The sequence below is a fragment of the Scophthalmus maximus genome, chromosome 3 (genome assembly GCF_022379125.1).
Source record: "Scophthalmus maximus strain ysfricsl-2021 chromosome 3, ASM2237912v1, whole genome shotgun sequence".
Classification (NCBI taxonomy): Eukaryota; Metazoa; Chordata; class Actinopteri; order Pleuronectiformes; family Scophthalmidae; genus Scophthalmus; species Scophthalmus maximus.
Genome location: NC_061517.1, coordinates 2,338,279 through 2,405,650, shown reverse-complemented (window position 1 = coordinate 2,405,650; position 67,372 = coordinate 2,338,279). Strand labels below are relative to the sequence as shown.

At 44.6% G+C, this 67,372-nt stretch overlaps 8 protein-coding genes, 1 long non-coding RNA gene and 2 other non-coding genes across 18 annotated transcripts in view; 4 read left to right on the top strand and 7 right to left on the bottom strand.

Moving 5' to 3' along the window:
* Positions 1-9,082, bottom strand: part of baz2a (bromodomain adjacent to zinc finger domain, 2A) — an 18,842-nt gene extending 9,760 nt beyond the window's left edge. The window contains exons 1-9 of the mRNA XM_035644277.2: positions 8,508-9,082; positions 7,084-7,207; positions 6,091-6,975; positions 2,777-4,633; positions 1,629-1,904; positions 1,155-1,514; positions 1,001-1,061; positions 322-430; positions 125-226 (exon numbers count right to left, since the gene is read on the bottom strand). Coding sequence (XP_035500170.2) covers positions 125-226; positions 322-430; positions 1,001-1,061; positions 1,155-1,514; positions 1,629-1,904; positions 2,777-4,633; positions 6,091-6,975; positions 7,084-7,207 — 3,774 coding nt within the window. The 5' untranslated portion in view covers positions 8,508-9,082. The remainder of the gene's footprint in view (positions 1-124; positions 227-321; positions 431-1,000; positions 1,062-1,154; positions 1,515-1,628; positions 1,905-2,776; positions 4,634-6,090; positions 6,976-7,083; positions 7,208-8,507) is intronic.
* Positions 9,083-10,676: 1,594 nt separating this feature from the next.
* ptges3b (prostaglandin E synthase 3b (cytosolic)) lies at positions 10,677-16,098 on the bottom strand. Its single transcript, XM_035645611.2, has 8 exons — positions 15,851-16,098; positions 14,172-14,285; positions 13,536-13,605; positions 13,299-13,397; positions 13,064-13,153; positions 12,024-12,077; positions 11,877-11,904; positions 10,677-11,776 (listed from the first exon to the last, which is right to left on the bottom strand). Coding segments are annotated over exons 1-8 (477 nt in total). The 5' UTR covers positions 15,853-16,098; the 3' UTR covers positions 10,677-11,756.
* Positions 16,099-17,920: 1,822 nt separating this feature from the next.
* naca (nascent polypeptide associated complex subunit alpha) lies at positions 17,921-26,325 on the bottom strand. 4 transcript variants are annotated; one of them, XM_047330829.1, is made up of 10 exons: positions 26,170-26,325; positions 25,099-25,173; positions 21,023-21,939; positions 19,888-20,974; positions 19,306-19,391; positions 18,987-19,064; positions 18,731-18,877; positions 18,455-18,583; positions 18,241-18,363; positions 17,921-18,044 (listed from the first exon to the last, which is right to left on the bottom strand). In XM_047330829.1, exons 2-10 carry the CDS (start codon positions 25,166-25,168, stop codon positions 18,030-18,032), a joined length of 2,652 nt encoding a protein of 883 aa, XP_047186785.1. In that variant the 5' UTR covers positions 25,169-25,173; positions 26,170-26,325; the 3' UTR covers positions 17,921-18,029. The 4 variants fall into 4 exon arrangements, with proteins under 4 accessions (XP_047186785.1, XP_047186783.1, XP_047186786.1 ...); XM_047330827.1 differs by having other exon boundaries at positions 19,888-21,939; XM_047330830.1 differs by lacking the exons at positions 19,888-20,974; positions 21,023-21,939 and adding an exon at positions 22,670-23,338 and having other exon boundaries at positions 26,170-26,321.
* LOC118317613 lies at positions 18,123-18,197 on the bottom strand. Its single transcript, XR_004795479.1, has one exon. It is a non-coding gene; the product is annotated as a small nucleolar RNA SNORD59 (small nucleolar RNA).
* Positions 19,154-19,227, bottom strand: LOC118317606. Its single transcript, XR_004795472.1, has one exon. It is a non-coding gene; the product is annotated as a small nucleolar RNA SNORD59 (small nucleolar RNA).
* A 735-nt stretch (positions 26,326-27,060) lies between the features above and the next one.
* LOC118316528 (putative protein tag-278) lies at positions 27,061-30,316 on the top strand. Its single transcript, XM_047331332.1, has 3 exons — positions 27,061-28,143; positions 29,307-29,620; positions 30,298-30,316. Exons 1-3 carry the CDS (start codon positions 27,061-27,063, stop codon positions 30,314-30,316), a joined length of 1,416 nt encoding a protein of 471 aa, XP_047187288.1.
* A 373-nt stretch (positions 30,317-30,689) lies between these two features.
* On the bottom strand, positions 30,690-36,056 carry prim1 (DNA primase subunit 1). Of its 2 annotated transcripts, XM_047330839.1 has the most exons (14): positions 35,712-36,056; positions 34,639-34,796; positions 34,296-34,402; positions 34,122-34,195; positions 33,904-34,040; positions 33,686-33,744; positions 33,508-33,617; positions 33,306-33,397; positions 32,551-32,683; positions 32,396-32,465; positions 32,188-32,300; positions 31,586-31,747; positions 31,041-31,139; positions 30,690-30,934 (listed from the first exon to the last, which is right to left on the bottom strand). In XM_047330839.1, the coding sequence occupies exons 1-14, from the start codon at positions 35,818-35,820 to the stop codon at positions 30,915-30,917; spliced, it is 1,443 nt and encodes a 480-aa protein (XP_047186795.1). In that variant the 5' UTR covers positions 35,821-36,056; the 3' UTR covers positions 30,690-30,914. The 2 variants fall into 2 exon arrangements, with proteins under 2 accessions (XP_047186795.1, XP_035499797.1); XM_035643904.2 differs by lacking the exon at positions 31,586-31,747.
* Positions 36,056-40,928, top strand: LOC118316264. 2 transcript variants are annotated; one of them, XR_004795157.2, is made up of 4 exons: positions 36,056-36,198; positions 37,011-37,154; positions 38,961-39,053; positions 39,994-40,928. It is a non-coding gene; the product is annotated as an uncharacterized LOC118316264 (long non-coding RNA). The 2 variants fall into 2 exon arrangements; XR_004795156.2 differs by having other exon boundaries at positions 37,011-37,253.
* A 2,026-nt stretch (positions 40,929-42,954) lies between these two features.
* LOC118316262 (rho-related GTP-binding protein Rho6-like) lies at positions 42,955-50,651 on the top strand. Of its 2 annotated transcripts, XM_035643907.2 has the most exons (6): positions 42,955-43,071; positions 43,201-43,311; positions 44,181-44,268; positions 47,993-48,102; positions 48,271-48,405; positions 48,516-50,651. In XM_035643907.2, the coding sequence occupies exons 2-6, from the start codon at positions 43,210-43,212 to the stop codon at positions 48,759-48,761; spliced, it is 681 nt and encodes a 226-aa protein (XP_035499800.2). In that variant the 5' UTR covers positions 42,955-43,071; positions 43,201-43,209; the 3' UTR covers positions 48,762-50,651. The 2 variants fall into 2 exon arrangements, with proteins under 2 accessions (XP_035499800.2, XP_035499798.2); XM_035643905.2 differs by lacking the exon at positions 42,955-43,071 and having other exon boundaries at positions 43,080-43,311.
* Positions 50,652-56,523: 5,872 nt separating this feature from the next.
* ddx23 (DEAD (Asp-Glu-Ala-Asp) box polypeptide 23) lies at positions 56,524-63,670 on the top strand. 2 transcript variants are annotated; one of them, XM_035643901.2, is made up of 18 exons: positions 56,524-56,679; positions 57,878-58,035; positions 58,150-58,263; positions 58,821-58,905; positions 58,993-59,058; positions 59,148-59,286; positions 59,382-59,515; positions 59,651-59,763; positions 59,851-59,994; positions 60,104-60,329; positions 60,583-60,728; positions 60,856-61,033; positions 61,976-62,218; positions 62,306-62,457; positions 62,581-62,689; positions 62,788-62,962; positions 63,060-63,315; positions 63,413-63,670. In XM_035643901.2, exons 2-17 carry the CDS (start codon positions 57,878-57,880, stop codon positions 63,281-63,283), a joined length of 2,406 nt encoding a protein of 801 aa, XP_035499794.1. In that variant the 5' UTR covers positions 56,524-56,679; the 3' UTR covers positions 63,284-63,315; positions 63,413-63,670. The 2 variants fall into 2 exon arrangements, with proteins under 2 accessions (XP_035499794.1, XP_035499793.1); XM_035643900.2 differs by having other exon boundaries at positions 63,060-63,670.
* Positions 63,671-66,683: 3,013 nt separating this feature from the next.
* LOC118316260 (voltage-dependent L-type calcium channel subunit beta-4-like) overlaps positions 66,684-67,372 on the bottom strand; it is a 17,078-nt gene continuing 16,389 nt past the window's right edge. The window contains exon 14 of the mRNA XM_035643902.2: positions 66,684-67,372. This exon is cut by the window's right edge and continues 46 nt beyond it. Coding sequence (XP_035499795.2) covers positions 66,999-67,372 — 374 coding nt within the window. The 3' untranslated portion in view covers positions 66,684-66,998.

The window sequence follows — 67,372 nt, the reverse complement described above, 5'->3', positions numbered from 1 at the left end:
GATCCACAGTTAAGAGAACCTCAGATCCAAACCTCATACTGATGATAATTTACTCATATAGGACTTTTACGAGGTTTACTGCGTGAAAGGTAAAGTTCTAAAACAAAGAGTTGGGTCTATAGACCTCGGGGGTTTCCCTCTCTTCGTAGAAGTCTCCGACGGGCATCCGAGGGCTGAAGCTGAAGTGTTCTCTGGAGACCACGGTGTCCGTGTGTCTCTTCAGGTACTGAGGGACAAGACGACAGGACAGACATGACAACATCATCTGTTGTGTCGCAAAATCAAAAGCGGTGATGAAGGGGGGGAAAAAAAAAAATGTACCTTGACTATTTCCGGGAACTGCTTCATTCTCCTTCCACAGGGGGTGTAGTACCACGTCTCCCCCTTCATGCGATTCTCCGCTTTCTTCACTCGAATCTCCCTCTTCCACCTTCATCATCACATTCATGATCAGACACCAAAGGTGAAGAAAAAAAATCTGGTCAAAAACTTGTCAACGTTTTCTTTCTTTTTTTAGATTATGCATATATTATTTTTCTTTGAGTTGTGTATATACTGTTGATTTCTCTTCCTTGTCTTGTTTTTACTGCTGGTCACTTGCAATGGCAACAAAGCGGGAGTGAAGCCTTGGTCACGTTGGCTCACCAATTCATTATTGATAATTTCTTAAGGTTAAAGGAACAGGGCTGCAGCTAACTATTATTTTCATTATCGATTAATCTCTCGATTATTTCTCGATTAATCGATTAGTTGTTTGGTTCATAAAATTTCATAAAATGTCGATTGTGTTTCCCAGAACCCCGAGATAATGTTTTGTTTTGTCCTCACACCAAAGATATTCAGTTTACTGTCACTGAGGGGCAAAGACACCAGAAAAAAATCATATTTAAGAAGCTTTGTTTTCTTGAACCGATTAATCGATTATCAAAATAGTTGGCGATTAATTTAGAAGTTGATTACTAATCGATTAACTGTTGCAGCTCTATAAAGGAATCCTCACCCGTGCGCCAGAGGGAACTGGACCTGCTCCTCCGTCGCGACCCTGCGTCCCTTCGATTCACCTGCAGACAACCAGTGTTTGAAATGAGGCTCCGACTCAAACTGTGAGATCACGTGTCAGCAAAACGGCGACATCGACCTTCTTTATTAATTACCTGCAGTGGAGCTGTCGTCGTCGTTTTCAGCGTCGTCGTCAGCCGTTGCGTCGCCGTCTTGTTTGGCCGTTTTCGCCACGTCTTGTTTCTTGGCTCTCTTCGCCTTCTTTGGTTTCTCGCCCGCTGAGGCCAAAGCCTCGGCCAGAACGGCTTCGATCGTGGCCGTGACTGAATCCACCTCTTCTGCAGAAGGCCCCGCCTCTCCGGACGCACCCGATGGTTCTTTCTCGTCCGCTCTGAGGGACTTCTTCCTCTTCCTGCCTGTGGCCGCCTGCGGTTTACTTCCATCCGCTTCGTCGGGCTTGACCTTCTCCACTTTGGGTGTTCGAGTGCGCGGCTTCCGCTGGGACGCCGCTGGAACTTCACGTGAAAAGGCGAAAAAAGACAAAAAAAAATTCTTCAGTACACGAATGAATGAATGTTTGTTTTTTTATGTTTCTAACAAACTTTGTTGAAATCAGAAGGTGGGATTACCTGGGGTTTTAATCCACATCGCCTTCGGAGCTCGAGGTTTGCGTTGTTTTCCCGGAGTCGTCATGGGATCCGCAGCAGCCGGCGCTGGCAGATCCATCACCGGTTGCAGTGGGTGTACCGCAGGGCTCTGTACCGGGATACTGAAGGCGATGAAGTTCTCATCTCTCATGTTGAGACTCGGCAGAGTCACTGACTCGTCGACAGTGGTCTTGATGCTGCTGCGTCCAGCTGAGTTGGGTGAACGTCGTCCTCTGGCCTCCCACTCGGCCTCGGCTCCTGATTACAGATTAGACCGAGTCGGCGTGAATAAATAAAATAAATAAAAAGACATGGAGGTGGATAAGACAAAAATATTTATTTTGTCCATAGAGGGAAAGAAAGAAAGAATCAAATCATTCTTCACATAATTTCTACCTGACAACACGCGTGATTGTAAAGATTTGTAACGGTAAGAAATTTTAACATCACGGTTATCAGTATTATCACGTTATTTTTTTTGAAGTATGATGAAAATATTCATAAATTACCAATACATAAACCTTTCAAAAGAACAGCTCATTGTTTTTTTAGTTTTTTTAGATATCCATTTGGTTCAACTGCTCAGTTCAGTTTCAGTGTTCCTTTTCTCTAGGAGAACATATATTCAGCTTGACTGTCTTTCATATTATTTTTTTATTACTATTAATTTATTTTTAAGGAGTTGATTTACTTTATGCTGTACAATATTATCACCACATTTGTCTAGCAGTCCATTTTTTCTGACTTTCATTTTTATTATACTTTATATTCTCATGTGTTTTTTTATCAATATATATATATTTATTTTTACTCCTGTGTATTGAATTTCTTTTTCATTTATTAGTTTATTATATTCCTTTCTATAATTATTTTATTTATTTCATTTATTTTATTTATAAATGGAAAAAGTTGTATATGCGTGTAATATTATGTAAACCAACTCTTTTTTTTAATAAAAATAAATAAAATAGCAATTTGATTGAGATGTGCCTGTGTTTGATTATGCTTTACAACATAACCACCATGAAACAATCAGATTTTTAAAAAAAACAATAATAATAAAACAGTTTTTTATTTTACATCCCTAGCGTGATAATAGTTTCAAATGATCAGGATCTCGAGGACTGTACCTTGACGACCAATCTGCAATAACAGGCGTGAGTTGGGTCCATCACTCGAGTCCGCGGAGGGTTCGTCCATGGGAGCGGTGCTGTTCAGAGAAGACTCCAGTGCCGATCCCCCGGTGATCTGACAACTGCTCTCTGTCTCTTCGGCCTCGGAGGTACCTCCTCCGGTGGCGTCCAACGCGTCGTCGTCTCTGGAGTCGTCCGCGGAGAAGAAGCTGCCGTCTCCGGTGGCGTCAAACATGGTCGACGGTTCCTCCTCAGCCTGGGAGCTGCTGTCAAACTGAGAAGCGTCTTTGCTCGGGCCAAAGCTGTCGTCAAACTGAGCGGAGTCGTCGTCCGAGCCTGAGCCGGCGTCGTCGTCCAAAAGAGACGACTTCTCAAACACGGAGCTGACCTCCATCCTGGAGGGCGTGTCACACGATGATTCCCCATCGAACTGAGAAGCAGCGAGTGAAGAGCTGTCAAAACTGTCTTGGGCCAGATGTTGTACCCTCGTGCTGCGATGTGGTGGAGACAGTGCGGGTGGGCTTTGCTCCACCGTGGACTTTTCCAAGTCCTTCTGTCGATTCTTGGCCGTTTGATCAAAGGCGGCGGTGGTCGGCAGAGGAAGATCAGCGAGGGACTTACTCGTCTCAGTCTGTAGTGTCCTCGTGCTTGAATCGGGGTGAGGGAGGCGTTCCTCAGGTTTTACATTTCTTCTACTACTGAACACTTTCCCATCCTTGCCGCCATGACCACGGTGCTGTGGCCTGGGAGACGGCTGCTCCAGTGCACGAGGACCAGTGGTGTTGGGTGGATGCTGCTCAGAGTCAGAACCAGAGGACGAACCCGACGCAGGAGGCGAAGACACCGAGGCAGGAGGGGCGGACACGGCCGCAGTCCTGGAGGCTTGAGTGGTTAGAAGAGGTAGGGTAGACAGAGGTTGGACTTTACCTTGGGCTGCGAGGGAGGATAAATTCACCTCTCCTGGTGGTGATGATGAAGATGATGATGATGCTGCTGAGGCATAGGAAAGACCAGTGTCGATAGCTGGAGGAGTGTGTGTGTGGTCACAAGGTTTACCGCCGACCGAAGACGTAGATGTTGACGAACAGGAGCCGGGTGGTGCTGAGGTCGAAGCTCCCGATTTGGACATGACCGATGGAACCAGACCAGCTGATGAAGAGGAAGTGACCAATCTCGGGGGTCCCGGCTTTTCGTGCTGCGCTCCAGATGCATCAGGAAAGAGAGAGGCGATGGAACCTTTCACCATTTGCTGAAGAGACGAGAGGGGCGCAGACGACGAGGACGTGACGTCCGGCGGGGAGACCGCTGTCCGAGGCCCAGACGCCGCAGGAGGCAACGCCGACTCCACAGTTGAAGAGACTGGAGGTTTGGACAACTTCTGAGGTGACGCCGACAGGGAGGAGGAGGAGGAGGACGAGGACCTGGCAGGAGTTACTTCAGACGGGAGAGGTCTGGGGCCTTGAACCATTCGAGGAGGTGAGGAAAGCTGGGGAGGAGCTGCTGGAGACACACTGGGAGACGCCGAAATTCGTGGTGGAACAGATTCCACGTCGGGGGACGAAACAGGCACAGATTTGGGAGGAGCTGCAGAGGACGACGACGACACAAACTGGGGAGGAAGAGGAGGGGGATTCACGACTGCCTCTCCGGCGGGAGACGACACCTCAGGAGGACACTGAGCAGCCAGCTGGTCAGAACTCTGTCGATAATCGCCCGCTGGTCCCACGTGAGCCGCAGAAGGTTTGGTTTGGTAACTGTCGGTTTTGGGAAGCCTCTGAGCCACTGGTGCGCGATCACCGCCGCCATTGTAGCTGGTGTCTCCCTCCTTGACCGCGTCCCGCGTGAGTCCTGAACCTGGGGAAAAAAACAACGCGGTGAAACAGCGAAAAACGCCACGAGAGGATTTCCACAATAGACTATAGACTATATATATAATTGTCTAATGTCTATGTATGCTCTCGTCTGTCGAGGAGATTTTTCTCTGGTATATTTCTGCCTCGGAGACGCTGAGAACTGGTTTCATTCATCCTGTATTTATTCCCTCTGTGGAACCATCAGACGCTCCAGCGGCCTCCACACTCTCAATTCAGGTTTAACTGGACTAATGAAACAGTTTTCAAGGCTGATCGGGTCTAAAGGATTCTCTGTAAACAGACTTAACCGCCTGGCAACAGGCCACAGACAGGCCACACCCCATCGTTACACAGGTTCTCTCTTTATTCGAGAAGACTGTTCGTTGTAATGACCGAGCACGTAACTGTTTTTTTGTCCTGTTGTATAAGACAACAACATTATTAATGTTTCAGGACTAAAATATTCTAGCACGTTATGGCAAACAACACTTTATATGTTCTCTCCAGAGAAGAAGAAAAACATTGTTTTTTCCCCTCATTCATTCAGCTTAGGTTCTGTGTCAAAGTCAGAAAAATCTTAAATATGACAAATTCAGATGCTGCAAACAGAAACACATGGTCTTTCCGATTATTAAGTCTGATGTAGAAATACATTTTTTTTTAATAGACTTCAGAAGAGAATAACTCTCAATGACAAACAGCATCAGTGTTGGGTTGTTTCCAAAGGTTTGGAGTCAAACAGTGACATCTGCTGGTTAAATGTTGACACTGCGCCATTAGTCACTGAACCAGCACTCGACATTCATCAGTGACGTCTGCAAATTGAGATTATTTTCACTAATGATTCATCTGCCAAGTATTAACATAAATAAATGAGGGTGGAAACTGTTTGTGACAATTCTCCAGAGCCAAAAACTGGTAAGTGTCTTTTCTGTTCTCTGGCCTGAGACGCAAAAACCAAAACAAATTCAGTTCACAGTGACAAAACAGAAGAAAACTCAACACTTGAGAAGTTGGAAGCAGCAAATCTTTTGGATTTCTGCCATAAAACTGACTAAAAACATTAATTAAAAAAAATTCAATTAACTGTTTGTTGATAAACTACCCAAATAAAAATCAACTAACTGGCACAGACAGCCAGGCACGAAAAAAATAATAATATTCCCAGCTGGGTTGTGATCACGTAGCTGAAAAATAAAATGTATTTCAACAATATAACTTTGCACAGATGTTGTATGAAACTGATGAAACCGGGGAGAGTGACGTTTGACCAAAGAGGAAGAAGATGACTCTCAGTGTCACTGACGCAGTTCCATTGAGGAAATAAATGCAGGACATTTCAAAATGTAGAACTAAAACAATTCGAGACACATCTGTAACAGAGATTAATTTCAATAGAAACCAGAGAACCACAAAAAGAACTGACAGGATCAAATAAGGCCATTAAATTGTGGTCACCTGATACTCCCAGGCTGCCGTCCCTGCCGTGGCTCCTGGGCGATCCACTGTCCTGCACTGTGGATGGTGATATCATGGTGGCCGAGGTCATCCCCACCGGGAGGGGGCTGTCGGTGCCCGCTCTGCCCACGCCGTGGTGCTGCGGGCTGCCACGTGGAGGGGTAAAGTTCTGGGTTGCTGGGGGCATCAGCTGAGCCTGGCCTGGAGGCTGCGACTGCTGCGGTGACTGCTGCTGCTGCTGAGGAGAGGGCAGGGTCTGGTGCTGGGGCTGGGGCTGATGCTGGTAGTAGGGCATCCCATTGGGCATCAGGCCGTAATGCTGTGGTTGCTGGTGCTGCTGGTGGTGGTGGTGCTGCTGCGGGTGGCGGTGAGAGTGGGGGTGTTGCTGTGATGCCTGATGTGGCGGGGGCTGTAGGGACTGCTGCTGCTGGTGATGCTGTGACGGTGTAACCCCGGGATGCGCCTGACTCTGGTAGGTCCCGTACACGCCGTGAGAGTTATAGCCCATCTGCTGCGGGCCGGGGTTACTCCTGTTCCAGTACTGACTCCCAGTGAGAGGCATGTTTGTGGGGCCTGCCACCGGCGGCTGGTGGGAGCCTTCAATGCCCCCGTTCAGTTGGTACTGTCCGTGACCCTGGAAGTGGTGCTGCGACTGAGGCTGCGCCATCCCAGGCGCGGGCTGCTTCTGGTGCATCCCGTGTCCCGGGGACGTGCCCATGGCCGGGGCGTACTGGGGGTGCCCTCCCCCCCACCGGTAGTCGTAGCTCATGCTGCCCTGGTGGTGGTTGCTCACGTGTGGGTACGGAGCAGTCGGCGGGTGGGCACTGGGCACGCCGGAGCCGTGTACAGTAGTGGTGCCGTTCACATTAATCTCACCGTTCAGATCTGTTAAGACACAAGAAGTCAAAGCGGTTTTACATGAGCGAAAATGAAGACTTGAGACCGACGGACCATCGAATCAGAAGTGATGGGGAGGCGGCAGAAACTTCTTACTCTTCCCCTGCTGAGAGAAACTCATGGAGGAGCCGTTGGTGTAGAGCGAATCCCCTGAGGAGCGTTTCAGTCCTGAGTTTGCTGAGGAGTGGCTGCCGTAGTTGAAATGACTATTTGACTCCATCTGGTTTAAAGAAAGAGAAAGAGAAACACCAATGAATCAACGCGGTCATTATTCACTGATCTTGTCCAGTCGTGGCTCCAGACGCACGATGTCACACGTTCATTCATTATTTAATTCATTCTTATTTTGTCCGTGCAGCTTTGACGAAAGTCGACGCAACGTTTTTAAAACAACAACAACAACAACAACAACAACAACAACAACGTCCGGGTTGTTTGTTTCCTGAACTGGCTCCAGCCGCTGCAAGACTGTGACAGAACCTCCGGGATCCGACAACAACCACCGTCAAAATGTCGCAGCGGCGGCGGCAGATTCCAGGCCCGAGCCTCTAATGGACCAGAGGAATATTACGATCGACTCATCATCGCCGCTGATGAGGAGCCTCGAACACGAGTAGCCTCCATCTGCCGCGCAGAGAGAACCGACAGCCGGCGGCCCCACGACGGAGGCGATCGCCGAGGAGGACCCGTCGCCCCCCCCCCCCCCCCCCGGGGAGGGGAAGGGAGGGAGGGGGGCGAAGAGCAGCCGTTACAACACACACGTCTCGCATCCTCCGAACACAAAGTGGCCATCTGTGACTATTCGGTTTCCCCTAATTCGAACCAGGAAGGCCGCGTTAGCCCCGTCGCGCGTTCTCCTGCTTTCTCTTTAAAAACACACACATGAACGCCGCTGCGCCAACAGCCGCCGCCGCTAACGTCGCCGCTAACGTCGGCCGAGCGTTGGTCGAGTTGGACGTTGAGACCCGCCGGACGGAACAAACCAACCGCCGCCGCGGCTCCAAGGTTACTGAGCCACGGCTTTCACAATAGACGCGAGCTAGCTGCCACGGCTAGCTGCCACGGCTAACGGATAGCACCCACTCGACTGTTTACCCGGAGCGAGTGCGATGCTTCACAGCTGCGACGTTAGCCGACGGCCGTGCGGCAAGGTACCGCCACCACGCCGCTGTGGGTCCATCGCGATGCCCGTCCGCGGCGAGGAGGAGGGAGGAGGGAGGACACACACACACACACACACACACACACACACACACACAGACACACACACACACACACACACACACGAACCGGGGGCCGGTTGAGTTAGCCGGAGTCAGCCGGAGCGTCGGTTCACAGATGGAGGCGTGCTCCCCCCCTTTTGTTCACGGGGGCTAACGTTAGCTAGCAGCCCGGTGAAGTTACATTGTTTACGCTGCACGCACACACACTATTTCTTTTCTTTTTTGCAGAGCATCATCCTCCCACTCCACCGAAAGTTCCCCCCCCCCCCGGTAATTTCTCTTAAAAGCTGCCCCGACCTTTCAGTTCCGAGGACCGCCCCGGAGGCTTCTTCGGCCCGTCGTGTTGACAGCTGTGCGGGTGGAGATGATGGAACAGCGATAAATAATATAAAACATCTATTCCATAACCTTTGGGTTTTTAAATTAGCAAACATGGCTGCTGTGGTCCGGCGCAGCCATGATCACAGAACAGCGCGAGCAGGCGTCAAGCTCCCGGCAATTAGCACAAGCACATCCGGTCACCTTTCTCCGTGACACTTCAAAAGAAAACACCATATTATAATAATGATAATAATATTAATTATAATAATAATACAATTAAAATAATCTTTTATTTAGGACTTTCAACAGTTAGAATAACCCTACAGTACGTTGTTTCCAGTTATTAGTAAAGTATACCCTAGAAAAAAATGTTGTCTAAATATAAAAAGTGAAAATTTAAACTATGGAGGAAAAACGTCTGCCTTCAATATATTCTGTCTGTTGTCGAATTGAATACAAGAACAAACAGCTCCTATTAAATGATTTCTTCAAAATTATTTCACAGTCGTTTTATTCTTAATTTAATCTTAATCATCACCCACTGATCCTGAGATACGAACCCGTGGATGAATTAGTATTTACCGAGGTAACTTCAGGTGTATCGCGGGTGAAGTTCGGGAGATCACAGCCAGTGACCGGTCCAACTACTGACCAATCAGATCACTGGGAAAACCAACGTCATCATTCTACAGGATCCCGACTGGGACAAAAGAGTTTAGACGAAATTATAAAGCGCAACAGATGTTGAGCTCAACAAAGTGCCCGCCCCCTTTTTTTTAGAACGGCTTCGGTTCCGGAAGTGAATTTGTTTCGAAAATCCTTATATAAAGAGTTTAAACGTCGAACCAAACCAATAAACCACGAGATCAATTGTTGCCGTCAAACATTTTATTTGGAGAGACAGCAACAAAAATTGTAAAAATGGATAAAAAGGCCCAAGACTGTGTACATATTTAGATTAAGAGTTAAGGAACTACTCATCCCACAAACCATTGCGAATGCCTTTTCAACGACCTTTAGCCAATCAGAGCCGTCGATGTTACACTTTAGGATTGTGGGTAGTGTAGTACATCTGTCCACTCGTTTTAAAACTGTAACCCTAAACCCTTACAACTTTTTCATAATGAGTACTTTACTTTCAGTACTTTGAGTGAATTTGTTAATGTTAATATTTCTACAAAAATAATTGAATGCAAGGCTTGAACTAAACTGAGTATTACTTATTTTACAAAGGTAAAAACCTTTGTTAAACACCAACTAAAAAAATCATTAATAACCATAACTGATGTGAGTTTTCTGCTTTAAGCCTTAATTTCCATTCATGTTTTTAAATTAACTGTAAAAAAAAAAGAGAAAACAGTTGTGAGGGATTTTTATTCCTCAACAAAGATAATTAGACGGTCAATGACGAAGCAGGTTTTAGAAAAGCCAAATGACAATTATCTAATTATAATCCAAACCTGTCAATAAAAAATCAACTATTTTATTTTAACGTGCTTCGCAGAGAAAGCAGGAAACTGCTGCTGCTTATTAATGGCACATTGTGGGAAATGACAGTGAGGAAATGAGGCCTGAAGAGGAAGTGTGCTAATGCCGAGGGCCGAGGAGACTGCAGGCTTCTAGGTCCTAACGCTGAACACTTGAACATCAGCACTTAACCATAACTCGAGTGCAAATACTGCAATAGAAGTAACATTACTTCTTTTGAATTCAACAAAGTTTACTGGTTTAAAACTGCTCTTGAGCTTGGCCAAGTGAATATCATTTTTCAGTGTCTGACAGTTACATTTTCTCAATCCTAAGAATTCAAGTTTTCTTAAGATTGAATGTAATTTAATCAGTCATTCCAGCCAAACTGTGGGCTGCGATAATCAGTTAAAGTATTTTATATAAAATACAATTAGTGGCCAATTTATTAGGTACAGCTGTGTTCAGTTCACAACACATTTACGTCGACAACAAAAATCACCAGTTCACAGGTTTACCAGATGAAGCGGCCACTGAATAAACAGTGTATTTAAGTGGAGATAAAATTATGTTAACAAATACATTTTCATAATTATGGATTAATGTTGAACCTCAGTACATTAATCACTTACAAAATCACAAGTCAAATGTCATCAACGACAAAAAAAGGCTTTAAAAAACGATTCTTAAACAGTTTATTAGAAAGATGTAGACAATAAAAAAAGAATTTCCACTGTAATTCAACATTACTTGTCTCCCCTTACATTTTCTATTGACAGTGCAAATATAATTTGGTCATTACACTTCGCCATATCATTCCTCACCGACGAGGGAGGAGCTATTCTAGATGAAAACATGGAAAGAACCTGGAGAACAGCAACCAAACTGCACGACACAGAGGCCCCGACGAACGTCGAGCCTCTTTTATCAGCCGCCAAAACGCTTCAGCTGCTGCCACAGTTCAACATGTACGTACATGTGTGTGTGTGTGCGTGCGTGCTTGTGTGAGGTGGAGGGTACAAAGAGAGGAACTGTTAAGATGATGCTAAATATGTGAGATTCATTCGGATTATCCAACGTAGGCGATCACTGGGAAGATGCAAATATTTCTGCGATGATCTCAGAAATCTGTTAATTGTACAAACAATGGAAGAAGTAAAGGGAAACATGTAAGCTGGAAGGTTAAGCTACAGAAACGAGAGACTGGATTCCTTGATTATCTACTTCACAGCACATGGAAGGCTTCAGAGGAACCAATCGATAAGTCGATGCATCCAAATTCTTTTTGATGTCACCACATCTAAGTGAGAGATAAACTACACTGGTCGACTAACTTAAAAACCACAACATCAGGAATGGGGGTTGGGCCTAATTATCTTAAACCACGTTTCAGCTGAAAACAAATTGTAAATCTCTTAAAACACATATTGCTCAGTTGAGGACAACTATACAGCTTTTTTCCAACAAATAATGTGCTTGGTTGTAATATTGAACAGTAAAACGAGATATACCCCAAAAAAAGGTGCAGTACAGCAAATGGAAGTGGAGACAGCTGCTCTGTACAATACCATGCATATCAACCTTCAGTGGACTGACGGCTCCAGAGCGCGGAGCCCAGAATATGGATTTAAATATGAGTACTGAACTCGTATGTACAGTTGTTTGTCACTGCCTTCAATTTTTTTTAAGATATACATTTGTTTTAAGTTTTCCTCTCGCCCGCCGTTCTTCCATTTCCCCTCCAGAGTCTCAGGTCTTCTATTCCAAATCAGGCATTTCTGAAAAAGGAAAAGAAGGAACATTTTAGTCTTCCATCAAACAAATAAATAAAAATAAAAAGTATCATCACGTTTCATATACAAAGACTCAAACACGTACTTTCATCGTCGCTATCTGCAGACTCATCCTGAAAAGACAACAAAGTTGAAAAATGTTACACAATCATCTGCTTTATGATTCATGTTTATTTGTGAATATGACTTTAAGTATATTAATCAAATCAAAGACTCAAAAAAGTGTTCTTACGTCCTCTGGGCCTTCTAGATCTAGGTCTTCTTCACCTCCCATGTTGCTCATCAGCTGGAAAATCACAACAACATTGTTTCAGTCACATAAATTACTTAATACTTAAAAATATATATACATATATAAAATCTTTCTCTGAGGTTCATAAATCTGGTAGAATGATGAGACAGACGACAGATGACTATGCTGATTTATTTTTCCCCCTCTTCGTTGAACCAAATGATTAAATCCTATTCATTTAATATTTTCCTCCATTTCCTGAAGAGTAGAGCTGACCAACATCAGAGTTTAGTGATGCACAAATCTCACTTCTCATAAGTGTCAATTTCATACCCAGGTGCAAGTTTTATTTAATTTTTAAGTTATTTTAGGGGCAATTTAGACAGGAAGTGAGGGGGAGACAAAGGTTCCTGAATGGATGAAAACCAGAGACGCTGTCTGTGTCACTAATATACAGACTTGGACAATTCGATAAATAGTCACTTGTTATATTGAAAAATACATCAATATAAAATTAGGACTGGTCATATTGTATTAAATTAAACTTTAAAAAAAAGGAATTCAAATTTGACCATCCAATGTTTAAGAACAAACATAATAAGAATGCAACCGTTCATCGATTACCAAATTAATTATCAACTATTTTGATAAGGGATTAATAGGTTCAAGAAGTTTTTCATAAATGTGAATATTTTCTGGTTTCTTTCTTCCTGTATGGCAGTAAACTGAATATCTTTGGTGTGTGGACAAAAACATCATCTTGGTGGTTTTGGGACACACATTTTTCACCATTTGATGAACTAATCCATTCATTGAGAAAATAATCCGACAGATTAATCTGTAATTAGTTACAGCCCTCATTTATAACATTATTCTGTGAAATGTTTTTTTTTACCCATGTTCACAAAACTTTGTCAGACATTTTGGGCCTTGGAACAGATTTGACATTTTTGATTTAATAATTTCGTAAAATCTTCATTATGTTTAAAACGGACAGAATAATTATGAATTATCTAATCCTTGTTTATCAGTGTTCTTACGTCTGAGAGCGGGTTGGCGTTGACCATTTCCTCGTCTGAGTCATCCTCCCAGTCTTTCCAGTTGCTGAAGTCGACACTGAGCCAACTCAGCTGTGAAAACACAATCAATGGCAAACAATCTAATTATTCTACTGTTGTGCGTCAATCAACTGTGTCTTACTGTCAACTGTGTGTATTTCATCACACACACTGTCTATTAGATTAAAATGATAGCGTTTGTCTGTGTAGAACTGACCTTCGCCTTCTCTTTCGTTAGCCTCGGCCACGGCTTCCCCGGCTGCGCTTTTCTTAAGTAGCACAGCACCGAGCGACCTGTGCATTTGTGTTTGGATTCCTGCGTCGAGGCGGAAAGAAAGAAAACAACAGTGTGTGATCAATTCACAGCTATATTTTGCCCTCATCCATTATTTGTGTGAATAAATATTCACAATATTATAAAAAAAAAGGCAATGGATTCGGGGCAGCGACTTACATTTTCGTCGATGGCGTCAAAAAGGTCTATTTCGTTCTCATGTTTGACATTGTCAGTTCCCGCAAGACAACTGTGGAGGAAAAAAACAAACATGTGGTGAGTCATAATTGCTGTTACCCACAGCATGAGATTATTCTAGCTGGACAAAAATTAAAAAAAAACCTGAATAATAAAATAAAATTTAAGCTGCAACTGCGATCATTTCTTTTCAAAGTGTGCTACAGTATCTTTATGGTTCTTGCTCTGCTTCTCATTTTCCCTTTACACGACGCTCATTTAATGCTTCCTATTGAATTAGTAAAATGATTCATGATTGTGCTGTGAATCTTGATTCGGCTGCGATAAAGTGTCTACTTCCTCCCTTCTTCTGTCCCTGAATCCAGTCTCCTGTTGCAGTCTGACTCGGACTCAAAGGAGGCGCGCGCGCACACACACACACACACACACACACACACACACACACACACACACACACACACACACACACACACACACACACACACACACACACACACACACACACACACACACACACACACACACACACACACACACACACACACACACACACGTGGAAGCAACAACAAAACCTTTAGCAAGAACTATAATTATACAATACAACTGAGGCAAACGTACCTGAAACCAAACTTTGCCTTATCAAAATTGACTTTAACATCTTTGCTGTCGGCTACATAGAACTCTATAAAAACAGAGTCCCTCCGGTCGTACCACTTGGCTGTAGCTGGATGCCTGCGAACAGAGAAGACAGAAAAACATCAACAAACAGACTAACTGATTACGTAATTAGAATTAAATGTGCCTTTCAGGTTCAAGAGACGTGTCCAATAAAATGCATAAGAGATCATTTCAGTTATTGCTGGGACATTTCCTGTAATGCAAACCTTAGCTTATATATATCAGTCGATGTATCTGTATCGGCCCCAACACAAAATAACTACTAAATTTTATAAATGTCCAGTTCCATAGCACACAAACTGCTCGGCTGTTGCTGGATCACGTCGGAGTCTTTAGGTCTTCAGGTGCATCAGGTTGCGACGGAGCATCGTGTTACAGTACGTCAAATCAACACGATGGTTTGGATCAGCTCAGGTTCCTACAGTCAACTCATGTCACTTTGAACAGATATGATCCTAGGGCTTCTTTTTTTATATTTTTAATATCCAATATAGAGTTAGATTATACTAGGCACTTTACAATATTGTGTAGGATGCATACTACTGTAATTATCTTTAGAGTCGAAACAATGAGTTGATAAATGGTAAAATAATATTATTTTATAAAAACTATGTGAATAACTATTTTAATAATCATTTAAATATTTTTTGGGTGTGATTTCTGGCAAAAGGCCAAACTTTTCATTGAAAAGGAATTTCGGGTTTTGTCCAGTTGACGGAGAGAAAGACGCAGTTAGATGACGTCAGCTCAGGTTTAAATCTGAGTTTACAGGTGAAGCTGTGACGTGATCTTATTATTTTTACCTCCACTGAAAAGTTATTAAATAATAATAAAATAAGAATGGGAATTTTTCCACATTATACAAACGAAGTGATGATCAGATCCACAACTAGAGTTACAACCGATCAATAACCACTCACTGACCTCTGCTTATTAATGTCAAGAGATGTTTTAATGTAGTTCAATATAGAGTGATGGATATTAATATATGTTCATAAACACTGATCGCAATCTGCTCCTAGCATTTCACCGAAGGCCTGATAAATCAAATCCTCTTACACATGATCGCGGAGCAGCGTCGAAGCTAACGGTGAGCTAGCATTAGCTCAGCGCAACTTCACAACAACTAGCTACATGTTCATTATTTTAACTTTAACGTGTTTTGTTTTTAAAAAAAAATCTCTTTTAAATGGCGACGTGGTTGAATGTGACACCGACCCGCTGCTAACGAACCCGCCGATCAATGGACACCGTCTCCTGCTCGTCGAGCTAACGCCGCTCACTCTTTCGGCCGCTGCGTTAACTTGAGCCATGCGGTGCAGCTGACTCGAATCCCCGGGGGAGAAGTGGCCGTCCACCGCCGGTGCGAGCCCGGCTCTGCTGCGATACCCGCGGTGCTACAGACGGGGCTTCCTTCCAACCCGGGCCGCTCGGCACTGAGTCATCGTTAGCCCGCAGCTCGCTGAGCAACAAGGCCAAAACCTCCCGCCTTCACGGACGCATGTTCTCAGGCGGCTAACGTCGGCTAGCTTAGCCTAGCTTAGCTAGCTTAGCTAGCTATCTTAGCGTGTTGCACTTTGCCTCCGTCGTCACCTCAACGGTGACTCCGCGTAACTCACATGTCTTGATGAGAAGTGATTCCTTCTTTTGGCTTGTTTTTGTTCCGATGGGGGAAAACGGTTCCCGTGAGAAGAAAACAAGGTGAACGCAGCAGAAAACAAGGAGCGCAGTGCTGCAGACGCCTCTTATCCGGGGGACTGAGACCGAACGCTCCGGATCTTCTGACGTAGCGCCGCTACGAGAATGGCACTTGTGACGCAGCACGGACGTAGTGGACGTTTCTAGAGCGTTGAGCCGCAGCTGCGTGTGATGCGAGGTGGGGAGGTGGAGTTGAGGAGGGGAGGGGAGAGGGAGGGGGGGAGGGAGGGGAGAGGGAGGGAGGGGGGGAGGGGGGGAGGGAGGGGAGAGGGAGGGAGGGGGGGGAGGGGAGGGGGTGAGGGAGGAGGGAGGAGTTAAGGGAGGGAGGGAGAGAGGGATAAGGATGTGAGGAGGGGAGGGGAGGGGGGAGGGGTTAAGGGAGGGAGAGAGGGAGGAGGGAGGAGGAGGTGAGGGGAGGAGTTGAGAAGAGAGGGAGGAGTTAAGGGAGGGCGAGAGGGAGGAGGAGGTGAGGGGAGGAGTTGAGAAGAGAGGAAGGAGTTAAGGGAGGGAGAGAGGGAGGAGGGAGGAGGAGGTGAGGGAAGGAGTTGAGAAAAGAGGGAGGGAGAATGGAGGGGGAGGGGGGAGTTGAGAAGAGAGGGAGGGGAGAGGGGAGGAGTTGAGAAGAAAGGGAGGGGAGAAGGGAGGGGGAGGGAGGAGTTGAGAAGAGAGCGAGGAGGGAGGGAGGGGAGGAGGAAAGAGCGGAGGGGAGGGAGGGAGGGAGAGACAGAGGAGGAAGGGAGGGGGGGGAGGAGGATGAAGGAAGGGAGAGAGGGAGGAGGAGGAAGGGAGGGAGAGACAGATGAGGAGGGAGGGAGGGATAGAGGGAGGGAGGGAGGGAGGGAGGGGAGGAGAGGAGGAGGCAGCTCTAATGGGATTCTCTTTTTCTTAATAAAAACTTCTTTAACCGATTAATCGATTATCAAAATAGTTTTGCGCTTAATTTAGTAGTCAATTACTAATCGATTTAATCGATTAACTGTTGCAGCTCTATTCATCTTAACTACTGATAACAGTACATTAAATTATTTTCATCACTTTACATGTTTTTGTTGGTTTTTAAAGCTCTTGTCATTAGACCATATTATGGGGATTTGATTTGATTTAGAAAAATAATTTGATTCAACATTACAATTAAGATTTATATTTAAAAAAAATTGATATAGAATTAACATTTAGTTTTAAACTTATCATGAAGATTTAGATTTAATTTTAACCTTACGTTGTTTTTTACAAAAAACATGACAACATTCACAAATATTGCTGTAAATCCATTACAAAGTGCCCGTTTGTTTAAAAACAGTGTTATAGAGCTAAAAGTGGAAGAGTTGCTGTTAAATTCTTCATCTGCCTTTTACCAACCTTGTTAAACAAATCAAATCCATGACAAAAATCAATAGGAACATGTACGCTATATTCTTATGTCACGATTTTTTAATTGGATACGTCTTTATTATTGGTTCAAAATAATATACCAATGATTTATCGAAAATTTATAATCCTGGTTACTACAGTACGTCTTTAGCAGTTTAAAGGGAAAGTCTATCAATTATCAACACGTTAAAAGTCACCTCAAATTATTTATTTCACACAAATATGTTCAAGTCTGGTCGATTTTTTTGGGAGCAGACCCATAATTTATTCTTTCATATCCCATTACTCTCTTCTAAAGATCTGTAAAACCCATTTATTAAATTTGTGCTACAATGTTCAGCTACACTATCTGCTACTTAAACATGAGAACTGAGGTGTCCTGGGACTTGATGCTGTGTGGAGGTTTTCAGTTGTGTCTTGTTCAATTCAAAGCTGGAATAGTTTGAGCTCCCTGTGACATCTAAATAGTAATGTTGGTATAGAAAATGGGAAACTTGAAAATTATAAATTAATATTTCCAGTAGTGGCCAGTTTAGAAACACCTGACCCATCCCTGCCTCGACCAGGCTAATGATCCAAATTCTTACACCATTTCCCAAAGAACAACAAACAACCACAAATTTCCTTTTATCAAGCCACAACTTTATTTCCATCTTGGGTATAAATTGTATAAACGAGCTTAGATTAAACCAGCAACCTTTCTTCAACCCTTTGTGGACAAGGGTCCCATTACATCGTCAACTCCTGCGAAAGGAAACGAGAAAAAGTTAGTTAGCAAACGCTAATATAAAAAACATTATTTCCCCGTTGGGAGTGTTTCTCTCTTCTCAGGACAGAAATGTTGGCTTCAGTAAAACTCAGAAGAACGAAAGTCACTGTGTTAATCATCAATGAAGAGTTTTCCATACACAGATGCTTCACCAACACCAGAGAGTCTTACCATAATGGCATTGACAATGTCGTTATTGTTGTTTTTCAGGGCGCGTACAGCCTTCGCTCGCGACACGTTGGCTTGCGACATGACGAGTTCAATGTCCTTGACCTCAACTCCGGTCTCGTCAACCTTTAAGAACAATGGGCAGATTTTGTAACACCTCATATCCTGAATTATAATAATACAGATTAATATTTTTTTTTTTTTTAAAGAATCGAACCTCCTCTTCTTCGCTTTCCTCCTGTACTGTTGGCGTCTGTGTGTTTTCCTGGATGTTTGATACGGCTTCTCCCTGGACCTTGAATTTTTCTGCGGCTGCCAGCTGGGCCTGCTGGGAAAGATCTTCGATCTGTGGCGAGAGAACGGCAGCAAAATGAGATCATCGCCGCATGACGTTTTCACACATTTTGATTCTATTCAGCTGTCTAATAAAAAGGTCAACACTGAAACAGAAGTACTGTCTCTCGACAGATCGTGACTTGTATCGGCGACGTACCTTGGCTTCACCGAAGACGATGTATGTGTCTGATGCAGGGCTCTTGTAGACGTCTGGTTTGGTGATGACAAACAAGATGTTCTTTGATTTGCGAATGGTGACCCTGGTGACCCCCGTTACCTGCCTGAGACCGAGCTTTGACATTGCCTGTAAGAAATTCATCACCTTTAAAATGTGTCCAATACAAACATTACAGAGGAATCAGAAAAGTCTTGTTTACAATTTAAAATATTTTGAATGAAGTTGAGACCGTTACCTTCCGTGCCTTCTTTTCACTGCGGCTCTGTTTGGCTTTGCTGACGGGTTCCTCGTCGATCTCAGCAGCTGCTGCGAGCTACAGGAGACACAATATTCATACACATTCAGTGTCAATAAGTAAATGTGGACCTAACACCAAAGCTAATCACTGGTTTGAACCGCTTCTCTTCTCAGGACAGAAAGGCTGGCTTCAGGATGCTCAGAAGAACGAAAGTCACTGTGTTAATCATCACTGAAGAGTCACAGACAGATGTAATGGATCTGGTCTGTTTGGGCTCTAGTGAGTTAAAATATTCAAGACCAGACTAAACGCTCACCTGAGCTTGCTGCGTTTGTGTCTGTGCAGAGTCCTGTTCCTCCAGGTCAGGCACAGAGTCGTCACTGTCGGACTCAGTGCCAGATCCTACAGAAACCAACAGGAGACGAGATTTAGTCACAACAACGGCTCATTAAACACAAAGTGACTCCGCAAAATAAGCTGCGATGATTCCTGCAGAGTAAAAATACATGTCAATGTATATTTATATTTTTTGAGCTTAATGCTGCCAAAAGAGTCACAATGATTAGAGCATTTTCAACCTCAAATCCAAACTACTGTGTTGAGAACACAATCCCCCCTCTACCAATAAAATATACACCAGTAGGACAAGACATCTTCACTTCATAAAAACTGACGTGATCGCACAAATCAAAGTACACAAAACTAAAAGTATGCAACAACAGAACCGACTTGATTCCAAAACAAGAGCATCACGACAACAACTAGGAAGCATCCGAGTTTGAAAATGTAAAACCATCTAATTTAAACTCCATGACCTTGAAGAAGGACAAATCAAATCAGCTCAGCAGTTCAGGTGGAAAAACAGATGGCACAGAAAAGGAGAGAAAGAAGAAAATACCCTTGTCGTTCTTGATCTCAGACTCCACCTTGGCTGGTGTTTTAGCAGGTTTGGGTGATGAGATGGGTTCAGAAGGAGTTGTACTGATTACCTCAACCTCAGGTTTAACCGGGGCAGGTTTTGCAACCGCCTCGGCAAATGTGAGTTTACGGGGGGCTGGGGCAGGAACAGCAGGCTCAACTTGAGCAGGTTTTAAGGGAGCAGATGAAGGTTCAGCTGCTGGTTTTTCAGGCTTGGCAACCTCTGCAGGTGCAGCCTTGACCTCAACCAATTTGGCCTCAGTCACTGGTTTGTCAGCCATCACAGGAGCTGGCTTGGTAACCTCGGCAGCAGCTGGTTTAGAGTCTACAGCTGGCTTGAGCGCCTCAACAGGGGCAGCTTTAGTTTCTTCAACTGGTTTTGGAACCTTAACGGGAGCAGGTGTAGCCTTGGTTACTGGCTTAGCAGCCTCAACGGGAGCCGGTTTGGCCTCGGCAACTGGTTTAGGGGCCTCAACGGCAGCAGGTTTAGCCTCAGGAAGTGGTTTGGGAGCCTTGACGTCTGCAGGTTTAGCCTTGGAAACTGGTTTGGGAGCCTTGGCATCAGCAGGGTTAGCCTCGGCAACTGTTTTGGGAGCCTCGACGGCAGCAGGCTTAGCCTCGGCAGCTGATTTGGGAGCCTTGACGTCAGCAACTGGTTTAGGAGCCTTGACGTCAGCAACTGGTTTAGGAGCCTTGACGTCAGCAGGTTTAGCCTCGGGAACTAGTTTGAGAGCCTCGACGGCAGCAGGCTTAGCCTCAGCAGCTGGTTTGGGAGCCTTGACGGCAACTGGTTTAGGAGCCTTGACGTCAGCAGGTTTAGCCTCGTGAACTGGTTTGGGAGCCTCGGCAGCTGGTTTGGGAGTCTCGACGGCAACTGGTTTAGGAGCATCAACGGCAACTGGTTTGGGAGCCTCAACTGGAACAGGTTTAGCCTTGGCAACTGGTTTAGGAGCCTCAACGGCAACTGGTTTAGGAGCCGCAACGGCAACTGGTTTGGGAGCCTCAACTGGAGCAGGTTTAGCCTTGGCAACTGGTTTAGGAGCCTCAACGGCAACTGGTTTGGCAGCCTCAACTGGAGCAGGTTTAGGAGCCGCAACGGCAACTGGTTTGGGAGCCTCAACTGGAGCAGGTTTAGGAGCCGCAACGGCAACTGGTTTAGGAGCCTCAAGTGGAGCAGGTTTGGCCTTGGCAACTGGTTTAGGAGCCTCAACTGGAGCAGGTTTGGCCTTGGCAACTGGTTTGGGAGCTTCGGCAGGAGCAGGTTTGCTTGGGGGTTCTACCTTAACAGCCTGGTATGCTGCTGGTTTCGCAGCTTCAATAAGAGCTGGTTTATCTGCCTTAACAGCAGTAAGTTTAATACCCTCTTTCTCAACAGGAGGTACAAATACAGGCATCTTCACTGGATTCTCAGGTGGGATAAGTGGGGGGAGATCATCAGCAGCTGCAGTAACAGGAGCAGCTTTTGCTATAGTCGCTTTTACATCAAATGATTTGGGAGGGCTAGAAGCAAGGGTTTCTGAAAAAGAAACTGGTGCTGCGACAGCGGGCTTTGAGGTAACTTTAAAAGCAGCTGGTGCTGCTACTGGCTTTGCAGCAGGTGCTGAGGGTTTCTTTGTTTCAGCTGGGGCATGTTTAGCTTCAACTACAGTTTGCTTGGCACTAGCCTCTACTGGTTTCACAATTGCTGCAGGGACCTTGCACTCTTCGGGGACAGGCACAAATGCCTCTCCTTTCTTAGGTTTTCCTTGTTTGCCAGCCTTGACAACTTTGGGGGCGGAGCGGTGAGCCTGATTAGAACTTGCAGGTGAGGAGGCTAGGGGAGAGATCACAGGTGACAGGGGGGTAGAGGAGGGAGTAGATTTTGGTGAAGTGGGAGAGGAGGAAGAGGCAGACATAGAAGAGCGTTTTCTTCTGCCAGGGACAGCCTTTGGGGCAGAGGAACCCTGCACACTCTTGGCATCTTTGCCTTTGGGCTTAGCAGCGCCAGAAGCTGCCTTAGGTTGCTGAGAGGAAGCTGGGGCAGGAGGTGGAGCTGAATAGAGAAAAATTCTTTCAAATTTTTGACGGAATTGTTTAAGTCTTACTCATGCGGATTAAGCGATCACAAACCAAGACGCAACCATCTTATTTAGGGTTAGGAAAAGACCAGTCTTACTTTCAACGTTCGATGCAAACTGCCACTTGAAATGCACAGTACAAACAACCTATGTCCACACAAAACCACATTCTACATTTAGTCAGGATGCAAAAGGAAACTGCAAATGATAAAACACAATACAGGACTACGATACATATACAAAGCCGCAGGTACCTAGTGCCCAAAGGGAAAAGAAAACGTGCATGGTAAAACTAACTATTGCACCCTATTCTTTTTTTAAACCACGGAGACCTTTTATCTAAATATATTTTAAAAATCAAAACACAAAAAATTAACTGTAGTCAAACAAAACCGTGCCTTGCCAAATGAGAATATATTGTCCATTTTAATAACGATCAAAAGTTAAATTATTTGACAGGTTGTAGAAAGAATAACTATCCCTTTTAGGGCAGATTTCAGCAAGAAAAAAATCTGAAAAAGTCATGACCCACTCTTACAAAACCACTGGAACAAAGACAAAAGAATGGACAACTGGGACCATGTTGTTGTGTGGAAAATATGTCAAAGTCAAAAAAAATGTCCCACCCGACCAAAATGTGTGTTCAGTACACGGTGTACAAAAAGTTGGGGCGGGGAGGAAGACGACGCTGCTGTTGAAACCAACCTGACAAGTGGCAAGTGGCAATAGGTGGGCCTTCACATTTGGAGGTCCCCTTTGATTGAACGGCCTTGGACAGACGTATGACAGGTTCTTTGTCGTCAAGAATTTCCTCTTGAGCAGCCACATTGATGTTCACATCACCGGGCAATACTTCTTCTTGAGCTGCATTCAGGGCCGGGTTCCCGTCTTCACTGTTTACACTGACGTCTTCAGGGGCAGATGGTTTTGGGTCATCGGGAATATTTTCTGCCACTGTTTCTGGCTCTTCTCTAGAGGGTTTTTCTTCAACCGAAATCTGCTTCGCCTCTTCGCCGGCCAATTCTTCCACATCAACCATCGGCTCCTGACTTTGTACCTCTTCAGTTGGAACCTCAGCTGATGGCACAGACTCTTCAGGAACTGGCTCACTTACTAAATCCCCTGCTGGGTCAGCAGTTGCCTCTTGCTGGGAAACGGGTGTCACTTCAGACCCACTCTCTTCCGTTTGCTTGGTCATTTCTTCAGTTGCAGCAACACCGTTTGGTTGATCAATTCTAGTGTACATGCTAGCGTCTTCTGGGGAGCTGATCTCCTGAGCAGAAACGGGGGTTTCTGGAGGATTCTCCAGGGGGATTTCTTTGACCACTGTAGGAACAGCCGTCTCAGCGGGAGTAGTAGTCAATACTCCTGTAGCTGATGAAGAAGAGCAACAGGAGTAACGAAGAAGGGAAATTACAGAAGATGAGGAGCTCAAACTTAATGAATAAGCCGAAGTGAGGAAAAAAAGTGCCCCAGTGTGGAGGGGGAAAAAAAGAGTTTGTGAGAAAGTTCAGCGACGTGGAACTGGTTCTTGAATCGCCAGTGTAAAACAAAAGGGGATGAGGGGGTGTTAGGTGAGTCAAAGAAGGAAAGTGTCCGTCCATGCAGTGTCCAAATGTGAGAAGATAGTTAAACATTTGGTCCAAAACATAACCCCTGAATCCATTTACACTCCCAAATTGTTTTAGTTTATCTAATTAGATTTAGTTGAGTTGTAAACTTTCTTTTTCCAGAGAAGAAAATACAACAGAAGAAAAAGGCATGTTCCCACCTCAAAAGAACCACTCCTGAGTTCTTTTGGGTCCAGACTAAGACGCCTCCTCTAAAAGAGGTCCAAATCCACTCTAAAAAGTCTTTGTGAGCTTATTTTCGTCCACACCCGAGTGCAACTCCCGTTTTCAACCACGCCCAAATGAATCACACCAGGGAGGAATAAAAAACAAAAAGTGCTGGTGTGAAAAAAAATAATTTGTGTTAGCTATTATCTGAATAGTTCATATAAACATTAATTTTGATTTAAGCTAAACTAGTGACACTACTTATGAGACCACAGACAAACTGAAATAAACAAGGGTGTGAGTTAAAACTATTACTCTCAATCCCTGTACGGTGCATTAAAGAGACTACAGAACAGTGGAAACTCCTTTTACAAGTAGAACCAAATATGTTTGACATATAAGGACTATTGATGGCTTCATTTGAGCAGATACGCAAAGCTGGGAATCAAGTTAATGCGAAACATTACAGTTTGGTTTCCACAGCACATCTAACTGAATCCTCTTAAGTATTTTTATGAGGAATAGCTGCTGCTAACTGACGGGCTAGCATGTTAGCCTGTTAGCTGTTTCTCTGGTGGCAGCTGCAACTGATCAGTTGGTATAGAGTTTAACCTTCAACTAACAGGGACAGAAGGAAAAATGTAAAGTTTTAAATTAACAGATTTTACCCTATTTTTGGTCAAAAAAGCACCGTGTACAACATGTATTTTAATATGTATTGTAGTTTGCTGCAAGAATAATAACACGAGAAATTTACGTGTTGACCACATTTATAACCCGATAATTTAAGTTGTTGTTGTTATCAATAAGATTTGTGGTTGAAAAACTATTCACACAAGAGTTTAAGAGCAGATTAAAAAATAAATATGCAACACAAAAATCTTACAACCACCAAACAAGGCCACTTCCAAATCTGTACAAAGTGAGTTCAAGTCATTTATTGTGCACGGGGGAGAAAAAAAAACACAACGAACACCATGCATTGTGCTATAAACCCAGTTGTCAGTGCCAAGTCACCACACTCCATTGTGAGTTTGTATAAATAAAAAGAGGGGTCCTGGATAACTCTTTCCAAATAAAACAACCAAGCAACAGCACCACTGCACATTCCTTACAAATGTCCCAGCACACGGCTGGCGAGTGAAAATAACTCTTCACCTGTTACGTCGACTCAGCGCCCGGCCCAGCCAACGTGCACGGGCCGAATCGTGACGCGGTCGTTCCAATATTGATCCTCTTTACTCTTGCTGTTTGATGACCAACTCTCAAGTTTTTGAGTTTCAAGGACCCCCTTTTATTAAATATACACATTAACTGCAGGCAAGCTAAGTTTTAAATGTATATTTATATACGAACCAGTCTCCACTTGAGGCTGCTGCATCTCCTGCTCGGTGACTGGGACCGTTTCTGTGGCTTCGCCGGGCATGGTTGCTTCAGGAGAAACGAGAGAAAACAACGAGTCGGTTAATGTCTCGGCCAGTTTGGTTATTGATTTATTCATTAATGAGCAAAAAACACTTTCCAATACCAAACTTTCACATGTGAATATGTTCTCGTTTGACCGCGTGAACCCATCATCTTGCGGTTTGAAAGCGAGAACTGAGGCGAGGGATCGATACTAACAAAACGTTACGTTCACCGAGTTAAACGTTGGACAAACACGAGTTTATGGCAATTTGGTGAAACAAGCGTGCCACCATGTAAAATAACATGAAGTCCACGACGCGTGCACTTGTCACGTCCAGACTAGATGGACAGGTGAAGAACAAGGCCTGCACGAAACAGAACCAAGTTCTCACGTCGAAACAGTCTTAGTGGAATAACCACAGAAAAAAACAAACCAACCCACATATTCTTCTACCGTCCAGGTTCATAATGGAGGACACCAGTGGGGCGGAGGCCCGTTGACTTCAGAGTCCGTGTGAGGTTCATTTACTCGGGATGGACCTCGTTCCCCCTGACGGGCCGGTCCGCCACTTCAGACCCCGCGCTGCGGTTGTCCTCACCGGCTGAGCGAGCCCCCCCACCCCCGCTCCCCCCCCCCCCCCCCCCCCCCCCCGCCCCACGCTGCAGCTCGTGAGCTCCGTCGCTAACGCCGCTCTCCGGTGGGACGACGTCCTTCCACCAAGGACTCAACCGGGACAAGGCGCGTCGAATACCGGCGAGTTTAACGGAGACCTTCCGCCCTCGCGTCCCCGGCCCCGACGGGCAGCTGGTGCCGGGCTGCTGGTCGCCATGTTCCCCCATTTTGAGCCGCTCGTCGGGGGCACAAACGGCTCGCGTATCGCCGACCGGAGGGGCGACACGCGGATAATAACCGCGCCGGCCTGTCGCCACGACGTGGGCCGAACTTATAAAACCTCCGGCGCGGAGGAGAAAGTGCTGCAAACGACTGGATGACGTTGGATTGTCGACGGAGACACTCACCGACTCAGGACGTTATATCCAAGATGGCTGTGAGAGAGAACTTCTGACCCCGGCGTCACGGTAATATCCGCTTTAGAGCCGGGCTTTCTACTTCCGGGTCATTTAAAGGCACAGTAGTCCTTTTTTTTTTTTTTTTTTTTTTTTAAAGGGAAAGGTCAGTGATTTTGAAGTGGGGTTGTATGAGTTACCTATGCATAGTTCACCTGTTACCATATGGAGATGGTGATCAGCAATGTCATATAACAGAGTTCGGAGGGGAAATGATAAGTCTGAGTCGCACTGTTGCAGAGGGGACCGGAAATTGTAATCCTTTACACTACTAGTAACTGGGAAAATTAATAATTTACAGTCATATATTACTGAGTAATTAGTTACTGTCGAAAATTTTGTTTTGGAAAATGTCTTTCAGTTCTATTTATTTAAAATTTTCAAAAACAAAGAAGCTTTTATTTTTAAAATACCTGTGTGATGTTAAGTTATTCAGTAGGTTAAAAATATTGAACACTGGTGGTGATATTTGATTATTGACAAAGTAATACTATTCCATTTTGATGCAAATGTGATGTAATCCCTGTTGTTGCAATGATCAAAGGATCAATGCCACACACGCCTGTGATCTCATCGCACATGACAGGAGGTGAATCCTCTCAGAATCCCATTTGAATTATAGCAGACACTGAGGAGAGACACTGAGTTACTTGACCACAGTTGAAAATACCAAACCGAACTGGACCACCACCTGGAAAGACGAGCAACTCTCGGCAGAAACGCAAGGTGTGCTAGATCGAACTGGGGACCTCCCCAATCTGCTCCCAAAGTTAAAGACTTCAACTATCGAGTCAGGATCAGCTGCAGCTGACGGTGAGGGAGAATTTTGCCAACAATCCAGAGATGGCAGAGGAGACAAATGTGAGGAGTCTGGCACAGACTGAAAACAATCTGCCTGCTGAGGTCCATCCTGCTTACTTCAACCTGGTTAAGGACTTCCAGAGAGAAATCCAAGAGCTCAAAGAGCTGCTCCAGCGGAAGCGGAACGAGTCTGCAGCTTCAGCTGAGCCTCAAACCAAAGTCTTGGAGAGGGAGGGCAAGGACTTGATTACTGAAATAGAGCAAATCATAAAGAGCTGCAGAGAAAAGATCTCGGAGTATGAAGAAAAGATCTCGCAGCATGAAGAAAAGCTCTCGGAGTACGAAGAAAAGTTCTTGGATCATCACCAAATATTCTCACAGATAGAACGAAAAATCTCAGAGTATGGCCAGATAAACTCACAGAAGGACCAAACGATCTCAGAGTCTGAAGAAAACATCTCGGAGTCTGAACAAGTAGTGTCACAGAATGAAGAAAAGTTCTTGGATCCTCAACAAATATTCTCACAGATGGAACAAATGATCTCAAAGTATAAACAAAAGATCTCAGAGTATGAAGAAAAGATCCCGAAGTATGAAGAAAAGATCTCAGAGTACGAAGAAAAGATCCCGAAGTATGAAGAAAAGATCTCAGAGTACGAAGAAAAGATCCCGAAGTATGAAGAAAAGATCTCGGAGTACGAAGAAAAGATCTCAGAGTACGAAGAAAAGATCTCTGAGTATGAACAAAAGTTCTTGGATCATCACCAAATATTCTCACAGATAGAACAAAAGATCTCAGAGTATGGCCAGATAAACTCACAGAAGGACCAAACGATCTCAGAGTCTGAAGAAAACATCTCGGAGTCTGAACAAGTAGTGTCACAGAATGAAGAAAAGTTCTTGGATCCTCAACAAATATTCTCACAGATGGAACAAAAGATCCCAGAGTACGAAGAAAAGATCTCACAGCTTGAAGAAAAGATCTCAGAGTATGAAGAAAAGATCCAGAAGTATGAACAAAAGTTCTCGGATCATCACCAAATATTCTCACAGATAGAACCAAAAATCTCAGAGTATGATCAAACGATCTCAGAGTCTGCAGAAAAAATCTCGGAGTCTGAACAAGTAGTGTCACAGACAGAAGAAAAGTTCTTGGATCCTCAACAAATATTCTCACAGATGGAACAAATGATCTCAAAGTATAAACAAAAGATCTCACAGCTTGAAGAAAAGCTCTCGGAGTATGAACAAAAGTTCTTGGATCATCACCAAATATTCTCACAGATAGAACAAAAGATCTCAGAGTATGGCCAGATAAACTCACAGAAGGACCAAACGATCTCAGACAACGAACAAACGATCTCGGAGTCTGAAGAAAGTATTTCAGAGTCTGAAGAAAGTATGTGGGAGACTGAAGAAAGTATTTCAGAGTCTGAAGAAAGTATGTGGGAGACTGAGGAAAATATCTTGGAGTCTGATGAATAGGTCTTGGAGTATGAACAAATAATTTCAGGGAAGGACTGAACAATCTCACGGCATGAAGAAAAGTTCTTGGATCCTCAACAAAGATTCTCCCAGATGGAACAAACCATCTCAAAGTATAAACAATCGATCTAACCGCGTGACGAAAAGACCTCGGAGCTTTAATAGTAAACTTCCTTTAAGGTGAATACAGGAACTCAGATAACCTTACCTGGAAGTATAGGTGCTACGCACAAAAAGTCTTTTCCTTTACAGGAAGTATTACTTTTCAAAAATAGTCACACACAAAAAAATCACTGAAACATCCCGCTCAGTAACAGTTCATATTTTATTGTCACCTGCAAAGGATCCATCAGAAATTTACACAATAAAATCCATGTACCGATTAAATCATAATGATGTCTTAGTACAAGTTCACTCACACTGGACAACAACTAAATCCAAATGAAAACAATAACGTTCAAACATGTTTTTTTAATGTGTTCAGCATAAAAAAAGTGTTTAATTTCATTTGAAGCAAATGTGATGTAATCCCCGTTGTTGCAATGATCAAAGGATCAATGCCACACACGCCTGTGATCTCATCGCACATGACAGGAGGTGAATCCTCTCAGAATCCCATTTGAATTATAGCAGACACTGAGGAGAGACACTGAGTTACTTGACCACAGTTGAAAATACCAAACGGAACTGGACCACCACCTGGAAAGACGAGCAACTCTCGGCAGAAACGCAAGGCGTGCTAGATCGAACTGGGGACCTCCCCAATCTGCTCCCAAAGTTAAAGACTTCAACTATCGAGTCAGGATCAGCTGCAGCTGACGGGGAGGGAGAATTTTGCCAACAATCCAGAGATGGCAGAGGAGACAAATGTGAGGAGTCTGGCACAGACTGAAAACAATCTGCCTGCTGAGGTCCATCCTGCTTACTTCAACCTGGTTAAGGACTTCCAGAGAGAAATCCAAGAGCTCAAAGAGCTGCTCCAGCGGAAGCGGAACGAGTCTGCAGCTTCAGCTGAGCCTCAAACCAAAGTCTTGGAGAGGGAGGGCAAGGACTTGATTACTGAAATAGAACAAATCATAAAGAGCTGCAGAGAAAAGATCTCGGAGTACGAAGAAAGGTTCTTGGATCATCACCAAATATTCTCACAGATAGAACAAATGATGTCAAAATATAAAGAAAAGATCTCACAGTATGAAGAAAAGATCATGAACAAAAGTTCTTGGATCATCACCAAATATTCTCACAGAAGGACCAAACGATCTCAGAGTCTGAAGAAAGTATCTCGGAGTCTGATGAATAGGTCTTGGACTATGAACAAATAATCTGAGGGAAGGACTGAACAATCTCACAGCATGAAGAAAAAAGTTCTTGGATCCTCAACGAAGATTCTCACAGATGGAACAAACCATCTCAAAGGATCTCACAGCATGAAGGAAAGATCTGGGAGTACGAAGAAAAAAGATCTCAGACTATGAGCAAGTAATCTAACAGAATGAGGAAAAGATCTCGTATGAAGAAAAAGTAAAACAAGAAATCTCAGTTAAAACAAAAATTTTTGGATAATCAACAAATATTCTCACAGATGGAACAAATTATCTCAAAGTATTAACAAATAATCTCACAGCATGAAGAAAAAAAGTTCTTAGATCAACAAATATTTTCACAGATGGAAGACGTGACTCATTAAGATACTACATGTTGTCAATGGAAAAGAATTCAAAACATTAACGAAAATTGTTGTATAGTCAATACTAATAACTGCTGTTGACCATGCAAATCCCTTTGTCGCCACAGGTTACCGCCTTCTCTGTAATGCAAGTTTATTGTTAAAGCGTCGAAACACGCATACGAGATGTGAAACACAACATTTACTAGAAAAGGCCATGTGTGAAGAAATTGTGGCGTGAACGCTGGCGGACGCTGAGCCGAACCGGTGGCTTGAATTTGGATGAAGAAGCTAAAGGAGTATGAAGAGTTGGAAAAGTGGGAAATGGGTGGGTCTTACCCTGCTTTCCATTATACCTCTGGTTTATCGTTCCAGTATAATCTTCACCATCCACATTTATCTATGAAAAGTGTGGGCCAACGACAACTTTTTGCTCAAAACGAGTATTTGCCTAAAGAATTAGTTCAATGTAAAAAAAAAAGAAGAATGAGACTTTATTAAAAGGAACTGGAATACAAGATTTTGAAAGAGTATTTATTTTCACAAATGACTGTACAGTAGCAAAATGTAGAAGAGACAACAAGACAGAAAATATAAAAATGGCATTTTTCAAAGACAAGGAATTATTCTTGTTTAATTTATGAATGTATTATTTCTGAATCTGACATTGCCTCAGAACAATGGCAATATTCCACCACCGCGCGCATTTAAAGCCACGGCGCCACCGCACAAGTGTTGATCCCGGTCAGAAGTCTTTCTCAAGATCTAAAAGACGAAAGAAGAAAAACAAGGAGACAAGAAAATTGATGAAACATCAGAGTGTATGAATCTCAATCTGTCGTCATGCAATCTACAAGAGACCACGACGTACCGCTCTTTTTGAGAAGCTCTCCCTTCCACGAAAGAGCCAGTCCGTCCAGAAACTGATCGAAGTATTTCACGTACTTTGCCAGACTGGTTCTTTTGTAATCTGTGAAGAAAAGGGATCAGTGAGCCAAAATATTCACTTGCTCCGTTTTATCCAACGGCTTAAAAAGGGACATTTCGGTCTGTAACTCCAATGGTGCGTTCACACCGGACGTGACGGGAATTATTCGCGCGAGTAGATCACATACAAAGTCGATGCGACTAGACACGAATTTTAGCGTCATTGAGTCGGGCGACGCGGATGGCGAAATACGCGTCAGTCGCATGAGTTGAAATATTTGAAGTCGAGTCAAAAAATTGCGTGACGCGGTGGCCAATTACCTTTGAGATCCTCCCTCCATCACTGTCGTCAGACGTCCTGTCATTGTGTCATGAATGAAGGATCATTACTGTTGCGGTGTGTGCGTGTGTGTGTGTCATCGCGTTCGGTGTGAACGCAGCATAACTCGCTCGTGTTTCTCTGAACATGGTTATGAGGTTGCGAGCGACCTGTTTGGGTCCGAGACACGTTGTCCTGTGCGTTCTGACCGATTCTCCTCCTCTTTAAGCCCCCGGGGTTTTCTCTCTTCTCTCGTTTGGTTTTGTTAATTTCAGGTGGGAACTGAAGCCGAAAGCTTTGAAGGTTTTCCCTCAAGGAAACTGAAGAAGTCACTTCACATATAATGTAAGGGGATTTTAAGGACATGGCAGATGGTTTCTGATTTGGCTCTGATCATGTGATTAATCATCAAAACCCTTATGAAGAAACTCTAAGTAGATTTCTTGAAAAATGTGGCTTTTTCACACAAGAAACCTTATCCACGAATAAAAGACAAAAAACTCCATAGCTCCACAGCAATTCAGTAATTACCATGATTTATCTATTATAAGAGGAGGAAGTGCCTGCAGCACATAGATATTAATATATATATTTATAAAACTAATTTAGGTTCAGCAAGTTATGGTTAACGCTCATCATATTTTTCCTCATTTTGATGCAGAAAAACTGATTATCCTCGTAATCGGCCAATTTATTGCTACTACTAACTTTCTTGCGAGAAGCTCTTGTTCAGGATACAGTCAGACAGAAATGAATAATTTCAGAACTTCACCTCTGATCTTTCGTCTCTCCGCCGCGTCCTTCTCGTTTTCCTTCTCCTTCACGTCCTCCGACTCCTCTCCTCCTCCTGCTGCTCTGGGCCGATCCAGCTCCTCACAAATCAGACTAGGGTGTTTAAAAAAAATAAAAAATAATTAAAGAGTTACAACGTCGACTCGGACACACAACAGACGACACGAGCATTTAAAACCGTGGCCGACCTGATGGTGGGAACAGCTAAAGGATCAAACGTGTCCAGTTCCTCCAGGTCCATGGGAACAGAAATGCGTCCTGGACGGAGTTAAAAGAAGAAAAAGTCGCACTGAGACTCGGTGGGCGATGTGGCCGGAGTTGATCTGATCAGAGCTGCGCTCACCTGTCTTGGGGTGGACACTGAAGGGGCTCTTCAGCAAGTGGTTCACGCCTTTACTGACGTTCACGTCGAGCCGCGGGTAACAATACTGCAGCATGATCTCCTTCTCGAAGTGTTGGCCCTTCTTGGCAGTGGCCTGGAGACAGAGGGACCGGATCACCGCCTCGTGTCAAAGTTACACTAGAGCCCGACCGATATATCGCTTGGCCGATGAAATCTGTCGATATGGGCCTTTCGCAGAAATATCGGTAGATGTTGTAGAACTTTTATTTGAACAGAACTTTTAGTTCATATTTTACATAGAAAAATATGTGTTCAATGTCTGAATTCAAGTTCTTATATTGTTTTGTATTTCTCTTTTCTTTTATTTACAGATAATTAATTTATATCGATATATATATATATATATATATATATATATATATAGATCCACATGATCAGCATCAGCCCCCAAACATCCATATTGGTCGGGCTCTCATTTTTATATAATATCGGTCGATATACCAATACTGGAAATTTTTAATATATTTTACATAGGAAAAAAATAGGTGTTTAATGTCTCATTTCAAGTTCTATATATTGTGTTGTATTTCTGTTTTCTTTGATTTACAGTAAAATTTATGGTTAAAAAAATGTTTCATCAGCACCAAAAATCCAGTATCGTTCGGGCTCTAATATATTATATATATATATATATATATGTATGAAGATTTTCTATTAAACACCTGACGTTATGTCAAACAAACAGAATTCCCAACCTGTTTCCTACTGGCTTGATCCTGAACCAGTTTCCAGCGACTCTCTGGTTTCATCTCATTCTTGAAATCCTGCTGCAACTCTTTTCTCACATGTAAGAGGGCGAGTTAAGAGTCAACAAAGACCTTTTTTCTTTAAAACCAGCAGCTCGACTGCACGCTTTGTTTCCCTCGTAGATACAACATTGAAACAGAAAAAGGATATCTTCAGGCACCAGCGCCAGCACTTTGTCCACAGATTCCTTGCGGCTCAGTATCTCCTGTTCGTGAAGAGCGTACTGGGGGAAGTATCGCTCCACCACCGCCAAAGACTCTCTGTTGAGACGGGACCGATCAGTGGAAGCACACACCAACAGAACCCAACTGACCGGTCAGATTCTCACCTGATGAAGGGATGAAGAGGATCCGTCAGCACCACTTTCTTCACCGTCTCGTCTCCACCCTGTCAATCGGCATAAGTCGTGAACTGTGTGATCAGTTTTTAACATTTTAAATGTTTCCCTGCTGCTACAGCTTTGAAGGACAATATTTGACAGCTCTGGGTCTTAACGTCAACACGACGGACATGCCGACGATCCGACAGGAGCCAGCGTGGCGTTACCTTCACCAGGCTCAGGTATTCCGCGACGGCAGAGCGAGCGGCCACCGACAGCTTCCTGGCAGCTTCGTCACACACCCAGCAGTGCACTCCTCTTCGGCCAGAGTAAACCCACAGCAGGTGCTGGAAACCAAAGTCGTCTGAAAAGACATCACACAAATAAAAGGTCAGATGCTAATTTGGCTAAATAAATAACAAATAAGCAGATGGCAGACACAAACCTCGGAGCGCTCGATCCAGGATATGAACAGCGATGGTCATCAGGGTCCAGCACTTGGAACAAATCTCCGCAGCACTAAAATTAAGAGTGTGTGTCAAATCAGGTCGTCAGCATAAACTCGATGATGTGGAATCGGGATATGGAGAGGTGGATTAGTACAGCAGGACACTTTTACCTGCAACAGCTTCTGACATCATCATAATCCGTCATGTCGATATCAAACACCAGCTCCTTCTCCAGCGCCTGGAAGGTCCCGGACTTCACCGTGTTGTGTTGATTCGGCTGTGGAGAACACACACACACACACACACACACACACACACACACACACACACACACACACACACACACACACACACACACACACACACACACACACACACACACACACACACACACACACACACACACACACACACACACACACACACACACACACACACACACACACTAAATCCATCTCCATATTTCATATTATACAGCAGAGGAGGGATGTGGGGATGAAGAGGAAGTCTCACCCTGTGACTGTATATCGCTCCAACGTCGATCTTGTACGGGTTCATCTTCAGCATTTCCTTCTCCAGCTCCGTCTGCGTGCTGAACGACTGGTAGCGGACGTAGATGTCGTCTTTGAGCGTGAAGGAGAACTCGCGATTCTGGAAGTAGTTCTTCTGCACTGAGGTCGTGGGAGAAACGACGCGTTAGTCTCACGTAGCGACGGAGACGGACGACGGTCAGAGTCACCGGTTTATTAGGGACAACAAAGACAACAACTCCCTTCATGAGGATTTTTTGTTGAAACCGTTTCAGAGATGTCGATTTAATTATAAAATCGTTTTCAGACGGTATAGTTTGTGTTGAACTGTATGAATAGCAACGTTTCCCACATTATTTCCCCAGGTACCAGGCAACCAACCAGTGCCCCAGAGTCAAAATCATCACACTGATTATCAGAAAATAAACTTGGCTGCATACATTTTATAATTGATGAATTACACATACATATCTACATATATATATTTTTTATATAGAGGAAAAATGACAAAAAAAACCTCTCAAATATGTTTCTATAACAATAAAATCAATATACACTTTGTACAAGTGACTGTTGCTTTTGACAAAACAAGAATTTAAATGTGTTAAACTTGAGCTTTGGTGAATTATTATTTGTGAAGTTTTTTGTGTGGTGCAGAGCACAAATCATATCAGTAGGGAGCCGTGGAGGTCAGCGGGTGGACAGAATAATAGAAACACCTGTCTGCACAATGCAATTCAAAAACCATAACAGCATCACAAAACCTCCATGTTGGATCAACAAGCACTGAACACATTGGATTCGTTACAGGACAGTTGAGACAGACTACACTGTAGGTGTTCCTAATAAACTGGTCACTCGGTGCAACATGAATCAGAAGCACCGGTTGACACTGCAGAGGTGAATTATGGATTTTAGTCTCATGTGTCAGAACATTGCTGCAAAGTCCAGTCTGGTGACAGACACCCACCTGTCTGCCAACCGCCAACACAAACTCAAGAAGAAGAAGATGAAGAAGAAGAAGATGAAGATGAAGAAGATGAAGAAGACACTCACCTCCGCCATAGTTCAACCAGCGGTGATACTGGGCGAAGGGGAAGAGTCGCCGGTAATACAGCGGCAGGAGATCCGGCAGACAGGCCGCGTCGTAACCGGAGGACGGCATCTCCCGGTAATAAGGACTCTGCTCCGGTAACAAACTAGACTCTGCTCCGGTATCGGTGGTTTTTTAACCCGACGCAACCACAGCTTGTTGTACGTTTCTTTAACAGCGCGGGAAAACCCATGAGGAGCGGACACGACCAATGAGACGAGGAACGGGCGATGTCGTCATCGATCGTAACCCGGAACTTCCGGTGAACGAAGATATAAACATAAATACATAAAAACACGTCGGACGTGTCGCAGCCGAGCTGAAGTCAGATGTTCGAGGTCCGAGTGAGAGGATTAAAAGATGTCGCCTGACTTTACTCGACCAATCACTGAACTGAACCGTGTTATAATCGTCCAACTACGAACGAAGAGGCGGAAGTGTCGTCGGGAGGTGAGTTGGATCATGGGAAGTGTAGTCTTTTGGTTGTACTGCGCGTTTCTCTTTTTATCAACCAATGGAAAAAATACAAGAACAAAACAATGCAATACTTTTTTAATTAATAGACAAAGACAATAAATAAAGACAATAAATAAAGACAATTAATGATGAAGTCACAATAATACAGTGAGCCAAATAAATAAACAGAGAAACAAGAAAGAGAGAAAAAAAGTAAACGTGTTGGAGTGTCCTTTAAATATCTTTAAATGTATACATTAAAATGTTTGCTGTCACAACAACATTTATACTATCAACATTATGTTGCATAAACACATATTGACAGTACCATATATATTTTTCTCAATGTCTATTGAAGTTTAATTTACAAACTAAAATGTTTCCCATGTTAGAAAAAAATCGGGACTCATCTGTCGTCTTACACATGGAGAATGACAAATATATGGGATCACTGTAACATAGAATATGTAAAGTGGAATGCTTTTAAATATAGAAACAAATGGACAGTAATGTCTAGTAAAAATGTATAGATGAAGTATTTGAATAGTTCCTGACAGTCCCTGACATCTTGGAGTATTTTGTCTATCAAGTTTAGGTAACGTACCTGTACAGTGTGAACCTGAAGATTACTCCGAGAAATATTCTGTCTCCACCAACACCACCAGGACTGATCCCTCCCTGTTCACTCTCTGCTCCACGCCTCTAGAGGGCAGTACACTCCCATGGAAGTGATGCTCCATTTGTGGAAATTGCAGATCAATGATGCTGGAGAACTTGTTCATTGTTTTGTTTTTTTCACCCTTGAGGCTCCAAGGAGATGAACCGTTTAACATTCAGGTGCAATTCTGAGATCGAGAGCTCAAAAAGAGGCTCGTGGCTGGTTTTCATTGGAACAGGGGCAGAGCGGGGCCAAACGCCAAGCAACACCAGGCATCACAAGGCAATATAAGGTAACACAAGACAACAGGCAACACAAGACAACCATCAGGAAACAGGCAACACATGACAGCATCAGGCAACAGGCAACAGGCAACACAAGACAATATAAGGTAACACAAGACAACACAAGACAACACCAGGCAACAGGCAACACAATTCAACACCAGGCAACAGGCAACACATGACAACATCAGGCAACAGGCAACACATGACAGCATCAGGCAACAGGCAACACAAGACAATATAAGGTAACACAAGACAACACAAGACAACACCAGGCAACAGGCAACACAATTCAACACCAGGCAACAGGCAACACATGACAACATCAGGCAACAGGCAACACATGACAGCATCAGGCAACAGGCAACACAAGACAATATAAGGTAACACAAGACAACAGGCAACACAAGACAACACAAGACAACACCAGGCAACAGGCAACACAATTCAACACCAGGCAACAGGCAACACATGACAACATCAGGCAACAGGCAACACAAGACAACACAAGACAACACCAGGCAACATCAGGCAACAGGCAACACAAGGTCCTTATTTTATAAATTTTCAGCAAAACTGTTGTAATTCATGCCATCCTTCATTCTGTCGGAGGCAGCGTATGCGATGGTCAACCTCTGCTCTGACATTTGAAAAGGGCACTTTACTTTCAAGACCCCCCCCCCCCCCTTTACTCAATAATAATAATACTGATAATAATAATAATAATACTGTGGCTTTACTGAGGCTGAATTTTCAGGCGATCTAAAAAGTCCATCCGACTGAAGTGGTGTGTTCAGACTGAGTGTTGAGAGATGACCTGCGTCGAGAGCTCTTCTCAGTCTGATGTAAAATAACACACCCAACCTCTCTGCCGTACTGTACATTAAATATGATTATCTCTGTAATCCTATTAATTCTGTCTCATGTCATGACTTCTCTGTAAATTCTCTTTGTCTCTGTCATTCTGCCTGTATATTTCACACTTCAATGGAAATCTGACAAAGTAAATATGAAGACATACAGATATACATGTATCCAGCCTTCTGAGTGGAGACTCTCCCCCATCACTGCTGTCGCACAGCATCCTATGCTACAGTAGATGAGATACATGTGCACTATGGATGAATGGTAATGAACTAGCATCAGTAAACCGTGTCATGTTCACCAGCGGTTAACACTCGGGGATCAGCGAGAAATTTCCTCTTCGTGATTTGCACTCGTGTTTATGCTAAGACTCTTTATTCAGACGCTGATCTACATTACGCAGGGGCTCTCAACCACGTCGTGCTGGAATCATGCAAATGATTTTTGCTGCAAGGCAAAAGGGGGATGTGATGAGGTTCATCCCCCTTCTTTTGGTCCTTTTTTTCCCCCGGAAAATATTAGAAATTGACTCAGTGATATTAAAGTCTGTTCACCATCACATTCCCACTGCGTGTTAAAAATTCTGATGTGTATTAATGCACATTACAAACTGCTAGGCATTAGCATTCTGAACTGTTACACTGAATATGTCCTGTTGCTCATCGTGCATCCACACACACACACACACACACACACACACACACACACACACACACACGTAGCGTGCGACATAAAGAGACGAGTCTGGGGTTGGGTCGGGTTTGGGAATGAAGAAGAAGGACAGTGTCCTCCTGGAAGTCTCCACGGCCGCTGGTTGCCAAGAAATATAGTCACAGTCAGGGATGTAGCACCAAAATCTGGGCCCTATACATAAGCATGTCTCACAAGCATGCTCCTTTTGAAAGAAATGAATTAACAGTTGTTTCTCTCTTTTCTCTTCCGGGACCCAGACGTTACTTCCTCGAGGGAAAGACATGACGAAGTCACTGGTCAGTAGATCAGCCCACAGATTCTCATGCTGAGTCGTGACGGGCGGACTAAAAGTGAGAGAGGGCCCCTCAGAGCACACTTCAGTCTCTCAACCAATGTGTTCAGACGATTTTTTTCAATTTATGTTATGACACTAATAACTTAGAAAACACTAATCCCAGGAATTTGCAACATCAAACGCAGTCAGGCCAGTTTTTGTTTGTGTGTTTTCTACTGAAGTGTGTGTCACCGGTGTTTCCCTGATGGGAGGCGACAGCAGTCGGGAGATGGTTGCACACTGTGGTCGTCTGAAGAGGCACCGACTTATTTTTCTTTTCATTTTTTTTTTCCATAATACCCGAACCACGATTCCTCCTGTACAACATGTTGACCTATAGCGCTGCTTAACCCGACGACTGTCTGAGCTATATTTATCATATACTTTTACCTCCCCCGCCCCACTGACATTTAGTGTGTGTGTGTGTGTGTGTGTGTGTGTGTGTGTGTGTGTGTGTGTGTGTGTGTGTGTGTGTGTGTGTGTGTGTGTGTGTGTGTGTGTGTGTGTGTGTGTGTGTGTGTGTGTGTGTGTGTGTGTATGTGCGTGTGTGTGTGTGCGCGCGTGCGTGTGCAGCAGGTGCAGTCTCGACATCCTCACGCGTTCCATTAATGGAACCAAAGCGCCGCCTGTGACAGACGAGCAGTTGTTTCCATTTAACTGGCCTCGCTCCGCTCACTCCACACACGTCTCACACACTGTGGGGCTCTGCCATACTCCAGAGAGATGAGGCCACTTCTAGTGCTTGGCGCTCGTCTCTTCATGTCGCACGCTACGTGTTGGATAAACATATGTGAAGTCACTCATTCGTTTTTTTTTTATGTCAAAAATAATTGCATGCGTCCTCACGTGGCTGCGTCCTGCAAGTGGGTTAGAAACACATGAGAGACACATGGAGACGATCCACAGACAAAGAGACAATGCTGAACTGAATTTGTTTCATTTCCTGTCATTTTCAGCCAGTTCATCATTTTTCCCCGACACCTTTGACACTTTGAGCTCGTAAACCTCCACAGACCAGTGAAGAAGATATCACCAGCGCAGACGACATGGGGTCACTTTGTGATCACAAACTGCTGACAGAAAAAAAACAATCTACGTCCACCAGATTTTCCTGCACGAGGTCGTTGAGATAAACCTTGGATTTGGGTCTTTAGTCAAAGCAACATTGAGTTTTCCATGAAGAGGAAACAAGAGGACGCAATTCCCCCGTAACTGTGTCATCACATTCCTCATGTTGGCGTAAAGAAGTTTAATGATGCAGGGAAACACTTACGTTAGCTTAGCTTAGCACAAAGAGTGGCAACGGGTGGAAACAGCTAGCCTGGTTCCGTTCTGCCTGAGGCCCCTAAACCTCGGTGAGAGTCGAGTTGTCCTGGTTTGATGTGCTGTCAGTCCACATTGTGGGTGAAACGTGCTCCGTCGTCTTGAACCTGACCTGGGGGCAGATGTACAGTGGAATATTTGAGACCTGCGTCGAGAAACGTTAACATCTGATCACATCTGGTGGACCAGGACCTGAAGGTCACCGGTTTGGGAAAATCCCAGAGATGGTCGGACAGAGTGAGAAGTTTGTGAAGCGATTCGACCTTCGAACAAGCACTTCTGAAGAATCTCGACGACAACAACAACAACAACAACAACAACAACAACAACAGTAGCCTGTCAGGGCGTACTCACGCCCCAGAGAAGAAAACTTGTTATGAATTAAGATTAGATAAGATACAACACTTTAGTTACTGCGCTTAAGAGGAAGAGATCTTTGGACAGAGCTAGGCTAGCAGTTTCCCCCCGCTTTCAGTCTTTATGCTAAGCTAAGGTGTTTGCTGTTTAGTTTAATACTTATTGTACGTACAGTATATGATTGTGATATTGAACTTCTCATCCAACTCTCGACAAGGAATGTGAATCATTTTCCATATTTCCTTAAAAGGTGGAACTAAAGCCCTGATCACAGTCCATCACAGATGTAAACCTTTTACATATAACAATAATGATATCATAACAATAAGCTTTTATTTACACAGCACATTTAAAAACAGGGTTTGCAAAGTGCCTTGCCAGACAAAGCAGACGGAGGACAGTCAGGGTCAGTGACGAGGCCACAACCGCCACAAAGGACATTTTGTGTGTTCATGTCAAACCCTGCATATACTTCATAATCAGCTTCCATTATTATTTTTACACTTAAGTGCTAAATGTGTGTGACTATACTTTCGACTGAATAACTGAAAAAAAAAACATTATTTGTGTGGTTTATAAAAACCTAATTACAGCCCTGCAGCCTCCCCCTCCCTCCCCCTTCTCCTCTTCCTCCTCATCCCTCTTCCCCCTCCCCCCTTCTTCTCCCCCTTCTCCTCCTCCTCCTCGTCCTCGTCCCGTTCCTCCTCCTCCCTCCCCCTTCTCCTCCTCCCTCTCTGTTTATATACAGTCTATGCTCCCTCATCCTCCTCGTCCCTCCCCCCTTCTCCTCCTCTTCCTCCTCCTCCCCCTCCTCCTCCTCACTTCCCCCTCTTCCTTCCCCCTTCTCCTCCTCCTCCTCCTCCTCCTCGTCCCGTTCCTCCTCCTCCCTCCCCCTTCTCCTCCTCCCTCCCTGTTTATATACAGTCTATGCTCCCTCCTCCTCCTCACTTCCCCCTCTTCCTTCCCCCTTCTCCTCCTCCTCTCCCTCCCCCCTCCTCCTCCTCACTTCCTCCTCCTCCTCCCTGTTTATATACAGTCTATGCTCCCTCCTCCTCCTCCTCACTTCCCCCTCCTCCCTCCCCCTTCTCCTCCTCCCTCCCTGTTTATATACAGTCTATGCTCCCTCCTCCCTCCCTCCTTCTCCTCCTCCCTCCCCCTTCTCCTCCTCCTCCCTGTTTATATACAGTCTATGCTCCCCCCTTCTCCTCCCCCTCCTCCGTCCCCCTTCTCCTCCTCCCCCTTCTCCTCCTCCCTCCCTGTTTATATACAGTCTATGCTACCCCCTTCTGTTCTCTTCCTCCTCCCCCCCTTCTCCTCCTCCTCCATGTTTATATACTGTCCATGCTCCCTCCTCACTTCCCCCTCCTCCCTCCCCCTTCTCCTCCTCCTCCATGTTTATATACAGTCCATGCTCCCTCCTCACTTCCCCCTCCTCCCTCCCCCTTCTCCTCCTCCTCCCTGTTTATATACAGTCAATGCTCCCTCCTCCTCCTCCTCCTCCCTCCTTCTTCTCCTCCCCCCTCCTCCTCCCTCCTCCTCCTCCTCCTCCTCCCTGTTTATATACAGTCAATGCTCCCTCCTCCCCCCCTTCTCCTCCTCCTCCCTGTTTATATACAGTCAATGCTCCCTCCTCCTCCTCCTCCTCCTCCCCCCTCCTCCTCCTCCTCCCTGTTTATATACAGTCAATGCTCCCTCCTCCTCCTCCTCCTCCCCCCTTCTTCTCCTCCTCCCTCCTCCTCCTCCTCCTCCTCCCTCCTCCCTCCTCCTCCTCCCTCCCTGTTTATATACAGTCAATGCTCCCTCCTCCTCCTCCTCCTCCTCCCCCCTCCTCCTCCTCCTCCCTGTTTATATACAGTCAATGCTCCCTCCTCCTCCTCCTCCTCCTCCCCCCTCCTCCTCCTCCTCCCTGTTTATATACAGTCAATGCTCCCTCCTCCTCCTCCTCCTCCCCCCTTCTTCTCCTCCTCCCTCCTCCTCCTCCTCCTCCTCCCTCCTCCCTCCTCCTCCTCCTCCCTGTTTATATACAGTCAATGCTCCCTCCTCCCCCCCTTCTCCTCTTCCTCCCTGTTTAAATACAGTCCATGCTCCCTCCTCCTCACTTCCCCCTCCTCCCTCCCCCTTCTCCTCCTCCCTCCCTGTTTATATACAGTCAATGCTCCCTCCTCACTTCCCCCTCCTCCCTCCCCCTTCTCCTCCTCCTCTCTGTTTATATACAGTCCATGCTCCCCCCCCCCTTCTCCTCCTCCTCCTCCCCCTCCTTCTCCTCCTCCTCCTCTCTGTTTATATACAGTCCATGCTCCCGCTCCCTCCTCCTCCTCCTCTCATTGGCTGACGCCACCGTATAAAGCTGATGGGTGAGTCTGTCCCGACAGACGAGCAGGAGGCAGCAGGAGCCACATCGCCGGTCTCCAGCTGCAGGACTCGTCCATCTCACTTCGTGTCGTCTTGTCCTCTGTGGTTGTTTCCTCGGACCCACCATGAAGGAGAGGAGGATGCAGTCGTGCGTCGCGAGGTGCAAACTGGTGCTGGTCGGAGACGTCCAGTGCGGCAAGACTGCGATGTTACAGGTGTTGGCCAAGGACAGTTACCCGGAGGTGAGGGACGCTGGATCAGCGAGAAATGAGGAATATGCATTCAATATAACAGATGCACATCTTTACCACTGACCCTGTACAGATCAGAGCCGCAACCGTTAATCCACGAATCGATGAGTAACCGACTAAATGAACCGCCAACTATTTTGATAGTCGATTAATCGGTTCAAGTAGTTTTTATTAAGGAGAAAAAAAAGTCATAACTCTCTGATTTCAGCTTCTGAAAGGTGAATATGTTCTGGTTTCTTTGCTCCTCTGTGACAGTGAACTGAACATCTTTGGTGTGTGGACGAAACAAAACATCATGTCGGTGGTAACATGATTTTATTGACCAGATAACTGATCGATAAATCGAGAAAATAATCGACAGACTAATTAATACTGAAATATATCATGACTATAGTTAGTTGCAGATAAGTGCTCCTATAAATTAAAATCTATTGAGAAACCATTGGTATAATACATATATATATATATATATATATATATATATATATATATATATATATATATATATATATATATATATATATATATATATACATATAACATCAAATACTGTTACTACAAGGAAACATGGGAGTTAAAATAACTCCCTATATATATATAGATATAGATATAGATATATATAGACTGCAGGCAAACATTTTCCACGTGAAGCTCTGTAACATATTGAACATTCCCAGAAAGGGAGTATCGTCGGTGTAAAGCAGGAGGATTTGCTCAGTTTTTGATTCTTGATTCATTGTGTCAAAGTTGTAACGGTTCACTGAATCTGAGTGTTTGTTCTAAAGAGTAAATAATCAGTAGGTCAATCATTTTCCATGTGGATTTGTAATTCAATCTTCTCCTTATCTTTGCGTCTCCAGACGTACATCCCGACTGTGTTCGAGAACTACAGTTCCTGTCTGCAGCTGGAGGATCAGCGAGTGGAGCTCAGCCTCTGGGACACGTCAGGTAGACGACAGCATCCTTTCAATTTGCTTAAACTGAAAATATTTGACTCACACACACACACACACACACACACACACACACACACACGTCATTTACAAAGCAGCCGCTCTGTCAGGAGCCGTGTTTTGGTTGGAGCCGTGGGTTGAATCAGGCGGTTTCAGGTCTGTATTCATAGGTTAATCTGTGGAACTTGTTTACCCTCCCAACAGACAGACAGTCAGCGAGTCTGGGGAGAAACCCCCTCCTCCTCCTCCTCCTCCTCCTCCCCCATTGCTTCAGTCACCGTGTCACTGTTTGCACGGGCCTCACTATCCGTCAGGCCTGTTCCGATGCAGTGTAACGTCTTCTGATGAGACCCTCACTGTGAAAAACCTGCAGGCGTCAATCACACAAAAACCTCTCGCTTCTGCAAAATCTTGACCAGTGAAAGACAAACTCTGGATTTGAGAAACATCACCAAGATATTACCAGTTAAATTCTATACATACTAAATTCGAAACTACGTTTCAAGTGTTCCCATTATTACGCTGGAGCCCTGACGTATATAAATATATATACATATATATATACATATATATATATATAAAACCTGTGACATTTCAGTCCGACCTGTACGATTTAGAGAATTAAAACCGCGTGTCAATGGTTTGTTGAGCGTTTTTCTATTGTTATTAATTCGACCAGATTTGCAGCTAATGATCATTTCAATCATATATTAATCCATCAGCTAACTTGTTGATCTGTTGCTCAATAGTTTTGTATCTTGAGGGTCAGAACATTGTGTGAAATCCACATTGTGATCCGATCGAACCCGAAACCCAAAGATATTCAGTTTGACGATGGCGTAAATTAGAGAAAAGCAGCAGAATCCTTTTCAAATCCTTTAAGAAAACTGTTTCTCAGACGATTTATGGATTCATAATTTGATTTACCTTTAAAGCAGAAATGTCAGGAATGAAATGGTCTTGAATGTGAGAGCTTTATGCTTGTTCTATGTTTGATATGAGACGTAAGACGTCGTCTCGACCTCATGGCAAAATAAAGTAGAGACACTCTTCACAGTTTTCATCAACAGAACAGTTTAATCAAGAGGAAGATAACATGCAGATTAAGAATAATCACGAGTCACGTCCAGTTCAGAGAGCCATCCGTGTCTCTTCTAAAACGTTGGTGACCGTCTCTGAAGTTGTGTTTTAAACTGCGTGGACAGATTGATATTAGTGGCCCTCTGACACGATGACCTCAAACACACCGAGAGTTACGTGTGTCGGAGCCATAGGAACAGTATGGACAACACAACAGCACTGCAGAGGTCTGGTGCTCGGAGGAAGCACAGCGCTGCCAGTCGGCCTGAAGGGGGGTTGTTGTGCACACGGGGTGTGTGTGTGTGTGTGTGTGCGTGTGCGTGTGTGTGTGCGTGTGTGTGTGTGTGTGTGTGTGTGTGTGTGTGTGTGTGTGTGTGTGTGCGTGTGTGTGTGTGTGTGCGTGTGCGTGTGTGCGTGTGCGTGCGTGTGTGTGTGTGCGTGTGTTTGTGTGTGTGTGTGTGTGTGTGTGAACAGAAGGCACGAGTTGAGGGACCTCCCCTCGGCCTGATGGTGAGTTATTATGTAACTGAACTGGATGATCGTAGGTTTGTCTGTTCATCTCCCACGGAGCGAAAAACTTTCTGTACAGCCGCAAATTTCCAGAGAAAACATTTCATAAGACCTGTTTACATTCGCAGCACACACACACACACACACACACACACGCGCACACACGCACACACACACACAAACACACATCATTTTTTAAAAGCCCATCATCACTATGTCTCCGAGCCCGAAATGAAAATGGGAAATTCCTTGTTGTGTCAAGCCAAAAGTCCAAAACCAAAATATATGTCATTTACTCTCATTCATGACAAAGAGGAGTGGAGCTTCTCCAATTGGACAATGTTCTGCTGGATGTGGTATCAAGTTGATTATGGTTCCAAAAAAAGATTTTTTTTAAATTATCTGACATGTTACAGTACAAACAATAACTTGTCCGAAATCACACGTCGACCTTGGACAGATAAGATGTGACGGCGTCAGTCCATCATTTGCTGCTTTTATCATATTTGTTTAACATGTCACTCAGTGATAACCGCCAGCGTTTCACGACCTTGTGAGAAACATGTTTCCTTCAGTCGCTTCCTTACCTGCGACAAAGCTAACAGATAACTATCTATCTATTCATATTCATTCAATTCATTTGAGAACGACACAGTTTCAGTACCTCAGCTAATGTTTGCTCAGAGAGGGTTGTGTTTGTGTGTGTGTGTGTGTGTGCGTGTGTGTGCGTGTGTGCGTGCGTGTGTGCGTGTGTGTGCGTGCGTGTGTGCGTGTGTGTGCGTGCGTGCGTGCGTGCGTGTGTGTGTGTGTGTGTGTGTGTGTGTGTGCGTGCGTGCGTTGGTCGGTGCAGAATCTTTAAAACTCGCTGCCTCCTCTTTCTCCAGCCTTACATCACCCCGGTCAGTTATGTGACGGCTGCTTTGATTCCCACCAAAAGAAAAGTTATTGATAGATTCTTGTTGTATAAGTTTTCGTCCTACTTTGCAGAGTCAAAGTCAAAGACTCAGACTGAGTAAAAGACCCAGGACGGCTTTTTGAGCTTATTTCAGCTGCAACCGTTAATCGATTAGTAATCCACTACTAAATTAATCGCCAACTATTTTGATAATAGATCAATCGGTTCAAGTAGTTTTTTTTATGAAAGAAAAAGTCATAATTCTCTGATTTCTGCTTCTTAAATGTGAATATGTTCTGGTTTCTTCTCCTCTGTGACAGTGAGTGAATATCTTTGGTGTGTGGACAAAACAAAACATCATCTTTGGGTTCTGGGAAACACGATCGACATATTTCACCATTTTATGAACCAAACAACTGATCGATCAATCAACCGACGGACGAATCCATAATGACAATAATCCTCAGTTGCAGCCTTCGGGCTGATGTGCTTTGTTGGTGGTGATATTGAAGTGGGAAAAAATATGTATATTCATCATCACTGTCCCGAGAGGCAGATTCACCAACGTGATCGTTAGTTAATTCCGGTTCAGGCTTATTAGAAGTTTCTATTCGCGGGATCATCACGTCGTCTCAGTGTTCGCTCGGAAAAGCTTCTGGTGCGCGCTCGGCCCCCGAGGACGGGAGCAGGAAATGAAACCTCGCCGTTGCTGTGTGGGGACTGATTAGGTGGCGGAGGGAAGACAATAGAGAGCGGACATCCCGCCGCTCTGCTTTTAGCAACAGGAGCCTTCCGGACCAGTTCAGATGTTCACACCAGATTTCACCCTCTCGTAACCAAGGTGTCGTTTTCCCGCGACAACCATCAGGCTGGACGGAGTGAGGGGATGTGAATGTGTTTGGATATATCCACCATGATCTGTGACATCTACCCCGGCTCTTAATATAGAATAACAATTGTTTTTAAAGGACAAAAATGGTGTCAATGAAATGTTTCACCGATTCGTATTGAAACAATAATGTGTATAAGAAGAAAAACAAATGGATTGGACCTGATCGATATCCGACCAAGATCCTTTCGGCACTCGATCATTGAACCTCTAATCGATTGATCGAGACAACAGTCGACAGATTGATGAAGATCATCGCTAGTCGCAGCCCTCGTTTCAAGTGAACCTCAGACCATATCACCAAATGAAAACTTGACGTCCCTGGTCTCTGTTCCGTCCTCTCAGGTTCTCCGTACTACGACAACGTGCGGCCGCTGTGCTACAGCGACTCGGACGCCGTGCTCTTGTGCTTCGACGTCGGCCGACCGGACTCCGTCGACGTTGCGCTGAAGAAGGTACGAAGAGCCGACGCATGGACGGCGCCGCGGCCGTACAGCTACTGTACAGCTACTGTACATGCTCTCAAAATGCCGGTTCAGTGCATTTATCAAGTTTATGACACTTTTCCCCCGCAAAATATGCTCCTCTCACATTTCTGCTGGTTCTTTTCCTTTGTGTGAAAGTGGAAAGCAGAGATCCAGGACTTCTGCCCCAGCACGCGGGTCCTGCTGGTCGGCTGCAAGACGGACCTGCGCTCGGACGTGTGCACGCGTCTGGAGCTGTCCACCCACAAACAGAGTCCCGTCTCCCACGAACAGGTTTGCCCCTTGACCTCTCTTTCCTCCGTTGTGTGTGTGTGTGCGTGTGTGCGTGCGTAACAGCTCGTACCGGACTCTTACATGCGAGTGTCCCCCTCCTCACACTTCAGGGTTCGTCCATGGCCAAGCAGCTCGGCGCCGAGGCCTACCTGGAGTGCTCGGCCTTCACCTCGGAGAAGAGCATCCACGGCGTGTTCCGCGCGGCGGCGCTGGCCTGCGTGAACAAGCTGCAGCCGGCCAGCAGGCCCAGCCCCGTCCGCCGCCTCTCCAAGAGACTCCTCCACCTGCCCGGCAGGGCGGAGCTGCTCTCCTCCGCCTTCGGCAAGGACAAGTCCAAGAGCTGCTGCGTCATGTGAACACTGCCGCGATCAAGAAATGCACAAAAAAAAATTAATAATAATAATAATAATAAAAGGATGCAAGGATGCAGAGCGTTGCAAGGGAGAGAGAGGGCAACCACGTGGCTTCCCGCAAACGCGTCTCTCTACTCCGCAGCCTTAAACTCCACCAACACTCTGAACCTTTCAGCCCCAGGACGAGCGAGCACGACGTGACTCAGCGCTCACACGAGAGGAAAAACAAAAAAGAGAATCTGGGCCACGTGAAGACTGAGCATGTTTCCATCACATCCCCTCTCATCATCCATCGTTGGACCATAAGAATTCTGATCACCTGCGTGAAGAGTATCAATAACTTGTCCGCACCAAAGCTCACCGTCTCGGTTGTAACGCCGACGCTCGCTCACAGATTCAGACCAAGTTGTTCCCTGAATGTCTTTTAATTCAGTTCTCTAATTCCTTTAATGTCGACAGGACGTTTCCCCGTCGACGCGTTTCCCTTTTCCTTGAATCTCTGAGCCCGGCCCGTCCGAATTGTCGGAGCCTCGACCGGACTTTAACCCCTCACTAGTCGCCGTGACCCCTGACCCGACCTCAGAGGGGACGATGCTGCAGGAAACGCCATTTTAACACGAGGGAAAAAGTAATCATCCTGAGTATCGCCGCCGACTCCCGAGGCCCGGAATCGAATTCCAACCACATCTGCATCCACACTCGACGCCCCCGAGCCGATGCGGAGGAGGCGGTGCCATTTTGTTTGTTTTCATTGAATCACACACCCGGTCCTGTGTGGAGAGAGTTTTTTCTCCCCCTTCCTCTTTTCTTCTCTGATTTCATTCCTCAACTTCCCTGTAAAGTATTCCTGACATGTTTCTACCTGCTCGTGTCCGTCTGCGATTGGTTTTGTAGCCGTTGATGTTGTTGTTGTTGTTGTTGTTGTTGTTGTTGTTGTTGTCGTTGTTGTCGTTGTCGTTGTCTTGTGGCGTGGTAGCGGCTGTTTGACAGCTCGGCTAATGGAGGACATGATGATTTGTAGGTCTGCACCGAGAACGCCCCGGACTTTCACTGGATGTACGGCGCACTGGAATTGAATGCGTTGCCTGGCAACAGTGCGAGCAGGACTCCTGTCTCCCAGAGGGATGGATGGAGGGAGGGGGGGCTCTCCAAGAGGGCGCCTCACCTTCTATTTGTAGCATTAGACAGAAGCCGCGGTGAAGGCGACGGCTGCACGCTTCAGGGAAGCTGAATGTCTCGACGTGGATGTAAAGAGACGCCACGTTGAGCGGGATGCTGGAAACAGCTCGTCACCCAGAAACATGTCTGTGTGTGGAGAATCGTGTTCTATCTAAACTATACATCATTGTTACTCAATGTGCATTTCACACTTCAGGGTTCACCGAGATGATCTTCAGACCTTTCGGTGCGACACGAGAGTTCCTCCTCACTCCTCTCAGACCGTTGAGGTGAAACTGTCTTCTCAGTTCTCAGGCGTTGACGTCGTCTCCTGATAACGTCACATTCAGGAACATTTTTAAAACAACCAACATGCCCAGAGCAGCCACAAGACAAGACTTAGGACTTGTTCATTTTTATTGAATTCTTTTCTAAAACTCTTCTCTTATTTTTGAGACGTTGAATTTTGTGCTTTCTTTTTTTTTTTACGACTTGCACACACTTTGCATAACTTTTGCTCGTTCTCGGCAGACGGACTTGTGCGGTTGAACATGTCCTTCCTCTTGAAATTGTTTAAAATGAAAGCAGAATGTTACGGGAGCGAAAAAACGAAATGTTTGTGTCAAGCTGCCAGTTGTTGCTTAAATTATTGACTGAATTCTGTATTTGTTATTGTCAAAACTTTTGTTTTTTTCATCTTTTAATTTTTATTTAAATAAATATGTCTGAAGTTCACTTACAAGTCTGTGTTTTTTTTGTTTTTGTCCCGTGTTAAAATCATTACAGTGATTATGAAGAAATGGAGAAATACTGAAAAATAGTATAAAATGTAAACAGAAGCATTTTTAATTTTTCATGTAAGATGTCCATTTGAAGAGGGACATTTTATTATTATTATTATTATTATTATTATTATTGTTTCAATCCTACTTCTTTTCAGTCATGTAAAATAAAACCAGGCTGCATTAATCAGTTTTCATCAAAATTAGAACAAACGATCATTTGGGTGATTCAATCAAATTCAAGGCTCGGCAGCACATTGTCTCGTTGAGTCTTGAGAGAGAGTGATAACACGCACTCGGGACAGTAGTTTCTTATTAATAAGGTCAAGATACTGATAACGCACTAACTCTACTGTCTGACTGATTTCATCCCAAAGTCCGGAAGGTCGTCGGCCAAGAATTGCCAAAATAAAATCAATGAGACCGACTCTGGGTTGAATTCCACATAGTATGAGAACAAGGAGACATGTTGAAGATCTAATGCTCTCGATTTGTGAGGTGAATGCATACGCACGTGCTACTTCGGAATATGCTCTAATATACCACCTGATCATTTGCTTTTCACCATTTCTCTGTATTGTATGTTACAGTATATTATTATATTATTATTAAATCGCGAGGTCAGACACTTACACTGGTTCATCACCGTTCAGTCCATTGACCAGCGGCCGTCGACTTTTAACTGCAAATTGGGATTACTGAAGAGGCTATTTCATGTTTTAAAGACACCTCATGGGACATTTCCGCTCCAGTCTTTTCCTCTGACACGGATCTGTGTCGGTAAAATGAGTTTTTATCTCTGAACATCAGCAGATGTATTGTGAAGATACTGCAGCACAAAGAAGAGAGGACAGTGATGTAACACAGCATCAGTTACTTTTGGTATCGTAGTTCTTCTCCGTCTCACAGCAGGTCATTTCACAAGGAAACAAATATTCCGTCGTGATGATTAAACGTCACTCCGCTGCTACTGGTGTTTTGTTTTTCCTCTTTCCCTTCTTTTCCTTGTTATGTCACCATCCAGCCCCCCATGACCTCCACTGTTATATTTGCTGAGTCCTTCCCTCGGCTGACACGGGCTCTTGTCGGCCCCGCTCTGCCCACTGACGAGGTGACGGTGAGTGTTTGCCGTTCCCGAACTGTCGCACCGCGGGATGCAACAGCGACCCGTGACCTCTGCGCCATTTAACCTCTGTGCGGCAAAGAGGAAGTTGCGTCCAGTTGAACTGGCGATGCTCCTCTCGTCTCGTCGTTCTCCGCGGTTTCTCCGTCTCTCCCACGTGCACACACACATGCATTTGTATCCAGAAGTGGCCCGTGTTCACTGCGCGTCTCTGCAGGTCAGATAAAGCTCTGGTGGAGGCTCTAATATGTGGAACTCTAACAAAGACTCCATCTTTTTTTGGGCCGAGGCTCTTTTTTCTTTGTGCGCTGGTTTTGCTGCTTAAAATACATCGTTCCACATTTTAAAAATACATATTTTAGAACCATGTCTCGTGTCTGGACAGTAAATTTGAAGTCCAGCAGCAGGTCAGCTCAGCTGAGTGTAAAGGGAAAAAAAATCTATTCTAGGGCCGGGACAGTCATGCAATCTACATCCTGTTTCCAGTCTTTATGCCAAGCCAGCAATAACCACTGGTTTAATAATCCCCCACAATACACGACGCAGTCACACTATTCATTCATACAATGGCTCTATAGATTTACTAACAGAGACCTGTTGAAAAGAAACAGAAAGACAGAGAGACAGAAACATACAAGATGATTGAAGGAAATATTAAAAGAACTGTACACATATAAGTATATAACTTACAGCAACAATTTAGCTTAGCTTAGCATTAAGACCACTGACGTTGCCTTGTTTCTTCAGTCCAAAAAAGTTTAAATCAGTTTATATATATATATATATATATATATATATATATATATATATATATATATATATATTTGTATAATGTTTTTATTTTTGCCTATATATTTGTAATTATCTCCATTTATGAAGTACAGTTTATGAAATTCAGATGAACAGGACTACGGAAGACCACAAGTGTCAAACAGAAAAAAAGAAGATTTAAAAAAATGATTAAATAATAAATAATTGTACCATTAAAAATAAACATGCATACGTACATTTTTCTAAAAATATCCAATATAAATATAAAAACATTGGCTAAATGAAAAAGCAGTTTGTTATTTTGTGTCAGTCGTGGTCACACGCGAGTCTCTGACATGTCGCAGGGTCGGTGACGCGTGTCGAGGATCAGGACCAGGAAGTGGAGCGAGGACGAGTTCTGTCGTGAAGTGGTGTCACGGAGAAAATGGTCCCGGTCCCCCCCCACCCCAAAAAAAAAGGGAAAGCTGAATTTCTCTGATTGCACAACCGGAGTGACGTCTGGTTCGATCCCGTCTGCGTCTGGCTGTTTTGCCCGAAGCGGCTTCAGGCGGATCTCGGCCTGTGAACGTGCGAGCGCTGTGGGCTGCAGACAGCCTCTCTCCAGCCCTGAGCCCCCCGGGACACGGACTGAATATTTACCATACCAAGCGTATTAGCATATTGTGCACACCATGCTGAAAAGTAAAGTGTAATACTCAACTAATAGGAAGCCCCTTCTGCTAATTACATCCAGACGAAACCTGTGATTCTTTGTGTGTCTTTGTGTTCGCAGCGACCGGCTCCCATCGCGCGTGGCGATGTGCGCACATGTGAGCTGGATATTCATATTTGACTCGTTCCAGCGTGGCAGCGAGGCGAGTCTGTGTTTGGGAAGATAAGAAACCTGTGCGTCCCTGCCCGGAGGTGAAGACAGAGTCTCCCCCTCGTTCGCATTGTTACGACGACACCCCCCCCCCCCCCAGAAAACCCCTGTTCGTGCTACCTTCACCACATCCAACCCCCCCTCCCCTCCCCACACTTCATGCCCACGTGGCCCGTTTGGCACGGCCCCGAGGGCATGTCAAGAGTGAGCGCTCCTCCAGCGGTTTAATGAGACAGCCAGGCCTGACATGGGGGGGGGGGGGGTTGACTGTGGTTAGGAGGCTCCAGCCAGAGTCTGTTTCCGGGGCCTCAGAAGTAAACACGTCCTGAGTCTTTTCCACGTTGTATCTCGAGCGTCGAGGAGGAGTTGACCCGTGACAACAACATTATCTGTCAACCCCTCTGACATCGGTCTCCATGGTTACGCAAAGGCCCCCGACTTTAACCGTAGTCGGTTATTTTCAGCTGTTTCGCCGATCGGAATAGTGGAGATCACGCGACGCTGGAGGGAAACTGTTCAGCTTCCGCAACCTGAAGAATCATTAACCGGCTGTGACACATTCAAAACCTGCTTTTTGGTAAAGAATTTCAATTTCAATTTTCCCCCAATTGTTCATTGCCTCATTAGACAAATTCCTTCAGTTTTGGAATTCTACCTTTTTCCTCTAATCCACACTGAACTAAAGATGAATGAAGTCGACTGGACCTTTGTGCAGAGTGTTTATCTGGTGTCATTCCTCTTCGTCCTGTCTTCACTGTACAAACACCAAAAAGAAAATCATATCGAAGCCACGATGATGATAATAAGTTTTATTTCTGAGTTTTGATTGTTGCACTAAATCCTCCCTGGTAGCAACTGTAGACTGACGGTATAAGACAAATTCATATTTCAACGGGGAAGAACATTGATCACTAGTCGCTCCACGTTTCTCTGCCGCTTTCGTTGTTTTTACACTTTTATATGATGACGATTAATAAAGACTCTTGAAGAACCAAATGAAGACAGTGTGTTGGAATGTGATAGTTTCATTTTTGGCTTCAAATAAATACATGGATCACGTTATTTTGTAATGACACAACAAACTCTTGGCAGAGTGGCTGCAAGTCTTCCCACCACGGGCAGTGTCATCAAAAATAACATTCAAAATGAACACTAATTCAATTAAATTCATCCAATTTCATGAGCGATGTGTTATTCGGTGTCTGTTTTCATGTGGTAACGAACTGCTACAGATACATGATACAACAAAAATAAGTTAATGTATCCTGTTCAGCAGGTTTGACTATGATTAGCACCACAGCTACTCACCTTGGAGTTATGAGTTAAAGGGACAGTTCAGTGATTTTGCAGTGGAGTTATATGAGTTACTCATGCATAGTTCATATGTTACCTCATGGAGATGGTGATCAGCGATGTCATTTAACGGAGTTTGGAGGAGAAGTGGAAGTAGCGTAAGACTGAGTCCCACTGTTGCAGAGGGGACCACCCAAAAAAACTCTTTTTCGCCTCAATTTAAAAGTGCAAACTCCAACGTCTGTCTGGCGGAAAACTGAAGCAGTGAAAAAAATACGTCCTCCAGCGTACAATTGAAGGGATATTTAGTTTTTTAAAGTTACGTTTTAAAATGTGGCGAACAAGAGGTTTCTCGTCGGTCCCCTCTGCAACAGTGGGACTCAGACTTACGCTTCTTCCACTTCTCCTCCAAACTCTGTTAAATTACATCGCTGATCACCGTCTCCATGAGGTCACATATTAACTATGCATAAGTAACTCATACGACCCCACTTCAAAATCACTGAACTGTCTCTTTAACGCTCCCAAATCAGAATAAAGGCTGTTTTTCCTGTTCATTGTCTGCGAAGAACAATCAAGTCATAGTGAGCAGTGAGTCCAGGCCGGTGTTCCTCAAACCAACGTTCATTTCATGAAATACAAACTCTGACTTTTATCTCACCGGTTCATTATTTTCTTCCCCACTATCTCTCCCCCCCTTCTGTGTGTTCTTTCTTTTTTACACCATCAACTTTGATCTGTTGCTCCTGAAAGTGCTTCACCTTCAGAGAGGCTCCATAAATCCCTCTTGATCTCCCCGCGGACGGGGGAGGCAAAAAAAGAAGAAGCAGGAGCAGAATGTGAACGAGCGCTCGGTCCGTCTGGACTGTGTAGTCGAGCGATCGGCAGCATCTCCAATGTCTTTCATCTGTTTGCAGAAAGAGTGCGTGCTCGCTCACGTGGACACGACAGGGCGGTTTAGATTACAGGGAAAAAATGAGGTTTGGTGTCGGCGCTTTCTTGGATGTTAAGGTGCTGCAGAGGGTTTGTGTTTTTTAAAGTGGTTCTGAGCAGACAAATGTATTTGACGGCTGCACTGTATCGTCTGTGGCCGACGACAGACTGATAAGCCTGGATCCTAATGCAGACATATCGTCTTCTTTCGGGTCATAGGTTTGACCTTTCTGTCCACGTCAATATGGATTTGTCCAACTACTTGGCCTCTGTGCTGATACATCTTCATATGCCTACAATTTTAATTTCTATAAGGAACCTTTTTGTCTTTTTTTTTGTCTTTACAGGCTTCGGTTGCTGAACAGCAGTGGTGAGGAAGATTCATAGTCCCATGGACAGAAGGCGCAGCCGCATTGGCTGTGCTTTTTATTACTAATAAATATGCATAAATATATATGTATTTCACGGAAATATACTATACATGGAATGGTACCGAATAAAGAGTATTACATTAAATATGGTTATTATGGAGTCTGACAACTGTCAGGACAATTGAAACCAAATTCATAAATCAAATAAAGGTTTCACGAGTAAAATTGTGTTTTTGAAAACAACATTAAACTTCTCAGTGTCAAACTTCTGGTTGGGAAAACTTTATCTTTCGCCTCCACTGAAAGTCTCGTTTTATTTTTCGTCAGGCGGTAACTTGTGACGCGGGCGCCACCTTGTGTCACGAAATGGGAAATGTTGACGTTTATTTTTGCTCAGGCATTTAGGTGTCCGTGTGCCAAACAACCGGGGCCCTGAGGAAAATCCACCCGCGTCGCAGGGAAATGTAGTTTAAAAGCCGGTTCCCGCCCATTTCCCGCCACTCTGCAAAGTAACCGGAAACACTACGTTTCCCACAACCCCGCGCTCCATTCAGCTCGTGTCGGCTCGTTATGGCGTCTTCTTGAAGCGTAGAGAGATCGCAAGTAGTTTGTTGACAAGTGGAAAAAGGTAAGTTATAAACAATGTTGACTACAAACCACGCATCTGTCGTTTATTACCTGTAATCACATGACTTACATGGAGGGTTTAATGTTGCACGTTATCGCAGCGGTGTACTGAAGACGATTAGCTTTTTTAGCTAAGTAGTTAGCTAACGCTAGGAGCTAGCTTGTTCACACTATCCTCTGTATTGATTCTGCAGAGTCTCGAGCTGCTCGAGTTTGTTTTGTTGAGTTGTTGAGCTAAAGTGTCTTTAAACTGTTGGTGGGCGAACGATACATTTCAACTGAAAGACTAGAAGACGTCGGTCCCAGAACGTTTGGGTCTGAGACAGTTCAAGAAGGAGCGGAGTGAGTGCTGACATCAGGTCTGTCACGATAACTTACCCTTTGTTGCACGATATGTTGCCATAAACAATATCATCGTCGACGTCCTGCACGATTCGTGTCGCTGCTGAGAGAAATGTGGTCCAAAGTTTGGACTTCACGGTTCAGGACACAACAAAGACATGGTGCCAATTAGAAAAATACTCAAGAAATCCATATTTTCTCACATTTAATAAATCAAACCAGTGATTTATTTATTAATCATAATGAGGTGACGAATGACGATGAGAACAGATGAGAGGACAGAAAGCAGCGAGACTTTGCTGGACTGTTGTCGACATTAATGTTTATGTCCACAAACACAATGACATTAATGTTTATGTCCACAAACACAATGGCTGTTATTGAGGTCAATGAAAAATGATTGATTTCATATTCATGTATGGTATGAAAATTTGATCAGATAATAATCGTGAAAGGCCGAGATGACGTGTACGTGCATTCCCTTTTAGTAGTGTATTGATTCTTTTCAAATTATATGAATGTAGAATTCCGTAATAGCAATCATTCATTTTGATGTCTTCATGTTTTCAGATTAATATCTGTTCAAAATCTCACTTTTGGATGCTCAGATTTTGCAATATAGTAAATATGATCTGTGATCTGCAACAACAAAGTGCCACAGATGAGAAACTACCTTCAGGTGTTATACACAACATTAATAATGTATTTTAACTGTTTTATCACTAAATTCAATACATTGACTTTTTAATATTTTGTCCAAGGCAAACTTAAACTCTTCCCTTGGCTGTGTCATAACAGTATAACTGTGCACTGTTCATTGAACCCATGTAATTGAAAAATTCCCCGTGTGTTTGCAGATGGCAGCCGACTCCACTGACAAAAAAGATGCAGAAACCTCGGGGACCAAAGACCGAGAGAGGAAACCACGCAGCCGCTCACGAGAGCGAGATCGTAAGGTCTCACCTTTACGCAAACGGCAACCTCGTGAAAGAAATCGCTCCAAATCTGCAGAAAGGTAAAAATTTAATAATCTTGTCTGACTTGGCTTCTGTTTTAATTTTTTCCTCGTTTGTCTGTTGCTGAATAAAAAACATGTAAACGTTGTACTTGATTTGTTTCATGATCGCAGAGACCGTCGCATGAAGGACAAGGACCGAGACAAAGAGCGAGAAAAGGACAGAGACAGAAGTCGCAAGGACCGAGAGGGACATCGACGTGATAAAGATCGTGGCAGGAGATCCAGGTACACCGATTTAATTTCTTTAAACTTCACTAAAAGAGAGAATTTCTTATCCTATAATTTATGACAGCCTTACCTTGTGGTGTTTTTTTTCTACAGACGTCTGAAAATGATCATTGACATTAACAACTTATAAATCATTTTCACGTCAACATCCAGGTTGTACAAATGACAGGGAAACTTTTTACTTATATCAAATTATATCAACAAAACCTAACAGATATTGACGCCTCATGTCGGCCACAGTCTGTGGAAGTAACATAACTCATAATTAATAGCGGATATGTTGTTGTACTGTCAATGCAAAGTATTATGAAACCTCACACTGTAGCTTGTCCTGTGAGCAAGTCGTGAACATGGGAATCTTTCCTATCTTTGACCACCTGACTTAGATGAATGAAGTGTTGGAGGTATGATCATAATGTGTTGCATGTGGGTCGTTGAATATGGTCGAAGTCAGGTTTTGTTATAGCGAACATTTTGTTCTGGATCAATGCGCCAAGATAAAAGAAAACAATGAATAAAGGATTGTTGTTGTTATTTTTGTGTCTCGTTTGAAGGAGTCTCTCACCAAAGTCCAGGTTAAAGAGGGAGAAGGATATCAAAGCGGAAGAGGAGGAAGATGAGAAAAAGAAGAAAGAGAAAGTATGAATTTCGTTTGACTGAATCTTAAATTAGATGGACTCTCGGGTTGTTGTTGTTTTATTTAAAGCCATGTTTGCTCGTGTGCAGGCCCAGCCGCTGTCGTTAGAGGAGCTTCTGGCCAAGAAGAAGGCAGAAGAGGAAGCAGAGGCAAAGGTGAGCAAATCCCTACATGTTCTTTTTTTCTTTTTAGACCCAAGATTATATATTTTTTTGTCTCTTGAATTGTAATTTTTCCTTTTCAGCCCAAGTTCCTGTCCAAAGCAGAACGGGAGGCCGAGGCTCTGAAGCGGCGGGCGCAACAGACGGAGGACAGGAGGAGGCTGGTGGACGAGGAGAGGAAGAAGAGGAGGATGTTCCAGGACATTGGAAGAAAGATGATGGGTGTGTATTGGCCTCGGTTCCTTCGGTTATGGATCAATGTTTTGTTGTTATTGTGAATCATTTTAAGTTAATAATATGATGGTACGTGATCACAGAGGATCCCCAAGAACGGGAGAGGCGAGAGCGCAGGGAGCGAATGGAGCGCGAGAACAACGGGAACGAAGAAGACGATGGACGACAAAAGCTCAGGGAGGAGAAAGATAAAAGCAAAGAGCTTCACGCCATCAAGGTTTGTCCCCGGGGGAAAAAAGTTTGTTGCTTAAGATATAATGATCTGTGATGTGTAACTGCGACCTGGCACTGGGTAGGCAGCGATGGATGATTGATTGGTTGATTAATTTGCATCAATATCTAACCCTTACAGGAGCGTTACCTGGGCGGACTCAAGAAACGTCGGAGAACACGTCATCTGAACGACAGGAAGTTTGTGTTCGAGTGGGACGCTTCCGAAGACACGTCGGTCGACTACAACCCGATGTGAGTCTGCAGAAACGTATCGTTCGAACGTGTGTGTGTATCTCTCGAATCAAAGCAGGTTTCAAACTTTACTATCCGTCTCCCAAGTTACAAAGAAAAGCATTCAGTGCAGCTGTACGGACGAGGCTTCATCGCCGGCATCGACTTGAAGCAGCAGAAACGGGACCAGTCGCATTTCTACGGCGACCTGATGGAGAAAAGGCGAACGCTGGAAGAGAAGGAGCAGGAAGAGTGAGTGAAACCACAAAGGCAGTGAAGTTTACACAATATTCGTACCGAGTCAACAAAACTCTTCACTTCTACGTCCAAACTGTCCCTGATCGTTCTCTCCTCCTTCCAGGGTGAGACTGAAGAAGATGCGTAAGAAGGAGGCCAAGCAGCGCTGGGACGACCGACACTGGTCCCAGAAGAAACTTGACGAGATGACGGACAGAGACTGGAGAATCTTCCGAGAGGACTACAGCATCACCACCAAGGGCGGGAAGATCCCCAACCCCATCAGGAACTGGAAGGAGTACTCGCTGCCCGATCACATCCTGGAGGTCATCGAAAAGTGCGGCTACAAGGTCAGATCACCGAGGGGGTCACATACCAATGTTTGATTTTCTTTGAGTTTGTGGATCTTTTGAATCTTTGAGTTTTACTACTTTATTAGTTTTCTGATTCAAAGTTTAAATGTGGAAATAATTAATTCTTTTGTCCTGATGATCTAGTTCGTCGTTAAGTAATTTGTTTTAAAAATTCAAGTGCACAACAAATGTCTCTGGGTGAAGTAATTCAATTGCTAATGATGATACTTTTTCCCTTCTCGAAACCCAGGATCCGACACCTATTCAGCGGCAGGCCATTCCTATTGGCTTACAGAACCGTGACATCATCGGCGTGGCTGAGACAGGCAGCGGTAAAACAGCTGCCTTCCTGATTCCACTGCTTGTCTGGATCACAACACTGCCAAAGATCGAGAGGTACAAACCATCTATGATTTTAATAAATTCACTGATGATGTATTTTGTGATTACAAAGGTTTTCACAATTTTCTGGCTCGTATGTATTTCTACACACATATCGACCTGTTACATTCCATCGCTGCAGGATCGAAGACTCGGACCAGGGTCCCTATGCCGTGATCCTGGCCCCAACTCGAGAGCTGGCGCAGCAGATCGAGGAGGAAACCATCAAGTTCGGCAAACCGCTCGGCATCCGAACGGTGGCCGTGATCGGAGGAATCTCCCGAGAGGACCAGGGCTTCCGCCTCCGGATGGGCTGCGAGGTGAAACATCTGCAACTACTACACACCCGAAACAGTGACGACATGATTTAACTGAGGGCGTAAAAGTTTTCATCCAGCGAAAACACACATCCGTCTTCAGCCTGTGAATCAGGAACGTGGCGGCATTACACTATGTTGCTTTTGTGAATGAATCTTTATATCCTACATCCTGAAATCTGCCTGAAAATAACAGATAAAATGCTCCTTATGCTTTCTCCTGTATCAAAGTATTACATCTAGAGATCTTCGTCTGTTTCATCGTGCACAGTGCAAACAGGAAAATCTTCATCTAGAAATTGAATCAAGCAAACCTTTTTCTGAAATACTGATACAGATTTAAAAACAGGGTGTCGACTACAACTACTCACTGACTCTATATGATTTTTTCCTTTCTGCTTGCAAACGGGCACGTTATAGATGTGTCGAGGGTGGGACAGTTATCATGCCTGACAATTTTCGGTCAGAATGAAGCATGTACCTTTTGATTAGAAGCAACTTCCTGTTTCATGTCGTCACGGCAAGGGGCTTACAACGAAAAGTCAGGATTTTGATAGCTTTTGATCCCATAGGTCGACCATGACATGCACCAAGTCTGAAGTTGCTTGTGTGAAATCTGGTCGAAAATGTCGCCCAAAAAAGAATTTGCACACTAAAATCAAAATGGCGGACTTCCTGTTGGTCGGAGGTCATGACGGCTACAGACTTTTTCGTAGGTCATTCCACGATACACATGCTTACCAAATTTCATTCATCTACATCGGAGTTAGGCTGGGGGTTTTGGCGGTGTGTCAAATTTTTCAACAGCCATCAAAAGGACGATTTGTTCGGACAAAGAAAAATAATAATTCCTTTGTTGACAACCAGGCCTCACGCGCTCGGAGCCCTAATGACGTCAGACCCACTAACGTGTTCTCTCCGTGTTCTCCCTCCCCCGTCGGACAGATCGTGATCGCCACCCCCGGTCGTCTGATCGACGTGCTGGAGAACCGCTACCTGGTCCTGGGCCGCTGCACCTATGTGGTGCTGGACGAGGCTGACCGCATGATCGACATGGGCTTCGAGCCCGACGTCCAGAAGATCCTGGAGTACATCCCCGTGACCAACCAGAAGCCGGACACGGACGAGGCGGAGGACCCAGAGAAGATGATAATGAACTTTGAATCTGGAAAACATAAATACAGACAGGTGAGCTAATCTGTCAGGTTCTTTTTATGATCCCCTGTAGGAGCCAGGCGTTCGCTCTCTAACTGTGTGTTTGATTTCCCCGCGCAGACGGTCATGTTCACGGCGACAATGCCTCCGGCGGTGGAGAGGTTAGCCCGCAGCTACCTGAGACGTCCTGCCGTCGTCTACATCGGTTCTGCCGGTAAACCTCACGAGAGAGTGGAGCAGAAGGTCCTGCTTATGTCCGAGGGAGAGAAGAGGTAGAGAGATGCAACACACACCGTGAAAAACAAAACGCACCAAATATCTGTTTTCTATCTGCAACGTACTGAGCGCGTGTGCGTGTGTGTGTGTGTGTGTGTGTGTGTGTGTGTGTGATGCAGGAAGAAGCTGCTGGAGGTTTTGTCGCGCGGCTTCGAGCCGCCCATCATCATCTTCGTCAACCAGAAGAAGGGCTGCGACGTGCTGGCCAAGTCTCTGGAGAAGATGGGAGTAAGTCGCCAAAAGAACTTTTCACTGTGTGATGTTTGTTTGACATTAACGTACACAACAGAATCGAACCTGAACTCGTCTCCTCCTCCGTTCCACAGTACAACGCCTGCACGCTGCACGGCGGCAAAGGTCAGGAGCAGCGAGAGTTTGCTCTGTCCAACCTCAAGGCCGGAGCCAAAGACATTCTGGTGGCCACTGACGTCGCCGGTCGTGGTATCGATATCCACGACGTGTCGATGGTCCTCAACTACGACATGGCCAAGAACATCGAAGGTAAGAGGCCGCGGTCATCGTCGATGTTCCATGTTCATTTGTTGAAAAGAATATTGTTGTTAAGTATAATTAACACACAATCTTCCTCCTCCTCCAGACTACATCCATCGTATCGGTCGTACTGGTCGTGCTGGTAAGAGCGGCATGGCCCTGACGTTCCTCACCAAGGAGGATTCGGCCGTGTTCTACGACCTGAAGCAGGCCTTCATGGAGAGCCCGGTCTCCACCTGCCCCCCCGAGCTCACCAACCACCCCGAAGCGCAGCACAAACCCGGGACCATCCTGACCAAGAAGCGACGCGAGGAGACCATCTTCGCCTGAGGATGACGCCGCCGCCGCCGCTCTCTCACACCGTCTGTGATCTTTGTGTCTATCCGCCATGTTTTTCCTCTCTCGAGCTTCGGCCTCCCGAGTTAATCGTGTCTTCAGTTTGTTGTTCTTATCTTTCAGGTCTGCAGGTAGAAAACGTCTGCGTCGCTCGGCAGGACACTGATACAGTAAACTGCACTGTAAACATTTTGGCCCAGTGTATTAAAATAGCAGCTGGTGTAGTAAAGTTCTGTGTTGGTATGATTCACATGAATCTTGAGTTTCCTGAGACCAGCGTCAGAACTATTCAAACTCGGCAGGATGAGGATGAATCCAATTAAGTCACAGTTGATTGTTTTAAATAAAAAAACAAACATTTGTATGAAGTGAAAACAGAAACATTTGTGACGTCATGTCTCATTTATGTCTGAATATTGAATGTGAAAGATGAAACATCAACAGCCAATTTTTTTTCCTTTTTATTTATTTTGAAGCAGGTGCGACTGATTTTCGGAAGAGAGAAAAAAAAGGATGGTGCACCAATCAGAGTTTAGCAACTTAAAATACAAATGGTTAAAATCAAACCAAAATCATATTCTGGAAAAATGAGACAGTATTTTGATATAAATTTTAAGATTTTAAAATCAGATCTTTCAGGAGTTTAACGGTAACAATATTCCTTGAAACCTACAAGATCGTAAACATGCTAACATGCGTTTTTAAGAATGTTATACATGAGTACAACTTTGAGCAGACAGTATCACAGGGCGGGTTCATTCCAGGATTCTTACTGTACTTCGCTTTCAGATTAAATGATCAGGGACGAGGATCCACAATCGCCAACAATTAATCAATCAGGATAGATAGATCGATCTTCATTGTCGTTCGACTTGGGTATTATGAAATTTCCTACGGCCTCTCTCACACAGGAAAAAAATAAGAAAATAAAAGACAAGACAAATGGAAACAGTTGTGTAACAAATACAGTAAAGTGTTGCTTATCCCAAGTATAAAGTTAAATTAAAATAAAAGTCGCTGGTTACTATAAAGTCATTTTAATCAAATCCAAGTTGACGTCTTCCAAAGATCAAGTTTCTAAAGTATAAAATCTTTGTTATTGCTTGCTTCTTTGAAGGACTGAAAAACTAAAAATAGGAAAATATCGACTACAAACGCTGCAGTTTCTAATAATTTTTTCCATAATTCAGAATAATAATTTGGAAGTTAGTTTTATTTTTGTCTTCAGATAAACATTTAAACATAAATTCTTTCTCTCCAGGCTGCAACACTATTTATACAAGTACAGCCGAGGATGACGCCAGGAAATTAAATAATGATTAATTTATAAGTTAACAATTCACCAGTTATTACATCAGCAGCAGTGTCTGTGTGAAGAATTATAGTTATAGTTTGTACATCAGTGTGTGAGTGTGTGTAGTGAAAACACAAAACAAACTACCCGAAACAGTTAAAAGTACATAAAATGTCATGTTTATTTTCTCATATTTTTCCGCAGCATTGTAAATCTTTTTTTTTTTTTTTCAGATAGAAAGCATTCTATACAGCATCAGGCAGGTAACGTCTAACTTCTTTTTTAACACACATCTGCTGTCTCTCGTGGTGAATCGAGGGAGGAGGAGGCGGCGTGTCGGGTCACGCCCCCCCACCCGCACGCCGTGGTCGTCTGGTGGACACGTCGGTAGATTTAGTGCAGTTATTGCGTCACAAAGCAACAATATCTCTACCCCCAATAAACATGTAGTGCAATTTTTTTTTTCTCACACAAAAGAGGAAGTCCAGATGGTCTAAGGCGTTTAAAGTTTTTTTTCTTTTCTTCAATGTTCCGCTTCGTATTGCATACAGAATAAGACAGAGGGAACTAAATCATAACCCCTTGTAAAAATTGTGCTTCATAAATTGGAAAAAACCTCAACTGCTTTTTGAGTCAGTTGCTAAATTGGTCCGTTTGAAAAACATACTCTGCCAAACAATATAGAGAAAGTAATCAACTCAGACATGCAGGGCGTTATTAATTCACTCATCCCTTTATTTTATGACGAATCAAAATAAATCATATGCCGGATTGGGGGCAAATTTAGTGAGTCATTTTTTAAATTTTTTTTTGAAGTGTCCACCCAATATTATGGAACGGAATATTTCCCAAATATTAGTTTGTGGACAACTGAAAGTGGTGCTCTGACTTTCAGTAATCGAGTTGTTGGTGGTGAGTGAGTGAGTGAATCGCCCCAAACACAAGACTGTAACTGCAAAGACAAGGAGCAGAACCAGAACCAGAACCAGAACCGACGCTTCTTCACTAAAATACTGAACCGTAAAAAGAAACAATCAGATTTTTCATGCAACACTTGCATAGATTTTTTTTTTGTGTTTCTAAATCATGCTGATTTTTTTGGTATTTTATACGTTTTTTTTTTTAATCTTTCAAAATATACAGAACACTAGAAAGCGATTTTTTAGTGTGAGACATGGAAGAAGGGAACCAGACGGTGACGACGCATCATCGTGGATACAACAAAAAGAAGAAGAGATGGTGCAGGGACAGAAGGACACTGTGCCGCGGCTGCTACGGGTCGAGTCCTGCACGACACACTGTACTGTACTGTACATGGAGGAGATGGGCGTGTAGGACTGAACACCTGAGGATCTGCACGATGTCTGGCAGAGATACAAACTTTTTGGGGGGGGGGGTGTGCGAGACTAAGTGTAGAAACTGTGGATGCTACAATCAATAACGTGCTACAGTCATATGACAGGGCGATCGACGCTTTCGGGTCGGAGACACCGGGTCGGTGCTGGAGGTGCAAAGACATGCGAGAGCGTACATTCTCCTGGAGCCTGGACGTGAGGAGGAAATAAGTTAGTGATCCGGTGTAAAAACAAGCAAGACTACGGACGACATTCCGACATTCACGTTCTCTCTGTTGTGTTTTACATTCTCGGATTTTTTTTTCGCAGAGACGCACTGTGACCGTTCACAGAATGACGCGAGTCTTCAGACTTGAAGACACGTGGATGTTTTTCATATCAAACAAACAAACAAAAAGAATCAATAATAGATCGAAGAAGCGATGGAAGAGAACCTGGCGCCCGTTCAGCATATATAAATATATATATATATATATACATTGGAATCAAATGCAGACATTCCTACATGAGTTTTATCTGTAGAGGTCATTCACTTCCTGTTCTGACGTCGTGTGCAAACAAGTCTTAAAGTAATTAAATACTCATGCAACAGTAAAGATATTTAAAAAGTCTTCAGGAGTTTTAAGGCCAGTATATGAGACATCGTACATTAGAGAGAGAGAAACGTTCGGCGAAGCAGCTCAAAGGTTTGAGAGTTAGCGTTCAGCTGGTGGCCTGGAGACGAGCCCTGCAGACTTGACCCCCCCCCCCCCCCCCCCCCTACGAACAGATCAAAATGAAAACTGGGAGATTGTAAATATTAAAACATCTTTTCCGCTTCATGAACTGGGAGACTTTGTAAAAGACAGGAGTTTGGGATTTTGGGGGGGAAGTCTTTCTCATCTCTAAACTTTGTGTTTGGGACCATTTGAGAGTCTGAGGGCTCGGGTGGGCGGGGCCAGGGGTGGGTGGGCGGGGCCTCGTTCCTCAGTAGGTGTCCCTGGGCCAGGGGTGGGTGGGCGGGGCCTCGTTCCTCAGTAGGTGTCCCTGGGCCAGGGGTGGGTGGGCGGGGCCCCGTTCCTCAGTAGGTGTCCCTGGGCCAGGGGCGGCTGCGCTGCCGGTTGTTCCTCTGGTTGTGACCTTGTTGAGCTTCGCGCTGCAGCAGCCGGTCCTGCGCCTCGTGCCCGTTGGCACTGTGGGCGCTGCCCGGGTGCCCACGGCGAGGGGGGTACATGTCCCTGTATGTGCGAGCGTGGCAGGGGGAGGCATACTCATTCTCCTCCTCCTCTTCCTCCTCCTCCTCTTCCTCCTCCTCCTCCTCCTCCTCCTCGACCCCCCTGTGGCGTGGGCTCCCCCTGCGGCCGCGGGACAGGGAGTCGCTGGCCTCGTCGGACGGCATGAGACTGTCCTGCTCCAGCGGGGAGTGGGCCTCCTCGCCAGCCTCCTCCTCCTCCT

Coding starts and splice junctions, on each gene's coding strand:
- ptges3b (XM_035645611.2), bottom strand. Junction 13,398..13,535: donor TTGACGCCATCGACGAAAAT/GTAAGTCGCTGC, acceptor GCCTCGACGCAG/GAATCCAAACACAAATGCAC. Junction 11,905..12,023: donor ATCTAGAAGGCCCAGAGGAC/GTAAGAACACTT, acceptor TTGTCTTTTCAG/GATGAGTCTGCAGATAGCGA.
- naca (XM_047330827.1), bottom strand. CDS start 25,168: ATGCCCGGCGAAGCCACAGAAACGGTCCCAGTCACCGAGCAGGAGATG. Junction 21,940..25,098: donor GCAGCCTCAAGTGGAGACTG/GTTCGTATATAA, acceptor TTCTCTATTCAG/CTCCACCTCCTGCCCCAGCT. Junction 19,392..19,887: donor TGAGATCAAGAACGACAAGG/GTATTTTCTTCT, acceptor TGGTTTCTGTAG/GATCTGGCACTGAGTCCGAC.
- LOC118316528 (XM_047331332.1), top strand. CDS start 27,061: ATGGCAGAGGAGACAAATGTGAGGAGTCTGGCACAGACTGAAAACAAT. Junction 28,144..29,306: donor AAATCTCGGAGTCTGAACAA/GTAGTGTCACAG, acceptor CTATCGAGTCAG/GATCAGCTGCAGCTGACGGG.
- prim1 (XM_047330839.1), bottom strand. CDS start 35,820: ATGCCGTCCTCCGGTTACGACGCGGCCTGTCTGCCGGATCTCCTGCCG. Junction 34,403..34,638: donor GAGCGATATACAGTCACAGG/GTGAGACTTCCT, acceptor TGTTCTCCACAG/CCGAATCAACACAACACGGT. Junction 34,196..34,295: donor GATGTCAGAAGCTGTTGCAG/GTAAAAGTGTCC, acceptor TCTTAATTTTAG/TGCTGCGGAGATTTGTTCCA.
- LOC118316262 (XM_035643905.2), top strand. CDS start 43,195: ATGAAGGAGAGGAGGATGCAGTCGTGCGTCGCGAGGTGCAAACTGGTG. Junction 43,312..44,180: donor CCAAGGACAGTTACCCGGAG/GTGAGGGACGCT, acceptor TTGCGTCTCCAG/ACGTACATCCCGACTGTGTT. Junction 48,406..48,515: donor GTCCCGTCTCCCACGAACAG/GTTTGCCCCTTG, acceptor CTCACACTTCAG/GGTTCGTCCATGGCCAAGCA.
- ddx23 (XM_035643901.2), top strand. CDS start 57,878: ATGGCAGCCGACTCCACTGACAAAAAAGATGCAGAAACCTCGGGGACC. Junction 58,036..58,149: donor CGCTCCAAATCTGCAGAAAG/GTAAAAATTTAA, acceptor TCATGATCGCAG/AGACCGTCGCATGAAGGACA. Junction 59,059..59,147: donor AAGAGGAAGCAGAGGCAAAG/GTGAGCAAATCC, acceptor TTTCCTTTTCAG/CCCAAGTTCCTGTCCAAAGC.